This window comes from Cryptomeria japonica, chromosome 11 (genome assembly GCF_030272615.1).
Source record: "Cryptomeria japonica chromosome 11, Sugi_1.0, whole genome shotgun sequence".
Classification (NCBI taxonomy): Eukaryota; Viridiplantae; Streptophyta; class Pinopsida; order Cupressales; family Cupressaceae; genus Cryptomeria; species Cryptomeria japonica.
Window position 1 is genome coordinate 430,295,408 of NC_081415.1, and position 72,089 is coordinate 430,367,496.

Consider the following 72,089-nt stretch of genomic DNA (forward strand, 5'->3'; position numbering starts at 1 on the left):
TAAATTCAAATGGTATTTTGGAGACAATTTTGTGGAAACTCACACATGCCTTGCATATGTGTAAACCTACAAACTAAAATAAAACCTACAGCAAAGACAAAACTAGAAACCAAAAAGAACACACTGCCATTTGCAAAAAATGAAAAATGCCATCATTGGAACCTGCAATTTTGAATTTCTCCCTTGAAGAAAATCTCCAAAAAACTGGAACCCTTACAATTGAGAAGAAATGAGAATATGAAGGAGGGGGAAAAGACCAAATTGCATCACCAATTGCCAAGTGTCCTCTTTCCCCAATTGAAAAATATTTCCTTCATCCTTCCTGTGGAAACTTCTCTCAAAATATCTAATGTTTGTTGAAACAAACTGCATGATTGGATTCCTCGTCTTGATCATCCCGAGAGCTTTCTGACAGTATAAAATACTTCTATGTTTGGGCAAAAAATAACCCCTAGCTGAATTAATCTTTTATGCAGGCCATCATTTAATTTTTTTGGATTTTAACTATAGCTTGGACTATATATTTAACTTTGATTTTTTGCCTGACTCTTGACCCATGCCCTGCCACATGGCATTGTGTGATTTGCTCGTGCTCCACTAGGATAACACCTCATCTCCACCTCAGCAGGACCCGCAGCTAGACCGCCACCTGTACATGCCAGCTCACTTGTCGCTGGTTCACGAAGGGTACTTTCATGCTATTTCCCTTTGCGACATAGTGACAACCGCCGATCACCATCGAACTTGCTTGATCTTTAATCTACCCTTTTCTGCACGTGCTTTGTTGCTGATCCATGATGGGTAACTGTTGAACACCTTCACTTTGCGGATCAGCGACAACCGTTGATCGTCCTCAAAACCTGCAAGCTCGTTAACTCATCCTCTTACTACAAAAGTTGCTTATCTCAGGAATTGTGCACGCACGTGGGGGCAACTGTGTCACTGAGCTAGCACTTTTGTCAGAAGCCTTTAGGCTTTGACATTATAGATACATTTGTTTTTGTATTTAAATACCTAATTTCCCAACGCACAACCAATGTGGGATAACACTCTATGCCTGGCAGTTGACTTTGCATGAAAATTTCTAATGTCTCTCCTTAGCCACGCACAAAGGATCTGATAAAGTTCATGGGTTTAAACTTTACACCTAGTAACTGCATTCTGTTTGAAAGTTTTTAAGCATTTTAACTACCAATGGCATTTGCTGGAGGTTTCTAAATGCCTTTTCAATGCCACACTCCAGCTCATGACAGAGAGGACTGGCAAAGGTCATGGAGTTTAGTTTTACGCCTACCAGCATTTACTTTAAGTTTCAAACGCCCTTCACCCATACCACATAGTTTGGAGATTTGACATTAAACATTCCAAATGCATTTTGATTAGAAGTTTCTAATACCTCCTTTGTCTGCAGCCACGCCTTCCTGGAGAGGGTTATGGAATTTGGTTTACACCTGACAATGGACTTTTGTTGAAATTTCATGTCTGCTCCAATATCATTTGTGACTTTTATTTCATCCTCCAACCCCATTACCTCTTTCACCTATTGCAAATTAGCTTCTGTGCTCTGATAAGTGTATAGGAGAAGTGGTAAATCTTTGTTCCTCCCAAGTAGCCCATGTCTACTTTCATGCTCAAATTGGCCTTCATCATCATCACTCTTATAACATGTCTCATGATCACAATCCAAATTTAAATATTCTGAAATTCTCTCAGTGAACCAAGTAGGCAATAAAATTAATACTGCAAGGGCATGAGCCAGATCGGGCCCCAAAGTGGGCCCGACTAATATTTTTTTTGTTTTGATTCAACTGACCCTTGAAATGCCTCAGGTACTTTGAGCATGCCTCAGGAATTGATCGACACCATTTTCTGATCACTGAACTAAGTCTTGCAACTCACTGGCAACTGTGCCACATTTTCGCATTTAAACCCAAAGATGCAATTTTCAAACTGGTCAAAACACCTTTCTGGACTTCATAAACTGATAGGCGTGTACTCTAATATGTTAAATTTCATCCTACAAAACCATTCCTAACGACGAATCCTGGGTGAAGAAATATTAATGGTCAAAGATGACCAAATGGCCTTGTCAGCACTATGAACCTGATAAAATCAATGCGTAGGGACCTCAAAATGCCTTTACTAAAAATATCAAATGATCTCTGTAGACCCCCAAATTTGGGGCATAGATACCTTGAAGTACAAAAAAGACCGTGAAATGTTTAATTCAACCAAAAGGCTGACTGGGTGCAAATGGTGAGCTCATGAAAATAGCCACTTAAAAAGATGTAGCAATGAAAGTGCAGAAAACTCAATAAAGTGGCTCAAGAAATCATCTTGGAAAACTGATCAATCGGATTGACAGGGCTTGAAATTTGGCATGTTGAATCACCTATATGCATAGAATTCAATGCACTTTTAATTTCAACATGACAATCAACTGGTCAAAAGTTATAGGCACTCAAAGTAGGCTTCTTAATAAAATCTGAATTTGTGCCTAGAACAACTTTCAGTCCACCCCTTGAAATGGGTACTTGATAAACTAATCCAAACTGAAATCTGTAAATTGTAGAACACTTCATAGGCCAAATGAAAGGTGTACAATAATATTCCAAGGCTTTACCACTTAATAATCAACTGGCTCCATTTTACACTTCTTCAAAATAGGCTTATCAGGTTGACTCATTAGGTGGTCCTTTGAAAGTGCAGAGCAAAATTTTGAAATAGGCCTCTCAAAATACTCAAATTTTATGAGTCCCAACACCTTTGATGATATTTTTTCAAGGGAGAAGAAATTGGAATATTTTAATAAAATTAGAGGAAGAGAAAAGGAAAAAAGATATGAGTTTCCTAGGATTTTTCACAAAGGAAAATGACATCCTTAAAAGGATTGATTTTTATCTTAATAAACATTGATAGGTTATAAGGAAAATCAATGTTCAGTGACCCATCACCCAAATCAGCAAAGTTGGATATGAAGAATCCCAAAGAGGTTGTAATCCATGATGTTCCCAACATTGCATTTGTTCAAGAATCTTCACCTAGTCTACCACCATTTGAAAAAACAAAGGAGAAATAATCCTTTGCCCTTGGTGTCATATGATGACATCAAAGGGGTGGGTAATATAGATGATGTCATTAGTGCTTTGAAAGCTTTAAAAGGTGATGAGGGAGTCGATCAACCCCAAGGATCACCCCCAAGATGTGAGGAGGAAGAACATGGACATGGGGATTGGACTGAGAGAGAGACACAACTCAAATGTAATGAGGATGAAAGGATTGTCACATCTCTGAGATTTATGGAGGATGATGATTTTATTAAGACACCTAAATTTAAGGATTTTTGAATCAAAATAAAGATGAAGGATCTCAAAGAGATAAAGAAGATGAATATGATGGGTGTTGATGAGTCTTAACATGATAAAGTTTCCCTACAAATTTTTAGGTAATCAAGATTTGATAATGTAGATGTCACCCCCGATGAGACTAGATATATGGTGCTAAAAAGAAATATTTTGATTATTCTAGGGATTATAGTGAAATAGATGATCTTATTGGATCAGATCAAACACCAAGAAGACCCCATGTTGATTACACAATTTGATTTAGAACAAGGGGTGAGTGGAATAGGGTATAACCTCTAGACAAATAGTTTGGGTGCATTGGTGAAGTTTAAGAGAATAGATAGACCAAAGGTAGTTGGTATAGTTAAAGAAACTAGAGGGACTGCCATATTAAAGATACTCAAAGATAATTTTCCCTTGCAGGCTACCACAATGACAATGTATTCACCTATTTTTACTAGGAATGTTGTGAAGAACATGCAATAAAAATTACCTAAATATGAAAGAATTCATGTTGATATGAATGAGGAAATCGACAAATCATATGTTGAAATGTTAAATTGAAAGATCGGTTGAGAAGTGGTGGGGCTAGTCAAAGAAAAGCAATTGTTCATCACAAGTATGTAGTACCAGAGCCCACATATGATACTGTTGATAGCATGAGATGGATTGAAGAGAAACTAAATTATGAAAAGGAAATTGAAGAGTTGAGGAATATGATTGAAGGCACTAACAAAATGTCACAAAAAATTCTCTTTGCATTTGAAAATGTGTTGATACATAGGGTGAAGTCTGTCATCGAGAAGATAGAGGATGTGAATAGGAGTTATGGATCACTATTGAAGGCATTGTAAATGTTTAAGGAAAATAAGCTTGTGTTGGAATCATTGTTCAAAAGGTGGCAACCAATGCACCATACTTTGATCACTCCATGCAGAGTATTGCAAAGAGATCTAGACACCCCTCCTGCCATCAAAACAACCGAGGAAATGGTGAAAATTGTGATTGAATGGTCAATTAAATTTTTGTAGAGGAACCCAAGATAAAAGCTAAAATTTACTTATTCCATATATTTAAGCATTGGACCATCCCACCGATATTGATCAAGACAAACATGTCAAGGATTTCAATGACTGGAAGAGTGAATTGAATCAAATGGTTCCATGGATCCTTTCCCATATGCAAGAAGAAAAAGACATCAATGTTCAAAGCCTTAATCTCTGCCTAGATAGAATAATCACGTTGGACAATGGATAAAAATGATCCATCTCTGAGGTACATAGAATAATAGATAAGAGATGGAAGGATCACTTTCTCAATGTCCCAGTGACTAAGATGTGTATCAATGAGAGAGCCTGTACTTGAAGACTTCAAAGAATGATGCAGTGTAATGAAAATTGGTGAACATGGAACCCACTCCAAATTTTAATAGAACCTTGGCAGGCCCATAGGTCACAAGTTTCTATTCAAATTGTGAAGATAAGGAGTTGTATTCTTGGTCACCAACTTTTCTTTAGATTTTAGTTGTTTCGTGTTTTGTTTTGTTTTTTGATAGGTAATGGGTCGAATCCGATAAGGTGTACATACCCTACCCCCTTTGTGGGATTTGAACTTGTGACCTCTATTTCAAGAGTACAAGTTCTCCACCACTAGACCAACTCAGGTTGTACAGTTGTTTCCTATTATTATCACTTTGCTTTGATTATAATTATTTGAAACAATATAATTGTATTTTGTTAACTTTTAAAATGAAAAGGCATGTATTTTCATTTCGGGTAGGGTAATTGAATAGTTTCTTTGTAATAGTTTGAAGCTTTTCACTTCTCCCATTTTTTATATAAGGGATAAACAAAGATTGATTAAGGGGTTGGAAGAGGCTTAAGGAAAACATATGCATCAATCTATAATACCTTTTTTGCAGTGGCAATAATATAATTCAAGAATCTTGTGTTTGAATTTTGATTTCAACTGTTTGTGGCAGAATTTTGATAAATGTTGTTTGGTTGTCTACAAGATGATTTGTTTCTTGTTATTTAAATTAGTGTATCAAGAATATTTTTGATTTATCAAAGAAGCTATCTTGTTTTGTGTGATTTATTCAATTGGTTTCTACAAGGCAAAATTAAATTCATGTAATAAGTCACAGTAATTGAAAGTATTTCTTGGACTAAAAAGAAGAACCAGATAACATTACATTTAGGAAAGTTTATGCAAGGCATGCAAAAATAAAGTGTCAAATTGTTTAAGATATAATTAGAATGAAGATACTTTTTATTTAGACTCCATTGCCCTGTGGAGAAGGCACCTGTCTCAATTGTTCTCAAGGTTTCTTTCAACTAAATTGTGAATCATATTATTTTGTTTGAGTAATAGGAGTAGGCATTAGTTTTTGTATTTTAATAATCTATTTCAAATCCTCATGACAGAGTGAAATAGATTGAAGGAATGTTACCCAATTGAGGATACTATTCATACAAGCCTTATAAATTGTCTAAGGATAATAATGTGCTTTATTGTCATCAAAGATTTTATAAGAAGTAAATAATTGTTGATGATAGAGGTACACTTTCCTGGGCATAGAAGAATAAATCTACCCTTTTGTTGATTCTAGTTTGTTGGATAAATCACTTGTGAAGCCTAATAATAGAAATTGGCATACCCTTAGTGTTTTACAATGTGTTGATTTGGGAACCAACACCAAGCACAGTCATGTCTCAAGGCTTCTCCCTAGTTCTATGAGACACTTTTAGATATGCCAAAATCAGACCCAATCTAATTTTTTCCATCTATAATCTATAACCTAACCCTAGTTGGTTAGGGTTTCCATACCCAATGTTCTATCTAAGTTATGCCCAACCTATAAAGGCAATCTTGTGAGATATTTTCAAGGTTCTTGCCCCTTCATTTTGATATAGAACTTGTTTTTGGGTATTTGTAATGACACCTTGCCTTTGTATTAGAAAAGCTAGCTATTTTACCTCTTTATAACTTCATTTACCTTGTGCAAATTATCTCGCCTTTGTTATGAATGTCTTCTTAATTTTTTTTGTTTGATCTATATGTTGTATCAACTTTTCTTATAAGAATTGTCTATGGATATTTCAGTCCCACCGAGTACTCCATTAAATTCTGATGCCATATATGTCTTAGGGAATAATTAAAGATAGAAACCTATGCATGCTTAGGGTTGCTTCATTGATGCCTTGTGCAGTCATAGGTAGGGAAAAGAAACATATTTCAATCTTGGTAGATCACCTTTTCATTTCCCTTTCTATATCTCTTTCTCCTTTTTTCTCTGTAATTCAGTTGAATAGGTTTTACAACTGTTGGATTGGTCCAACATTGCATCCGAATTGAAAAGGAAGTTGGCCTTCTCTAGAGATTCAACCTCACATACACAAGGTCCTTACAATTGGAGGTCATTTCCATCTTTCACAAATTTGTTGAAAATTAGTGTTCAACAAGGGTAAAATTTTTTGTGACAATAGTTTTGGGCATGCCTAGTGGGACAATATTTTTAACTTACATGCTAAGGATTTAGTGTTGTTTTTCATTCAAGCACTTGAAAACTTGAATGGTAGATCTAGTCTGTTGTTCATGACCTATTGCTTATTTCATGCCAAGAATTCATAAAGGGCATTTTCTAGAGGTAATTTTTAATTCTTGGAGCTTTCAATTTCAAGTACTAGAAGATAGAGAGGTAGATCCTCATTTTCTCTTGTTAGTGGTGTTGATGTTGTAGGCACTCTATCACCTAGGTCTAATTCTACCCCTCCAACTATAAGATCATCATAGTCTAAGGCTCCACTCCCCATATCAATAGATTGTTATTCTATATGGTTGTCCCTAGAAATAAATTTTTTGTTACTTTCAATGGGGGAAGTCCTCTAATTTTAGCCCAAAGAATTGATATACTAGTGGCTGCATTAAAAATCATACCATATTTTACTGGTGAGACAACTACCACTCCAATAGAGCACACTCAAGACATTGCAAACAACTGCTCTATCTATAATGTCACAGAGGATTATATTGATGTTAGACTCTTGACCACTTCCTTGAAAGGAAATGCTTTATAGTGGTATAGGGGGTTGCCACCTAACTCCATTCATAATTGGGATGAATTGGGGAAAAATTTATGTGGCCATTTTGAAGATAAAGGTGATCATTTATCCCTAGTTGAACAAATTACTACAATCAAGAGGGCACCTCATGAATTCATGGGATACTTCAATTTCATATTCCAAAGGACATGGGATAGAATCCCTTCTCTAGTGAAACCATATCCCAATCATGCCTTCTTCTATTATCTAAGAGCTCTTAATAGTGATGTGGTTGTTATGATATCATCAATAGGTGACTACTCTCTACCAGATGCATATGATGTTGCCATAAAGGAAAAAAAAATGTTGGGAAGATAGCTCCAAGGTTACCATCTATAGGTCATCCATCTACATCCACTTCATCATTAAGTGAGATCTATGAGCTCAAGGCTCTATTGCAAAAATTAAGCAATGAATTAGTGACACTTAAGAGACAACAAGCTCAATAAAGCAGACCTTAGCAAGCACAAATTCAAAATTACTAACAAAATAGGCCACTTTTTCAAGGGCAAAACCAATGGAGTAATGTCAGGCCCCTGAATAGTTTAAACACTACACTTGTAAAGAAATCAAAGGAAATATTTCCAACATAGAACAATCTAGCCTAAGAGCAGGATTGGTATTAACCATACAACCGACTACCTCTGGCCAACAATATGATCCTAGTCATCTAACTGTTGGTAGTCAGGATCATACATAAGGAGATTCTAGTTTTGTCAACTAGTAGGAGGCATAATTTTGTGGTATAAATAAAACAAGTAGTGACTCAGAGGAAAATAATGCAAGTTCAAAGAGAAGGGCCATAGATAAGGATACACCTTCTACATCACCCTAGACCCCTCAAGATACAACATATACCATAGTCCCAAAAAATATAGACAAGGGAGCTCCTCCAATCATGGATCAAAATGAGGTTCAATAAAGCAAGAAGTAGGAGGAATTCCAAGTCCCTCCTGATAGTCCTGATACTTAATGTTAAGTACAGATGCCAAGCTAACAAGATGAGAGGGGGGGGTGAATCATATAAACTTAATCTTCCATAAAATCAACAAATTCAATCCTGGTAACATATATTTCAGCAATATAACCAAAACTGCTAAACATGCAAACTCATAAGCATATAAACATCATAACACTCATAACACCAGATTTAATGTGGAAACCCAAATAGGGAAAAACCACTGTGGGATTTTGGACCCACTAAGAAATATACTCTTCTAGAGTATGCTCAGTTAAAAGAAAATCCTGTTAAAGATTACAAACACATTGCTGGATGTGACCCGGTTAAGGGATTTCCCTCAGATCTATTAGGATCTTCACCTTGTTAGAAGTGACCTTGTTAAAGGATTTCAATCACTCAATCAGAATGTCACCTTGCTAGAGGGTTTTACAAATAAGACTGTTAAGTCCACTCGGTTAAGAGATTTTCTGTTACTTCACAAAATAACAGTAATAAAAATCTATCTGCAACTTCACATCTAAAATATTGAAGCATATTCTTATTTGCTCAAAACAATCTAGTCATAGGACTTATCTTGTCCCTCTGCTGGGCTCTATACTCTATTAATCAAACAAGTCTTCAAGCTTCTATGCTCAGTAATCACTATGTAGCATCCCTATGCATACACTTGCCCACATGCATTGTTTATCAATAGTTCCTTATTTATAAACAATTGCTAACCGCTTAATCTCCTTGATCATATTTCCCATGATCAATCTTAGCCATCAGATCTTCAAACTTGACCAGGTTCAATGTATCCTTTGATCTGAAAATGTTTTACCTCACCTTGGAACTTGCATACATTTCTTGGAACTTGTGCTAAGGTATTGCGGTTCAATCTGCGCTGTAGATCTTCTTGTCGATTTTCCATTGCCATAGATCCTTAACAAACTTCATGCACGACATACCAATCATTTAATTAATTCCAGCTCATCAGCTTCCTTCATTAAATAACACTTTTAATCATTTAATGCATTCTGTTACAACTCGGTAAATACTAAAATTCACTCGGTAACATTCCGCCTTCATTAACTGATAGCAATAACCTTAGGGTTTACCGACTAGGTTCCTTAGGGTTTATCGACTAGGTTCTTTGCTCAGTAACATAGTATAGTATTAACCTTACAATCAACAACATATGTAGGATATCAAAACAATCTAAACATCATGATCTCATCATTGTCTAACTCGGTAATAGTTGCCCATTGAATAACTTATTCCTCCCCTTATTCATCACATTCTTTCTGTGTCTTTTAGAGACATCTTTATACTCACCAAATCATACTTCTTAAGATATTGCAACATCATACTGAATTAGAAAATCATTTTCTTGACATCAATGACAAAATAATAATATTAAGACAGTAAACATCCTTAATTGGTTATATCCATAATCATCAACAACCTTCTCAATATCCTTATTGAAATACCAACAATCTCTTATTGTCTGTTATAATGCCAATAATATCCCCCTTTGGCATTGATGGAAAAACCAATTGATTTGACCTAATTGATTTAGATTGCTATGAGATTCTGAAATTCTCTCCCCTTGTCATTAGACTTCTCCCCCATACAATAGTCTTCTCCCCCTTTGACAACAATGCCAAAAAGTAAAGAACTAAAACATGATTTCTTCCGCTGAGAAGTGAATTCCATGCTGTTATGTGTCAACTCAATCTTGGTGAGAGCATTATTTCTTCAATTCTTGTTCCTTGTATTTGTTTCTTGCACACCTTTAGAAAACATCCTAAAGTGTGTAAATAAGCATCAATCCACACATAATATTCTGTAGATTCATTGAATTGATGCTTTCACCGAACTTGATTAGTGAGTAGAAGATAGGGGTAGGACCCCTAACTTGCTTCTGAGATACTCAAAAGTGTCCCTTGGCAGTGGCTTGGTGAAGATATCTGCTATTTGTTCCTTTGTGATAACATATTCCAACACCACTTTCTTCTCTAAGATAATGATATTTGATAGAGATGTGCTTTGTCTTAGAGTGCATAACAGGATTCTTTGAAATGTTAATGACACTAGTATTGTCACAGAATATAGTTACTAACTCGGTAACTTTCTCTTTATACCTTCCAATAGTTGTTTGATCCATGCTATATTGGTACAATTCAATGCTGCAGCAACATATTCAACTTCTGCTATTGACTGTGAAACACATCCTTGTTTCTTGCTAAGCCAACTCACTAGTCTTTCTCCTAAAAAGAAAGCTCCTCCACTTGTACTTTTTCTGTCATCAATGTTGCCTGCCCAGTCAGCATCAGTATAGACTTTTAAATCAAAACCATTTCCTTTCTAATATACTAAGCCATAATCCTCAGTACCTTTCAAGTATCTGAAAATTCTCTTGATTGCTGTCATGTGTGTTTCCTTGGGATCTGCAGAAAATCTTGCAACTATACCTACTGCATGTGCTATGTCTGGCCTACTGTGAACAACATATTGTAACTTTCCAATCATGGATCAGTAAAGTGTCTCATCAATAGATGCAGATTCATCATTCTTTGATAGTTTACAGTTGGTAGTCATAGGAGTACTTACTGGTTTTGAATCCTCCATTCCAAATTTCTTCAAGATTTCCTTTATGTACTTGCATTGAGTAATGAAAATCTCATCTTTCATTTGTAGTATTTGTAAACCTATAAAATACTTTATCTCACCGATTAATGACATCTCAAATTCTTTGCTCATTTCATTTCCAAAGTTCTTGCATAAAGAGTCATTTCCACAAAAGATAATATCATCAAAAAATATGGCTGAGATCAGTATTCCATTTTCATCATTCTTCATGTACATATTGCTGTTTTCACTTGTCCTTATAAAACCAATCTTGATCAAATAAGAGTTCAACCTCTCATACCATGCTCTAGGTGCTTGTTTCAGACCATATAAAGCTTTGTTTAATTTACATACCTGATCTTTATTCTTGTCTTCAACAAATCCTTTAGGCTGTTCAATATAAAGTTCTTCTTCTAATATACCATTCAAAAATGTAGATTTGACATCCATTTGATATACCTTGAAATTTTTGAAAGCAACATATGCCAACAATGTTCTTACTCCTTCAAGTCTTGCCACAGGTGCAAAAGTCTCACCATAATCTATTCCTTCTTCTTGAGCATATCCTTTGCAAACTAGTCTTGCTTTATTTCGAATGACCTCACCTTTTTCATTCAGCTTGTTTATGAAAATCCACTTTGTACCGATTACATTTTTGTCCTTTAGTCTTGGGACCAGTGTCCATGTGTCATTCTTCTTGATTTGATCAATCTCTTCTATCATAGCATTTCTGCAATCTTCACTGTTAAATGCCTCTTTCACTATTCTCAGTTCAAATTTAGATATCAGACATGTGTTCTATCTCAGTTTGTTCCTTGTCATCACTGGATCATCTTTATCTCCTATAATTTGACTTGATGCATGATTCCTTCTGACATACTTGGCTAATACAGGCTTGGTAGGCTCTGTATGATCTTCATCACTCGGTAATTGGACATTATCTTCATTTTCTTCAGTAACTCTCTCGGTAGGACTTGTCGGTTGAACATAGATAAATTCTTCATAGTCTTCTGGTTATTTAGAATTTCCTTCATCATTTCTTTCTGGAAATTCATCAATTTTCACATTTGCACTTTCTACTATTTTGTTAGATGATTTGATCAGACATTTAAATGCTTTACTTCTAGAAGAATAACCAAGAAATGTTCCTTCTTCACTTTTTTGATCAAACTTTCCATTTCTATCATCTTTGTGTACATGGCATCTACTTCCAAAGATTTTGGAGTAACTTACATTAGTTTTCTTGTCATACCAGATTTCATATGGTGTCTTCAAAGTTCCTTTCTTCAATTGTACTTAGTTCAGGGTGTAAACTGTTGTGCTTATTGCTTCTCTCCAAAGTGTTTGTGGCACTATCTTTTCAATCATCAGGGTTCTGGCACAATCCACAATAGATCTGTTTCTTCTCTCAGCTATCCCATTTTGCCATGGAGTTCTTGATGCAGAGACTTGTCTTTTTATACCATGATCATTGCATAATAAGTTGAACTCATCAGAGGTAAACTCTCCTCCTCTATCTAATCTAAGACATTTCAATTGTCTTCCTATTTCATTTTCAACTCTTGCCTTGTACCATTTAAACATTTGAAAAGCTTATGATTTTTCTTTTAAAAACATAACTGACATCATCCTTGAATAATCATCCACAAATAATATGAAATATTTATCACCAAAATAACTTTGAACTTTCATAGGACCACAAAGATCAGTGTGCACAAGATCTAAAATTCCCTTAATAAGTGTAGGACTTACTTGTAAAGCTTGATCTTGTCATCTTACCCATCTGGCATCCTCGACACATAGCATTCTCAGGTTTTTCCAAACTCAGTAGACCTCTTACTTGGTGCTTCTTACTTATTTTGATCAGATTATCAAAATTTACATGACAAAACCTTTTATACCATAACCAGGTATCATTTATCTTTGCATACAGACACTTGTTCCTAGTTGAGTCAAGATGAAATGTATTACCTTTTGTTTGTGTCTCAGTAGCAGCTAACTTTCCATGCTTGTCATGAACTTTGACAATTCCTTTCTGAAATTCTATTCGGTAACCTGTGTTGTTTAGCTGTGCTATACTCAACAAATTGTATTTCAAACCTTCAACCCAATAAACATCATTATATTTAGCATTGTCAAGAAGTTTTATGGATCCTTTACCTTTTACCGAACATGGTGCATCATTACCAAATCTTACATAACCTCCATCATAATCTTCTAACATAACAAACTTGTGTTTATCACCTGTCATGTGATGTGAGAATCCACTATCTATGATCCAAGAATCATTAGTATTTATGTGAGATATTAGGGCTTTTTCTTCATACCTTCCTTCATCTGATCCATCTTTGATAGCCACATAAACTACTTCCTCTATATCAGTGTCATCTAATTTATCATCATTTCATTCCTCATTGGCTATTAGGCATGACTTTCTATCTCTTCTTCTGAAGTCTCGGTATCCTCTGTAATGATTATTTTTTCGTCTATCATCTCGGTAATCTCTCTTTTCAGTAGAATCTTTGTCAGGATAGTTAGAAGCCATATGTCCTATCTTATCATAATTGAAACATTTCAAAGGTAGTTTTCCTTTATACTTACCTTTGCCTCTCGGTAACCTTCTGGCTAATAGTGCTTCAAACTCTTCTTGCTTTCTGATTTCCTCATACTGTCTGTGTACTTCTTCCATGTTCTTACAAAATCTTTCACTTGCTCCACTATGATCTCCTTCAGAATACTTACTCATTCTATCATTGTAATCATTAGATTCACCAAGATGAAAAGAACTGAATGCAAATTCAACTTTATTTACCGAAGACCCACTGTTATCAGAATTACTTAATTCAAATGCATGTAGCTTACCAATAGTAGCATCCAAAGAAACTCGCATATTGGGTACATACCTCTATTCATTGATTGTAGAGACTCGGATTGCATAAGCAAGTAGAAGGGTTCTCAATAACTTACTTGTGACATCCTTTTCTTCAATGGTTCCTCCTGCTCTTTTGATTTGATTGACAATCTCCTTTAGTCTTGTATTGTACTGGGTTATGTTCTCACCTTCATTCATCCTCATAGATTCAAGTTGTCCTCTTAGGCTATCCAATTTTTCTCTTTGAACATGTTCATCACCTCCATACATAGATATGAGTTTGTCCCACATTGCCTTGGCATCATTGCAGCCTTCTAGATCATTAAACTTTGAGTCGGTCAATGCAGATGTTATTTCAATCATTGCTTGAATATGTTCTTGTTTTACCTTTATCTCTTCCATTGTCAATGGATAGGTGCTAGGTGTAATGAAATCATTCTCCAGATAATATACAATATATTCTCCAACTCCTGATAGGTGCAGCTTCATCCTTTTCTGCCATGTAGAGAAACTTGACTTATTCAGCTTCGGTGCATCCCTCTTATACATCTTTGGATCTTTTCCTCAAGTACCTTTAAACTTTTTCTTCCGGAGTCCAAAGCTTTGATACCAATTGATAGTTCTAATACTTAATGTTAAGTATAGATGCCAAGCTAACAAGATGAGAGTGGGGGGGGGGGGGGGTGAATCACATAAACTTAATCTTCCATAAAATCAACAGATTCAATCCCAGTAACATATATTTCAGCAATATAACCAAAACTACTAAACATGAAAACTCATAAGCATATAAACATCATAACACTCATAACACCAGATTTAATGTGGAAACCCAAATAGGGAAAAACCACTGTGGGATTTCGGACCCACTAAGAAATATACTCTTCTAGAGTATGCTCGGTTAAAAGAAAATCCTGTTAAAGATTACAAACACATTGCTAGATGTGACCTGGTTAAGGGATTTCCCTCAGATCTATTAGGATCTTCACCTTGTTAGAAGTGACCTTGTTAAAGGATTTCAAACACTCAATTAGAATGTCACCTTGCTAGAGGGTTTTACAAATAAGACTGTTAAGTCCACTCGGTTAAGAGATTTTCTATTACTTCACAAAATAACAGTAATAAAAATCTATCTACAACTTCACATCTAAAATGCTGAAGCAGATTCTTATTTGCTCAAAACAATCTAGTCATAGGACTTATCTTGTCCCTCTGCTAAGCTCTATACTCTATTAATCAAATAGGTCTTCAAGCTTCTATGCTCGGTAATCACTATGTAGCATCCTTGTGCATACACTTGCCCATATGCATTGTTTATCAACAGTTCCTTATTTATAAACAATTGCTAACTGCTTAATTTCCTTGATCATATTTCCCATGATCAATCTTAGCCATTATATCTTCAAACTTGACCAGGTTCAATGTATCCTTTGATCTGAAAATGTTTTACCTTGCCTTGGAACTTGCATACATTTATTGGAACTTGTGCTAAGGTATTGCGGTTCAATCTATGCTGTAGATCTTCCTGCTGATTTTCCATTGCCATAGATCCTTAACAAACTTCATGCATGACATACCAATCATTTAATCAATTCCAGCTCATCAGCTTCCTTCATTAAATAATGCTTTTAATCATTTAATGCATTTTGTTACAACTCGGTTGCAACTCGGTAAATACTAAACTTCACTCGGTAACATTCCGCCTTCATTAACCGATAGTGATAACCTTAGGGTTTACCGACTAGGTTCTTTGCTCGGTAACATAGTATAGTATTAACCTTACAATCAACAACATATGTAGGATATCAAAACAATATAAACATCATGATCTCATCATTGTCTAACTCAGTAATAGATTCCCATTGAATAACTTATTCCTCCCCTTATTCATCACATTCTTTCTGTGTCTTTTACCGACATCTTTATACTCACCAAATCATACTTCTTAAGATATGACAACATCATACTGAATTAAAGGTACCTTTACTATATCTTTGATGTATTGTATCCTCTCCCCCTCCCCTCCTATGAATCCTTTTTGGTCTAAAGCTTGGTTAAAAGGGCTCACTCCTAAAATCAATATGTTCTTCTAGACTATTCTCCAGAATAAGATCCTTACTGTTGACAACCTTAAATGCAGAGGTTTTGCCCTTCCAAATAGGTGTGTGTTGTTCTTTCAAGAGGAAGAGGCAGTGGACCATCTTGCCCTCCACTGTTCTTTCTCAACCTTTGTTTGGGAAAGCTTCCTCAAAAGCTTTAGTCTTGCTTGGGTGTTTCCCAATAACATCAGAGATTTGTTCTCTTCCTGGCAAATTCATTGGACCAACTCTTTTCTGAGGTGTATGTGGCAGATCTCTCTGCCTCACATTTTGTGGGGTCTTTGGAGGGAAAGAAACAACTGAATTTTTAGGGATGTGTCCTTAAATCAAGACATTGTTTTTCAAAAAATTCAAAGGGCTATTCAGGAAAATATGGGAACTATGGAGGTCTCTTGTTACTCAAACAACTCTTTGGAGTTAAATATCTTAAGAGCCTGGAATATGAAGATCACTGATGGTCATAATATCAGCTACAATAAAAGGCTTGAAGTTAAATGGCAAACCCCTCCCCATGGTTGGCTTAAAATCAATTTTGATGGAGCAGCCAAAGGAAATCTAGGTCCTTTAGGCTGTGGAGCTATTCTCAGAGATGATAGAGGCATTCAAACCAATCATAAGGCGGAAGCTTTGGAAGCCCTTCAAGGTATTATTCTAGCCAAAAAATGGAACTGTACCCATCTCTGGATCGAAGGGGATTCCAACAATATTATTAAGTGTCTCAATGGGACCTCTAAGCCCTCTTGGTCGATTCACAATATAATTTTTTCTACCATTGACATCATCAGAACCTTCAAAAATTGCCACATATCCCATATATATAGGGAGGCCAACTGTTTTGCTAATTGGGCTGCAAACGTGGCAGTAAAGAATGAGATAATTACCATGTGGATAGGTGAGAGTGGTCTTCCCAGAGATGTAAGACAAATCATAATAAATGAAAGATATCAAAGTACCCCAAAGAATCTTGATTGACAGGGCAATTATGATATGTACTGAAGTAAGCACTTCGAGTAACTTCGATAATGAGGGAATTACTCATTATAACATCAAAGCTAGCAGAATGTGCATTATAACCTGTCGAATCACTAATGCTATGCATGCTTTTGGGTTTTTGTTTTAACTTCGAAAAGCTTTCTGTTTCACCAGCTCTGTAACCTAAACTTGACTGTGAGAAATGACACCATGGGCAGAAATAGGAGAAGATATGAGCCAGGAAGTTGCAAGGAGTGGAAATAGAAAGAAGAGGTGTGGGAAATTTTGTAGAAGGGTGGTCTTTCGAGCTTCATTGAGAGACTCCATGGCTGTGATGGAAAGATAACTAGCTTCTTCTGCAAAAATTGGAAGAAGGGCATGCTTAAAATGGGCGACCAACTAGTGGAAATTGACGAAGAGTTAATAGCTAAAGCTACGGGACTCAAAAGGGAGGGCTGCAACTTCTACAGAGATAGGAAGGTCAGCAGGGAAGCCATTGAAAGGTACCCGATCATAGAGAAAGAGAAGAAAAGACTGGTAAAGTTGAGTAAAACCTATTACCCACCTAGGGCTTTTGCAAAACCCTGGCGGGATATTCTCTTTGTTTTAATGAGGTTTATAACTCTAGATGACAGTTTTATGAAAGTATATGGATATCACTTTGTCCTCTTAAATCATTTTAGGCATAATGATAAGGCGAATTTCCCTTACTTCTTGCTCTGTTCTATGAATGCATCCTTAAAAGCATATAAAGAAAATCCTCGGGGTGACACTGCAATGCACCAGGGACTTATGGTCCTCATTTATGATCATTTAAAGGCCAGTAAAATCAACCGAATGCAACTCTCTGTGGATTTGGAAGAAGAAATATCTGATTCTGATTTCTTGGAGGAGGAGGATTCAGATAATGATTCCTCGACTGATAATGAGGAAAGCTCTGACGACTCAGAGTATGAGAGGAGCAAGAAGAGGAAATCAAGACCCTCTTCTTCTAAGAGAAAAAAACCCCAAAGCAAACCCTTGATTAGTATTTCTTCAGAAGAAGAGGACTCTAATTTCCCTAAGTAGAAGAAGAACCCTAAGGGAGTGTTGAAGGAAAAAGGTAAGAACCAAGCCCAACCCAGGAAGAAGCAAAAGAAAACAAAGGAGAGTAGCAAATATCCAAAGGAGACAGGCAAGGAATCGGAAGAGGAGAAGCAAACAAGAACCCTGGAAGCTGAAGAAAGCCTAGAGATGGAGACTATGGAGGAGACCCTCAGGGCCTTCGACACTATTTCTGCCCTCCATATCACTAAAGATGAACAGATAACCCCTGGTAAAGTTACTCCTTCTCCTGGTCCTCACCCCGAGGCCTTGAAGGGTTTTATGAAAACCATTGAATGGCGTATTGATGGGAATAAGAATACTGCGGATGAATACAAAAAACTCTGCAATAGAGTCATGATCCTGGAGATCATTAAAATTGGAGAGGGGAACACTATGGCTGATTATATCGAAGATCTGAAGAATACAATTGCCAAAGTGGAAGATTATAGTCTTAGGTTTGAGAAAATTGAAAAGGAGATACAGGATAGAAAAACCCTGGAGGAAACTAGCGAAAAAACACTCTCGGATACAGTTGCCAAAGTGGACAAGATAGAGGAGTGCCTCAAGTGGAGAATACTAATGTTGTAGGTATGTTGTATTATAGTCTTTAGACTATTGATGTTTTGTAGAATGTGTTTCCCAGTCTAAAGCGCCATGTTCTGATTGATTGAAAAATAGGTTTTAAGGACCCGAAACCATTACAACATAGTTAGAAAGAAAGCTGAGAAAATAGAGTCCACATACAGAGTGCCTAGTCAAAAGACCAGTGAACAGAAAAAATAGCAAAGAACCCAAGGAGACACTGCATAGTAATTTTCTTTAGCAGATCCTCTACCTTAGTCACCAGCTCATCATAGGTCACCCCAACTTCTTTTAGCTCCTCCAGGTCCTTATTCACTTTCTTTTCCTTCCTCTTTCCATGGGTGCGGGTTCTGGGACCTTGGGCTTCCCTTGTTCCTTAAAATTAGTTCACAACTGCATGATAGACTCAAGAGCTAGTAGCTCACTCATGCCTAAGAAGGTAGCCCTTCTTGTGTGCATAGAGTATGAACCTGTAACTAGGGGAGATGTCCAATTGAATGGTACTTCCATTAAGATAGTGGGGGTTATTAAAAAATTGAAGTTAACCTTGCATGCATGCACTGGTTGCATTGTCTTACAAGACATATTAGTTGTTGACCTCCCTACCTTCTTTGCCATTTGTCTATCTAGATACTTCACTACCAAGATAGGTGGATATTTATCTTTTGATTGGTCCCACATGCTATATCGAACAAGGTATGGTACCAAGGTTACTATAAGGGCTGAACCCATTGCACAAAGTCACATTGAGCCCTACACCCTCAACCCTATAAACATGAATTGCACTCTACATGAAGAGGGGGAGGAGTGTATTGTTTGTGACCCTACTACCCTTCTAGAATAAGCCCTTGATTTCTTGCCAGATGAATGGCCCAATGCTTTTTAGTTTGATCTATTAGCTGAGAGTGAAGAGATAGGGCCTGGGACCTATTGTATTCATGAGGAGGATGTTAGTCCCAACCGGTGCTGAGAGGGGAGGGGTGAATCAACACTTAATACAATTTTCTCAATTTAACTTTTAACTTAAATCTGCATTCATCTAAAATCCAAAAATATACTTAATCACTAAAGTAAAATTTGCAAGCATGAAAAGTTTACAGTGACACCAAGAAGTTATCTCGTGGAAAACCAAGTGGGAGAAAACCACGGTGTGAGTAGGAACTCACAAAATTTGTACTTTTTTGAAGTACATCTGGTTAAGAGCCATCTCTGTTAGGAGATTACAAAGACACTATTAGGTGCCATCCGGTTAAGCGATTTTGTTCAAGGCTAGTTAGTTCCTTTACCCTATTAAGAGTAGCTTGGTTAAAGGACTTAGAACATCAATTAAGATGTCACCCAAGTAAGGTATTTTACAATAGGGACCTATTAAAGTCCACCCGGTTAAAGGATTTATGTTGCAGTGGTTAGAAAGCAACAAATGGATGATTTGTTGAATTAGCTACTGATAGCTTGATCAGATCTCAATATGCATCACACTCAATATACATTGGTTGTGTCTTCTCTGCACAACATCATTTTTCTTTGTGCACCTTCGACTCTTCACTTAGCCGGTCACCTATCCCTCAACACTACACTTTGCCGGTCCTCTGACCTTTGGCTCTACACTCTGTTAGTCCTTTGTCCTTCATCTCTGCACTTAGTTGATCTACCTCAACCACACTCTACTATGCTAACACTTCTTATCACTTCCTCTCTCTCTACTCTTCACCTTGGATCGCCTTCAACAAGATTTCCTTGTTTCAAATTTCATGATCGAAAACTTCTGAATGAACTCAAGAATACTTTATACAATTTTTGTCAACACTTTCAAGCATTCCCTCAATCAAATAAATCATGGATTTCAGAAGATTCAAATTCAAAATCTCCCTCTCTTTCTCTATGCACCTTACAACAATTATGCCAAGTGTTCAACAACTTTTGCCACTACATCTCCCAAAGATAGCAACTTCTGAGTCATGTTTAGTCAAATAAGTGCAAACCAGAAAATTTGTATGTAATCATTCTTGACTACATGATAACTAAAAGTCTACCTTACCAACATGTGATTTGGTGTTGACACAAGCTCACCAGCTCATCCTTTACCACCGCAACTAAATAACCGATCACCACTCTGAGATTTATGGTGATTACCTATCTTTCATACTGGTGTACCAGTATGCCATTGTACTTCTATATTACCAGTTCATCCTTTAATTGCTAGTTTGTTGTGCTAGCATCAAGTCTCTTCTCCTGTTTGCCAATGAGTTACCGGTTTGCATAAAACTTCAAATTTTCTTTCCTGAGTCACCTTTTGTGACTTCATCATCAAAGTGACCGATCTTCCTGAATGATAGACTAGTTGGCTTAGTCTATCTTACCTTAAGCTGATTGATCCTTTGATCATTCAATACCAATGTTGTTTCCATGTATTGTAAGTCATCACTTTTCCTTACTAAAAAACAACACCACTCTACCTATACCACTTCACCAGTTAGTGTCATCACCGGTAAGTGTTGGACATCAATGAAAAATCTTAGCACATATATCGGTTCTTTGGATTGACCAATTTTGACAATGCCAACAATCTAACAATCTCCCCCTTTGGTATTGATGGCAAACACTTCAAAATCTGGCTAATTAGTTGCATGTTCCTTCATCTCTGTACCAGTCCAGCCATTACTTCTAATTTGAGTAATGAATATCTCCCCCTGTCACTGGTCATACTCTGATACAACAGCTTCAGCTCAATCACTACTTGTTGATGCTCAAGAACTCTAATCATATCTCTCCCTTTGACAACAATGCCAAAGAGTCCTTTTTGAACACTTACAAGGCTGCTCCCCCTAACCAGAGTAGTCCACACTCATCAATCTAGTTGTTTCTAAAAGAAAACTTGAAATCATACTAGATTGATGTAGAACCCAGTTTGCTTACTTTACTGAATGGAGGGGCATAACCCCCAACTTACCTCTGAGATAGTCAAAGGTGTCCTTCTGTAGTGGCTTGGTGAAGATATCAACCACCTGCTCTTTTGTTGGTATGTACTCCAACATCACTTCCTTTTCTTGAACGCGTTCCCTTAGATAGTGATATTTGATGGATATATGCTTTGTTTTGGAGTGCATCACTGGGTTTTTGGATATGTCAATGGCACAGGTGTTGTCACAATGAATCACTACTTGTCCAAGCACTTTTTCTTGTATTCCTTCCAGTACTTGCTTGATCCAAACTATCTATGTGCAGTTGATTGCATCAACTACATACTCAGCCTCAGCTATGGATTAAGATATGCAGTTTTGTTTCTTACTTGTCCAAGATACAATCCTATCTCTGAGAAAGAATGCATCTCCACTAGTGCTCTTCTTGGCATTGATGTTTCCAGACCAATCTAAATTAGTGAAGACACTTAAACTTAAGTCTCCCTTGCGTGGATACCAGAGACCATACTCATTAGTCCCCTTTAGGTATCTGGATATTCTTTTGACTGCCATCATGTGTGTCTCTTTCGGATTTGCAGAAAATCTGGCAACCAAGCCAACGACTTGTGCTATGTCTGGTCTGCTATGTACTGCATACTGTAACTTACCGATCATGGACCGGTAAAGTGTCTCATTCACTTCTTCAACCTCATTATATTTAGATAGCTAACGATTGGAGTTCCAATAGGTTTGCAATCTTCCATTCCAAAATTTTTCAGAATTTCCCTTATGTACTTAGTCTGACTGATGAAGATGCTATTCTTTAATTGAGAGACTTGTAGGCCAACAAAAAACTTTATCTCACCAATCATGGACATCTAAAATTCTTGCTGCATTTGTTCTACAAAGCTTCTGCTCATCTCATCATCTCCCCCAAAGATGATGTCATCTACAAAGATCTCAACAACTAGGTGTTTTCCTTCAACTCCACTCTTCGGATACAAATTACTATTATCACTGGTTGTTTTGAACCCTATGCTTAGCGAATATGAGTGTAACCTCTCATGCCAAGCTCTTAGTGCTTGTTTCAGCCTATACAGAGCATTCTACAGTCTGCATACCATATTCCTCCCATCTTCAGATGCAAACCCTTCCGGTTGCTCTATGCATACTTCTTCCTCTAACACCCCATTTAAGAATGTCGATTTGACATCCATTTGGTATACTTTAAACCTTTTATAAGCAACATAGGCCAGCAAAATTTTGACCCCTTCCAACCTGGCTACCGATGTAAAGGTTTTTCCATAGTCCAAACTTTCTTCTTGAGTATAGCCCTTATAGACCAATATTGCTTTGTTTCTTATCTCTTTACCGGTTTCATCCATTTTATTTTTGAACACCCACTTGGTGCCTATTACATTTTTGTTTTCCGATCTGGGCACTAGAGTCCATGTATCCTTTTTCTCAATTTGCTCCAATTCTTCTTCCATGGCTTTGACCCAATCATCATCTTTTAGAGCCTCCTTTGCTATTTTGGGCTCAAAAATGGAGAGCATACACCCATTCTCTCTTGCTCTTCTTCTAGTTAGAACTCCTGCATCCTTGTCACCGATGATATTTTTTGCAGAGTGATTACTTCTGACATATTTGGCCAATACCGGTTCACTCCTAGGAGTTTCTTCTACTGGTTATGCAGGTTCTACTTCACAGGCTTCTTCATTAGCCACTTCAACAGGATTTTCTTCAGTAGGTTCCACCGGTACATTGTACTCAAACCCTTTATAGTCCTCTGGTTCACTCTTACTACTCTATTCATTTTTCTCAAAGTACTCATCTACTCTGACATTTGCACTTTTCACAATATTACCGGCCCTTTTGTTTAAACACTGGTATGCCTTGCTCTTTGTTGAGTAACCTAAGAAGGTTCCTTCATCACTCTTGGGATCAAATTTTCCAGTGTACTCGTCCCTCTTGATATAGCACCTGCTTCCAAATGATTTGAAATAACAAACATTAGGTGAGTATCCACTCCATAATTCATAAGGAGTTTTATGTGTCCCTTTCTTTACCTATATCTAGTTCAAAGTATATACATCAGTACTTATTGCTTCTCTCTAGAAGATATATGGGATGTCCTTTTGTATCATCAAAATCCTTGCACAATCAATAAGAGTTATGTTTCTTCTTTCAACAACTCCATTCTGTTGAGGTGTTCTAGGTGCAGACATTTGTCTCATAATCTCCTATTCCTTGTAGTAATTCATGAACTCTTGAGAGGTGAACTCTCCCACTCTATCTGATCTTAGACATTTCAGATTATTACTGGTTCCTCTTTCTACTTAAGCCTTAAACACCTTAAACATATGTAAAGCTTCAAATTTTTCCTTCAAGAATACAACCCACATCATTCTTGAGAAGTCATCCACGAACAACATAAAATAGAGGTCTCCATAGAAGCTCTTGGTTCTCATGGGACTACATAGGTCTGTGTGAACTAAGTCCAACACATTTTCAGATGAGAAATTTTTACTACTGAAATTAGACCTGGTCAACTTTCCTAGTTGACACTCTTTGCACATAGCATTTTTCAGGTTTTACCATGTCAGGCATACCTCCGACAAATTTTTCCTTATTGAATTTTTCTATTCTATCAAAGTTAACATGACACAACATTTTGTGCCACAACCAGTTTCATTCAACCTTAGACACTAGACAATTACCTATGGTGGTGTCTAGATGAAATAAATTGCCTCTTGATTGTTTATCGGTGGCAATCAAACTTCCTGATTTGTCATTTATTTTACATATTCCTTCATTGAACTCTAACTGGTAACCCTTATTGTTAAGTTGTGCAACACTTAAAAAACTATATTTTAATCCTTCTACCCAATAGACAACATCACAATTTGTCTTATCATTCAGGGCTATAAACCCCTTACCTTTTACTGCACAAGGGGCATCATTCCCAAATCTCGCAATTCCTCCATGCTGAGGAATTTGTTCCTATCACTGGTCATGTGGTGAGTGCAACCACTGTCAATCACCCATTCTCCACACTGGTTTGTGCTAGAAATCAATGCCATATCCCCTTCCTCTGTGCTATCCTCCTCTGATTCTTCATCTGTGACTCCTTCTGCAAGATAACATTCCTTCTTTCTCTTGTCCCTCTAGCTGATGAAATTATCCTTCTCATCTCTATCATTGTCAGGACATCTTGAAGCAAAATGACCTATCTTATTATAGGAGAAGCACTTTAAGGGTAGTTTACCTTTGTAGTTTTCTTTACCTCTTGGCAATCTTCTTGCCAACAGAGCTTCAATTTCATCTTGCTCATGTTCCTCAAATAGAAGATTGTCATTTTCATGGGAATGACTAGTTCTGGTAGTATAATTACTACTGTTCCCAAGGATCTGAGTTCTTGGATAGCAGAGACCCTTATTGCATATTGTGGTAGCAAGGTTCTCAGATTTTTCTAACCACATCATCCTCCTCAAGCTTTCCTCCATCACTTTTAATGGAGTTTACTACATCCTTTATCCTCTTTCTATACTGCTCTATGTTTTCTCATTCTAGCATCCTCATCTCATCATATTTTCCTCTCAGGCTATCTACTTTGGCTTTTTGGACATGAGGATCTCCCCCATAGATTGTCTTTAGCTTATTCCATATTTGAAAATCTATTTTCAAATCTTGTACCTCGGCAAATTCATTATCTGAAAGTGTGCTAACAATACGATCCATTGCAGTAGTATTATCTTGCCTTTCATTGATCTGGTCCAGAGTAAGAGTCCTTGAGGGTTCATTGTACTCCATGATCACATGATTCTAGTAGTGTTCACCTAGGGATCTTAGATAGAGTTTCATTCTTCCACACCATAAGGTGTAATTCTCCTCAGAGAACTTAGGACCCTCCTTATGCATCATCTTGGATCTCTCCCTAAGATGATTAAGCTTCTCCTGATTCTAGGGACCTAAAGCTCTGATACCAATTGTTAGTCCCAACCACTACTGAGAGGGGAGGGGTGAATCAACACTTAATCAAATTTTCACAATTTAACTTTTAACTTAAATTTGCATTCATCTAAAATCCAACAATATACTTAATCACTGAAGTCAATATGCAAGAATGAAAAGTTGATAGTGACGACAAGAAGTTATCTCGTGGAAACCCAAGTGGGAGAAAACTACAATGTGAGTAGGAACTCACAAAATTTGTACTCTTCTAAAGTACATCCAGTTAAGAGCCATCCTTGTTAGGTGCCACCTGGTTAAGGGATTTTGTTCAAGACCAGTTAGTGCCTTTACCTTGTTAAGAGTAGCCTGGTTAAAGGACTTAAAACATCAATTAAGATGTCACTCGGTTAAGGGATTTTACAATAGGGACTTGTTAAAGTCCACTCGGCTAAGGGATTTATGTTGCAGTGGTTAGAAAGCAACAAATGGATGATCTAATAAATTAGCTACTGATAGCTTGATAAGATCTCAATATGCATCACACTCAATACACACCGGTTGTGTCTTCTCTACATAACACTATTTTTCTTCTTGTACCTTCATCTCTTCAAGTAGTCGGTCACCTATCCCTCGGCACTGCACTCTACCAGTCCTCTGACCTTTGGCTTTGCACTCTTCTGGTCCTCTATCCTTTGGATCTACACTCAGTTGATCTACCTCAACTAAACTCTACTGTGCTAACACTTCTTAGCACTTCCTCTCTTTGATCTTCACCTTAGATTGCCTTCAACAAGATTTGCTTGTTTCAAATTACACGATCAAAAACTTTTGAATGGACTCAAGAAAACTTTATACATTTGTGCCAACACTTTTAGGCATTTCCTCAATCAAAGCAATCATGGATTTTGGAAGATTCAATTAAAAAATCTCCCTCTCTTTTTGTGCGTACCTTACAACAAATATGCCAAGTGTTCAACAAATTCTGCCACCGCATCTCCCAAAGATAGAAACTTCTGAGTTGTGTTCAGTCAAATAAGTGCGAACCAGAAAATCCACATATAATCATGCTTGACTTCATGATAACTAAAATTAAACCTTACCAACATGTGATTTGGCGTAGACACAAGCTCACCAACTCATCCTTTGCCACCACAACTGAATAACCAATCACAGCTCTGAGATTTATGGTGATTACCTATCTTTCATACCAGTGTACCGGTATGCCACTGCACTTCTATATTACGGTTCATCCTTTAATTGTCAGTTTGTTGAGATAGCATGTAGTCTCTTCCCTTGTTTGCCAATGAGTTACCAATTTGCATACAAATTCAATTTTTCTTGCCTGAGTCACCTTTTGTGACTTCACCATCATCAAAGTGACCGATCTTCCTGAATGATAGACTGGTTGGCTTAGTCTATCTTACCTTGAGTTGATTCAACCTTTGATCATTCAATACCAATGTTGTTTCCATGTATTTTAATTCATCACTTTTTCTTACTAAAAAACAACACCACTCTACCTGTACCACTTCACTGGTAAGTATTGGACATCAATGACAAATCTTAGCACATATACCAGTTCTCTGGATTGACCGGTTTTGACAATGCCAACAATATAATAGAGGATATTTCTATTCCTAACATCATCAAGACACAAGAAGATTTGGAGGGGTTATGGAAGATGTTATTTGATGGTTCAAGGAGAAAAAATGGTGCTAGTGGAGGTTGCATGCTTATATCTGCTAAGGGTAACAATTATTACTCTTCATTCAAGTTCACTTTCAGTTGTACAAACAACACAACAAAGTATGAGGTCTTAATCCATGGCCTCAAATGGGAAAGAAAGAGGGAAATTAGTTGTTTACAAGTGTTTGGAGACAATGAAATCATTGTCAATCCAATAAGAGGCCTTCATACTATAAAGAATAATTTTTTGAGGTCCTACAAGTATAGGGTATGGGATCTTATTGAATATTTCCAAGCTTTCAATCTACTGTCCATTTAATAAACATACTGATAGATTAGCTATAATAGGATCTTAGTATGATATTCCCATTGATATCAGTAGCACTAGACAACAATTGTATGTGAAGGTAATTGTTAGATATTAAATTCCTAACAATAATGATCATTGGAAAGTCTTTGTTAATGATCAATAGATAGTAAAATTCTTAATGGAAGAGGGAAAATTTTCAACTAGTAATTAGGGAAAACTTAGACAATAGTATGAAAATCAAATTATATAGCTGAAGTCAAATAGATTATGTAAAGGTTTGGCTACATTGGAGTTAATCTTAAATACATATGATCAAAAGAAGAAAGAGAAAGCTAGTATGCAGATTAAACAAGAGCACTACAAGGTTGGTGAGATATTTAAGAACAAGCTATTAAAGCTTGACAAAGTACACATATTAGAAGAAAGACATGCATTTGTTTTGCTTCACCAAGATTTTAGTGATATATTTGCATAGGAATATTCACATTTGAAAGGATTTGATCCTAGAATTGACCAACATACCATTGAGCTTGAGCCTAATGCCAAGCCAGTAAGGCAAAAACAAAGGCCTCTAAATCCCAATCTTGAACCCCTCATGATCAAAGAATTGAATAAGCTCATTAAGAGAAAAATCATCTTTCCCATTAAGCATACTTCATGGATGTCAAACCTTGTCTATGTTAGAAAGAAAAATGGAGATAAGATTGTGTGTTGACATTAGGGATTTGAATAGAACCTCATGTTGGTATTATGGATGTGCTACATTAGTTTTGTCATTGATGTCAACACTTGTCCGTTTGGAGATCTATTGGATATGTTGAACCGACATCTATTATTGAAGCTTGTCAAGATGAACATTGGATTAAAGTAATGGAAGATTAATTAGAACAAATTGAAAAGAACAATACATGGACATTAGTTCCCTGACCTAAAGACAAAAATGTAATTGGAACTGAATGGGTATTCAGAAATAAACTTAATGAAGATGGTAAGGTAATCAAGAACAAAGAAATATTAGTGTGTAAAATATATTCACAGAAAGAGGGAATTGATTATAATGAAACCTTTGCACCGGTAGCTAGAATTGAGGTAGTTAGATTATTTCCTGCATTTGCAGCTCATAAGAACTATAAAGTATATCAAATGGATGTGAAATGTGCATTTCTGAATGGTGATCTTGAAGAGGAAGTTTACATTGAACAACCTGATGGATTTTCATTGACAAATGATAAGGATATGGTTTGTAGATTAAGGAAAGCTTTGTATAGATTGAAGCAAGCCCCTAGAGCTTGGTATGCTAGATTGGACAAACATCTTTTGAATCTTGGTTACACTAAAGGTAATGTTGACAAAAACTTATATTTTAAAGTGACTAATGACAACATCTTGGTTATTGAATTTTTTGTTGATGATATCATTTTTGGAGGAGAAGATGGATTGTGTAAGGACTTTGCTAACAAGATGCAGGAAGAATTTGAAATGTCTATGATTGGGGAGATAAAATTCTTTTTAGGATTGCAGATTTCACAAACTGATAAAGGTATCTTCATATGTCAAACAAAGTACCTGAAGGAATTATTGAAGAAATTTGGTATGGAAAACTCTAAACCAGTAAGTACTCCTATGACTACAACTGATAAATTGACATTGAAAGATGATTCGACTTCTTTTAATTTGACAAGATACAAATCTATGATTGGAGGTTTATTGTATTTAACACAAACAAGACCTGATATAATAAATGCAGTATGTATTGTATCAAGATTTCAGAGTAATCCTAAAGAAAATCATGACTCAGTAGTAAAAAGGATTTTCCGGTATCTACAAGGCACAACAAATCTTGGTTTATGGTATCCTAAAGATGAAAATTTTGATTTATGTGCATACACCGATGCAAATTGGGTAGGAGATGTAGATGACAGAAAGAGCACCACTGGTGGAGCATTCTTTCTTGGTAGCAGATTGATTTCATGGTTAAGCAAGAAGTAGAGTTGTACATCATTATCAACAACAAAATCAGAATATGTTGCAGTAGCAACTAATTGTACTCAGGTATTATGGATTAAGCAAATGTTGAAGGACATAAAGGTAAAATGTAAAGAACCTATAATCATTTATTGTGATAATTCAGTAGCAATTGATACATCAAAGAATCTGGTGTTTCACTCTAAGACTAAACATGTTTCTATCAAATATAACTTTCTAAAAGAGAATGTTGAAGCAAAAGAAGTAAGATTGGTTTATGTGAATACTAAAGAGCAAATTGAAGATATCTTTACTAAGCCTTTGCCTAAGGAAACTTTTGAATATTTTAGAGAGAATTTTGGGGTAATACCCTCACCAGTAGAGACTTGGATAGTTGAATATTGGCATCAAACCAACAAAAACTAACAAAGAAACCTTTTTCTGGCTTTGATGGAGGAGAGCTACTTCTCAGTGGGAGTAGTTGGTTATATTAGTTGGTTGTATTAGTTGGTTGTGTGCTTTGGTATTCTTATTGCTTTGGAATTTGATGTTAAAGGGGGAGAGATATCTATAGAAAAACTTTGTATTTAGGAAACATTATCCTAGGGGGAGAGATATATACTCTCTGCATTTTGATTTTGATTTCTGGTATTGATCTATTATGGAGATTGTTGGTTTTTGGTTTTTGACATTTTGTTTTGGCACTTAGATGTTTTTCCATCTAGTGTTGCCATCAATGCCAAAGGGGGAGATTGTTGGTATTATGGATGTGTTACATTACTTTTGTCATTTATGTCAACACTTATCCTTTTGGAGATCTATTGGTTTACTATTGAACCAACACATTGTGTTCACCAACAAGTTCAGTGACTTATGTACAATCATCAATATATTGTCCACTGATAGGTTATATTATTCACCAGCACTGATGATGACTTGTTATCATCTGGAAATCACTTGATTATGTCGAAGACATGGTTTGGATACTTGGTTTTGTTATTTTGGTTAATGGTCTAATCGGGTTGACATATTTGCTGTTATTGATAGATTGGTCAAGGTTATGGACCGGTATGCGATATCTATTCTAGATCAGCATGACACGTTATGGAGATGATTTATTGATTGGATATTGTTGTAAATGTATTTAGCCAACATGATGCATCACATCTATACTTGTTTGTAATTGATTTAATTGTAATATTCTTAGTGAGCCGACCTACACATTTGGTCTTAGGTTTTGTATATATGTAAGATCTTAATTGACAAGATGTAGGATATGGGATATGGTATGTAAGGTTATGGTATTGTAACATGGCATGTGTGAATATTGAAGACCATATGAGTAGACCATAGAAGGTTTAAGGAAGGTTTGAAGGTGATTGTCAGAGCTCAACCGGTATTGAATCCAGCATTGGAGATGCTATTTTGAGCAGTACATTATTCTAGGATTTAACCATCCTACTATAGTCATTGTGGCTCCCATTTGAGAAGTGTACTCTAGGCGATTGGCCTTTCTACATGTGCAGACCCCATTTGTATACACATACTATTTGCAGTAGTATCATCTGATTATGGGTAATGTTTCCCACCATTGTTTTTCCCCTTACAGGGTTTCCACATCAAAATCTCTGTGTTATGTGTTGTGGATGTTGTTTCTCTTTCTGTTTCATACATTAAGTTTCATCAGTATTGATATTAATTGTTAATCTGTTAACCGACATTAAGTTTGGTTTACCGGTATCAAGTATCAAGTTTGATTATTATAATTGGGTTAAAATTCATTGACAACTGATTCACCCCCCCTCTCAGTTGCCTTCTAGGTCCTAACACCTCACTCAAAGATCATTATTCCTTACCCTCATGGAGAGATAAGATTGTGTATTGACTTTAGGGATTTGAACAAATCCTCACTCAAAGATCATTATTCCTCACCCTCCATGGAATAAATCCTCCAAGTTGTCTTAGGGTCTGAAAAAGTTTTCTTTATCAGATGGCTTTTTAGGATATAATCAGATTTTAGTAAATGAGGAGGATCAATTCAAAATAGCATTCACGACCAAGTGGGGTACTATGGTTTACAAGAAAATTCCATTTGGTTTATCTAATGTTGGAGCAACCTTTAAGTGTGCTATGGACATGGAATTTCAAGGTCTAATGTATAAGATAGTCTTGGTCTATCTTTGATCATTGTTAGCATTAGATTTTCATTTTCAACAAGCTTTTTCTTCTCCTTTTACCAGTCAAGTTATTTTTCTAGGAGGTTTCATCAGAGTTCACTAGCTCACTTTGGAGGTTGATTTCCAATGTTTCACAAGATTGCTAAGATTTCAGCTTAAGCATCACAGGACAAGTGCAATCTTGGTGACAACAGTTTTTGGCATGCCTGATGGGACTATTGAACCATTTTAGTTCATAGAAGTTTCATTTTTACTGTTGTTTTGGTGCAAACAACAATGATTCCATCCTTTTGAGGCAACAAATTTCATACTTGGTGACTCATTTTTGTTGGTTTCAAGCAAATCCAACGATATATAGCTTATGAGAAAGATCCAAACTATGCAAAAAAAAAAGGATCTTGTTGAGCATTCTCATCTATCACCACCAAACAGGAAGAGTAAGGTAGTGAAGAATCCAAGAAATTCATCAAATCCATCAATTCAAGTTTTTCCTACTCCCATTTCTTAGCCTTCAGTTACAACTTACAACAACCCCTTATTTTCAAGCTCTTCAACTCAGGCACCTTTAAATCCACTAGTCAATTTGATGGTTCAACCAAGAGTTCAACTTTTTGTGCCTTTCAAGCAAGGCAGCCCCTTGAACCTTACACAACATGATGATATTCCTATAGTAGCATTGGAGAGTTTACCTTTCTTCACAGGAGAAGATCAAACCACACCCATTGAGTATATAAAGGAAAACTTCATTATCTGGAGTACACCGTATTACACAAGAGAATGTTGCAATCAAACTTTAGGTTGCATCATTCAAAGGAAAATCTCTTTAGTGGTTCAGATGGTTACCTATGAACTCAGATGCTACCTAGGATGATTTGGGTGATAAGTTGAAGTCACATTTTGAGGACAAATCCGATCACTTGTCATTTTTAGAACAACTGAGTACCATAAAGAGAGCTACTCAAGAGCAAATGACTTATTTCAACTTTCAATTCTAGAAGACTTGGCACAGAATCCCTATCATGGTAAGGCCTACTCTTGCACATGTTTTTCTATCTTATCTTAAGGCCCTAAATAGTGACACTTTTGTTGTGATTCAGTCAATGGGAGGAAATACTCTCCCTGATAATTTTGATATTGCTATTAGAGCAAAGGACTATCTATTTTAGGCTAGTAAAATAGCTCCTAGGCCTCCCATGCCTATTTTTATAGAAATATAGTCTATTGTACCTCTATTAGAGCCTCCTCTAGTTTTTGTCCCACCTTTTGATGAATACTAAGAGGGGGGGCGAATTAGTATGCCCAAAAACATAACCAAACTCTTAAGCAATTTTACTACAGACCGATATAGTAGTTTAAACAACAAACCAGTTAAAACACAAACAAGCGAAATAGAAAATAGAGCATTCACCCATAGAAGCACAATCACCATAACACCATATATTTTGACATGGAAACCCAAATGGGAAAAACCATGGTGAGTAAAACTCACAAGTCACCTATCTGTAGAATAGTAACCAGACCGGTTAAGGCCTTACAATGTTCTTTACTAGAACAGATCCTGTTAGGAATCTAGATCTCTATTAGGAGATAAGTCTTGTTTAAGACTACCTTGTTAAAGAATTTCAGATCCACAACTGTGAACCACCTTGTTAGAGGATTTACAATAGGCTTGATTGGGCCTACTCGGTTAAGGATTTCAGACTTGTCGAAGAGATTAGTAATCAACAAGTGAATGGTCTAGAAAGTAGCATAGAATGGTTAATTAGATCCTTGACTGCTCTATGTTAATGCATTGTGGCATTACTTCAGTCTTCTATCCTTTTCATGTTCAATCTCTATCACATGATGCCTTTTCTACTAAGACCTAATCTTCTGTTCAACATTTCTCATACACACATACACACACATAAAACCCTAGACATGATGTCCTCATATAGGAATCTGATTTCATGTTAGTCCAATAAGATTAGACTACAATTTCTTAGATTCAAATCATCTAGACACATTTGGTAACACGACATAGAATCACCACATCGGTGTCGGTGGATGATAACTCATCACACATTACAAGCTTGCTGGTTAATAAAATACAATATATTGATTACCTTTTTACTAACAAAGACTGGTAAACTAGAACATAGTGTTCTAATCTTCAAAAAAGATTGGCTACCGCTTGGGGTCCTTGGTCATGCTTTGACTGGTAAGATTCTTTTGCAAAACACCGATAGTCTTCTACAAACAAAGACTATACATATAAAGGCATATAATACTGGTGTGAACAATACACCACATATTACCGGTGGAGAATAACTCATACATAAAATAAGTGTGTGTCCATCAATGACAATCACAACTAAACAACATCAAAATACCAACAATCTCCCCCTTTGGCATTGATGGCAACACTTAAGAAAATTTGACATCTAAGTGCTTACAAAGCAAAAATGATGCCATAATCAAAATTACTCCCCCTAAGCATATACACTACTCCCTTTGCAAAAATTACAAGCATGTGCATCTTACATTTGCATGAATTTTTAATACCACTCCCCCTTTGCCAACAATGACAAAGTAATGCAAACACTCCCTCTTTCACGTAAATTTACCAAAGTTATATTACATAACATAGAAACAGAGTATATGTTCATGACAATAAAGAGTAAAAGTTCTCAAAAATAGATTTAAAGGTTTTCAGAAATTCCTTCATGTCTGTTGACCAGGTATCTAAGAGTCAGGCAACAATTTCACTCCGAGTCTTCATCTGGAAAGCTAACTCCTCCATGGCATCAATGGTGCTCAATTCCATTGTAACAATAATAGCTTTCATGTTCAGAAAACACTTCTAAAGAACCTGTAATTTTGGTAATAAAAGCAACTGGAGCTCCTGTAAATCTTGAGTCCGCTTGCAGATCTCTGATTCAATCTTTGCAATCTGATGTTGGTGAGTGTGAATAGTCTACCCATATACTGTGAAGGAATCATATGGCAATTTGAAGTTGCTAATATACTGCTTTAACTCTGATTGGATTTGACTCTTTTTCTTCAAAGCATCATCATAGAATAGATCGGGGTGGCAGATTTTGTTCAACAGTTTATGGCCTTTAGCTATTGCCAGACTGATATCATCCCTCTGATGGATCATCTTGTATTTGTCTTCATTAAATTGTTTCACCAGTGCAACTTTGAGTGTCTTTTCATAGTTTTTCTTTGTTGTGGCTTGGGAAACATCTTCCAAACATTGTACTTGATCATCCACTACTGTGCAAAGAAGTTTTAACTTGGCCAAGGAGGAATCCATACTGGGGAGGTTAGTACCAACGATTAGATTGGAAAAAGATTCAACAATAGATTGAATGACATCTTGTTCTTTCTTCCTCCTTAGTTCTTCCAATCTTTCTTGAGCTAGTTGAATGCTCCTTAGTAGCTCATTTTCATCAGCCGATTGAGTAAGATATGCAAGAGTCAAATCAGTGTGACTGGTGGGATCAACCTGGTTAGCTTGATCTCAAGTTGCCTTAGGAGTCTATCCTCCTTCCTTTTCCTTGATCTTCTCTTGTCTTTTCTTCTCCTATTCTTCTTTTTCTTGGGCATCCTTGGCGACCTTCTCTTTCTCCTCTTCTACTCTCTTGTTCTCTTGTTCTTTCTTCCTCTCTTCTTCCTTCTTCTTCTCTTCTTCCTGCTTCTTCTCTTCTTCATTCTTCCTCTCTCTTTCTCCACTTGCTCTTTCTCTTGTTTTTCTTTCTCCGCTTTCTCTTTCTCTTGTTACTCTTTCTCAGCTTTCTCTGTTTCTGACTTTTCCTTCTCCACTTTCTCTTTTACCTGTTTCTCTTTCTCTACTTTTTCTTTCTCTATTTTCTCCTTATCTGCTTCCTTCAGTTGAGTACCTTCAACATCTAGTGCATCCACATCAATAGGGTTAATTTGTTTAGTTACTCTCTCGCCTTGATTATCGAAGGTTTCATCTAGTTTGGTTGTAGATAGGTTAGGCTCTTGCTTAGCCTGTCGATTAGCTTCAGATACCTTCTGCATTTTGACAGTTGCTTTAACCTACAGATGGGTGTCTTTTTCTACTTCAGAGGTTTTGCCTCCGAGTAACTAAAGTCTTCTTCTTCACATGAAAAAGATGCCTTTGTATCGATTAAGAATCTCAATCGATTTTGAATTAGAAACATTAGGAAAATATTGGGCAAAAATTTCTTCCCTAATTTCTTGCTCCTTTTCAATGACAATGCACCATTTATTATCCAAAGAATTATACAAAGAATTAGGAACAACGGGTTTAATGTCAATCAGAGACTGATCATTATAACACAAATATTTAATGACCTCTACCTCTACCTCTTCCTTTTCACTATCGGTAAGATCATCAAAATAATCTTTTAAATCATCAAGAAATTTCCTTCTAACATTCTTCATAACCCTTTGAAAATGTGTCATAGGCTAGTAATAGGCGACATGTATATTTACTAGTGTAGAGTTTGCAGATACATTACTAGTTCTCTTCGTCTTCTTACTTGGTTGCCTTGTCTTCTTCATTTCTACCTTCGGTTCAGCGTCTTTTGAATCCAGTGTGTTATTCCTGGTTTTTCTATTCCTTTCAAATACCTTTGGCAGAATGGCCTTCAGTTTCTTTTTAGCTAGTGACCTCTTGGTCACTTTAGGACTAGCTGTAGTGCCCCTACCCTAGTCAGCTTTGCAAAACTGGCTTGACATTGGTTGATTTCCTATGTGGCCCTCTTGAATGGTTGAATTACCATGATGTAATGTTGTAGATTAGATAATACGAATATTGTGCATACCTGTTATTGTGCTTTCACATCGATTCTTGTGTAAGTTTAATTGTTTCCCTAATTCTTGTTATAAGTCTTGAGCTAACGCCTTCATTGAATATGTATATATATGTATGCTTGCATGAATCATGGTTGCAAGAGAGTGCAGGTACAATACCGCCTAGGTGCGAGGTTTGTCTCCATCAGGATTCGCAGGGTGGGGTATACCTCCTTTATCCTTAGAATTTGGATTAGGTGGTCGTAAAACCCTTGTCTCACCTTAGCAATGATCAGGTGAGTGTCGTGTGTGGTCCGTCGAGTTCCTTTTTCATTTGGGTTTGTGTGTCGTGTGATTGGTGGGCTTTCTTGGTTTGCGTGTGGTAAAATGGAGTGCTTTATCCTAAGTATTTAATTTGATTTAATGTGTTCATTTACGCATTAGTAATTGAGAAATCAAAATAAATAGGTTTCTTTTAGGTGATTAATCGTTAATTAAAAGGATCGCTATATTTATGTTTGTAACAAGTTTAAGTATTTAATTTGATTTAATGTGTTCATTTACGCATTAGTAATTGAGAAATTTAAAATAAATAGGTTTCTTTTATGTGATTAATAATTAATTTAAAAGATCGCCTTATTTATGTTTGTAGCGAGTTTATTTAATAGTTAATTTTAAATAACGAATTCAATTAGTTTATGCGTTTTACAAAGGAAAGATTTAAAGTTATTTGAAACAGAAATAATTCAATCTCTTTTGCATTTTGGAAAAGAAAGGTTAATTTTACTTATTTAAGAAAATCAATTTTTATTAGAAAAGCAAGTTTAATTTATATGTATATTTGATATAGTGTGAAAGATTGATTTTGGGAATTAATTTAATTAAAATATTTTGTCTTCGTCAATATTGTGAAATATAAATGTTAGCTTAGTTAATATTGAGAAAATTAAAATTAAATGAGAGAGAAGCATTTTAATTTTAATTAGAAAAGCAAGTTAGATTATTTGAATAGTTGAAAAGAATGATTATTTTCATTTTTTATTTAAAAAAAGTGCTTAAATTCAAAATTAGAAATTAGGTCAAAATTTGATTCTTTTAACCTAGGTTGGAAATTTTTTTTGGAGAAAAAAAAAAAGGGATTTTTTTTGGATGGAGAAAAATTGGGGATGTTGGGAAGGAAGGATTTCTATAGGTGCAGGTTGGGGCTCTTCTTCAAAATCTTGCCAAGAATGCTAAAGGAGATAGGATTCTTGTTTACTTGTTTTTTTATTTTCATTGTTAAATCAGAAAAATGATGTTTTGTTGTTCTTCATGAAATGCTGGTTTAAAAAAAACCATGAAAGTTCTCAGATTTGAGTTCCAACTTTGAAAAAAAAATGGGTTTGCATTGCTTTGTATTGGGGAAAGTTATTGGGTAATTGGAAAATCATGTTCTTGAATAAAATTTCCCATACTATTGTTTTAAACATTCTGGAAAAAAAAATATTTTAGTGATTGTGAATGAAAGAAAATTTGGGGGTTTTTAGTTTATTATTGTTTTACTTTTATGGGGTTTTGATTTGATATTAAATCTCGAGATAAACTGTAAATCGAAATTTATTCTCAAAGAATTCTGAGTTTGTGTTTGCAGAAGTGGGGTTTGTTTTATTTTATATTTTGAAAGCCATGAACATTCTGGAAAGTTTATTCAAATCTCTGTTTGAGACTGTGTAGAAATAAAAATAATAAATTATTCTTTTTGTCTCTGCTGCTGTGAGCTGTTTATTTTTAATAGTGAATGTTTTAAAAAAAAAAATTAAAAATTAAATTTTTAAAGTCTCTGGGAGACTGGTGTTTTTTTACTATGTTTTACACAGTAAATATTTAAAAAAAATAAAAATAAATAAATAAATAAAATAAATGAAAAACCCGTATGGCAGGGAATAAACCCCCACTACGAGGAGGTAGCGGCTGCTACCATGGTAGCGGACTGCTACCAAATGGTAGCAGCGCTGCCAATGGCAGCCGCTTGCTACCTTTTGGTAGCAGTGCTACCATGGGTAGCGTGAGCTCCCAGGGGGGGGGGCACGTGGAGGTCCACGTGGGTACCCTTCCCCCCTTTTCTTTATGTTATTTTTTAAAAATAAAAAAATATTTTTTTTTAATATTTTTTTTTAATTCAAAAAAAAAATATATAATAGTTTAATACAAATTAAATGTTAAATTTTTAATAAAGTTTTAATTATGATTAATTTGGCATTAATTACAATTTAAGATTAATTTGATATTAATTAATTGTATAATGGTATATATACGCTAATTAATATTTAGATTTCATTTTATGATTAATGCATGTTTTTTTAATTAAATACTCGAATTGCTAATTTCGCTATTAAATATTACTTTGTTATATTTTATTAATCTTGGATTAATAAATATATATATTAATCAATAGTTAAGTTGGGTATTTGTCTTATTGAGAAGTATCTTTTTGGAAAAAGATAGAGTATTACTTTAATTGGAAATTTTCGAGATAAAATGTATTTTTTTTGTTGGTAAACTTTAAATAATACAGTATTCAGGAATTATGTTATTTGAAGAATTGAATGATAATAGGTCATTAGCAAATGTTAGAAATGAAATATTTTATCATTGGACATTATGAATTTAAAACGATATGCCATTGGGATTATTGGAAATCTAATAAAGTATCATTTGGAAATATGGTTAAGTTACTAATATTTTCATTTAGTAAAATAAATGGGTTAATTATATTTTTTTCCTCTGTTTGAAAAATAGACAAATGGTACTATTGCAATTTGTGGTATTGTATTCACCTTGTAATGATGATTTTCTGTTAATGTATTTTTGATAAGCTTAGATCTTTTAGAAACCATGATCAACCTTTAAATGTTAAAATCAATACGGGAAAGGATTATTTTTCTTTTGGCTTTTGCTTTTGCAAGGTTTAATTTATTTGTATTCACTTTGTTTAAAGAGATGGCAAGACCCTGTTATGTTTGTTTAGACCTTGTCGTCTGTCTGAATTGTGGTTGGCCCTAGGTTGGTCAGGATCCTAGTTAGAGTACCACTAGGCAATGGACCTTTGTATCAACTTTTAATATGCTCAGTTGGATCCATTTCTATGTAGGGATCATTTAGGATTTATTGACCGAAGTGGTCGTTTGTATATTGTTGTGCTCCCCAAAAAAGGCAAGAATGTAAATGACGTGAACCCTATGTAACTATAACTTAATTAATTACCAGAGGGGTCTTGCAGTTGAGCAGACCCAGAGGTGTAGCCCTTTAGGGGTGAACTCCGAGATCATTCCTGTGTTATGTGATGTTTTTGTCTCTCATGTTTCATGGAAAGTGCTAGCAATGTATGGATGATAATTGGATATAATATATAAGAGGGTTAGATGAGAATTATCGTAATGCGTGTATGTAGTCATCTTTTAAATGCAATAAATGGACCATGAAGGAATGTAATCAATTTTAGTTAATGATGATACAATTAAGTATGCATGAAAGAACTCATTAGTTATGATGAAATTATAGTACATTTTGGAACAAGGTGCATGGCATGTGTTAATGTAAACTTGAATGCAACAAATGTTTTAAAAGTTATTAGATGAACTCGTCATATCACCTAAATTGTAATTCTAATGGATGAACTTCATGTTGTTATCTACATTCTAATCTTAATAAATGAACTTCATCATAATAGCTATAATTGAACTAAACTAGGTGAACTCATTTACTTATTTATATTTTAATCTTAATAAATAATCTTAATCATATTTAACTTATTTTAACTATAATGGGTGAACTCATTTAGCTATCCATATTTTAACCTTAATGGATGAACGTCATTTGGTTATTTACATTTTAACCTTAACAAATGAACTTCATCTTATTAACTATATTTTAACTATAATGGATGAATTCATATTTTATCTATGCTTTAACTTCAAAGGGGTAGATATCCTCATGTTAGCCTCATATTCAACCATAATAGATGAACGCTTCCTAATTTCTATAATGTTGATTCACTGAACAAATTATACCCATGTTTCAATTAATAACATGTAATTAAGATATCCTGCTTAATTGGATCAAATGTCGCAAGTTGAGTTAGGTGTTAAGTTACGTAATCACGTTGGGAAACTCCTTAGGTTCATTTAGTCTTCCGCTGTGTTATCTAAGTGTTAGATAACTCCAATGTATCTTAATGTTGTGTCTTATAAAAAAATAAAATATTTACACTCTGTTTGAGTGTTTTAGCTTTATCCCTTCAGGATTTCCTGGCGGGGCATTACACTTGGTATTAGAGCCCATGTTGCAACATTGGGATCTTTGGTTTCACTTGTGCCCTTAGTTGGTGGGAGGTGTTTCTACCCAATGTTGCATGCTCGTCCTCCTTGCTGTGTGAGTGTGATTGAACAGACCCTACTTGTGTGTAACATGTGTTTTCACACCGTGTTTTCACCTTCTTGATGTGGGTGCTTTGGAGTGATTGTATGTGCTTTGTTTACTTATTAATGTCTTGGTCTACGATTACTCATATTCATAAAGAGAGTCGTATGTACCTTCATTCTTGATTTGTTTTACTCTTTTGACTAGCCCCTCTGGGTTGGTTAGTGTTGTCTTGAATCTAAGAGTACGAAATGTGATGGTGAGAATCTATCTTAGTGTTGTCCACTTGAAGGACTAGTATGGAAAATATTAAATGCTTATTATGTAGTAAATTGAATGATTATGACCCTTACTCCTCTCTCTCTCTAAAGATTAGAATGTTTTGATATGGGTAATTATCTCTTATTTGAGTTCTCTTATTGCAAGAGAAAGGTTGCGATTTCTTGAGCCCTTGTGTGAGCCTTATAACGCTTACGTGTTTTTAGATTATAAAAGGGCTTTGGTTTGAAGGTTAATATTGGTTATTGAGAAAAAATTGTATTTTTACATTAAAGAATTCTCCATATGTATCGTAAGAGTAACATAATTAAATTCTATCTTAAGTAATGCACGTTAATATGTAAATTGTTGCTATGTGGAATTATCTTGTTTGTAAGAGGAGTATCAAAATGGAACATGTTACAGTACCTTCGAGAGTGTGTTAATGTGTTCCATGAAAGATTGTTTTATGTGCTTCTTCAAACCAATTTGATTTAGGACCTATTTTAGCAATGCTCCATTTAACTTGCCTTTGGATATAGATAATTGTCTTATTGTGCTTAGAAAGAGCGAATGAAAGACTTGTTGATGTGTATGCATTAATGTGTATTATTTAGTTGATAGCTCCTCATTTACCTTCTTGTCGTATTTCGATTTTCAATGTTAGGTTGCAGATTTTGATGTATTGTTGTATTGAATTAAGAATAGTGAGTGTTCTCAAGGTCTTGTATTACCAAAAGATTGTCTATCTTAATTTCTCATTCAGAAAACTAGAACATTCTATTGCAACCATAATAATTGGAAATGTCATGTTAGGTTGTTTTGGCATCCTCCTAAAAAGATAGCCAAATGAAAACCATGCAACTAAAATGATAGACTTATATCTGAGCATATAGTGTGATTTTGTTGATCTTGTGTATTCATAGGAAATAGTTGATTTTCCAACTCTCTCTTCCTCCTCTTGCCTAAATTATAAGGTTTTTTTTTTTTTTTTTTGAAATGCTATTAAGAATGCAGTGATTTAAGAGGAATTTTTATAACGCATATGAAATTGTATGTTTTCTTTTGGCTTCTAATTGAAAGAGGAAAGTTTTTCGCTTTGGAAAATAAAATTGCATAATTAGTAGTGTGAATACAAATTCTTAGTGGAATTTGAGAAAGATATCGAAATGATGTTATTTCCTTATGTAATGGTGAATTGTTAAGAATTTCAGTACTTGTATCTAGAATAAACTTGATTCTGTTATTCATGTGGAAAGCATAGTTAAAATCCTTCTTGAGTAGATGATAGCACAATGAAAAGTACCCCCCGTAAATGTGAGTTAACCAGTGTTGGTGCTATTCCTTGTGTATTGTAAGAAACCTGTGCTTGCTATGTGTGCCCATGGGATGGTGAAGTAATCAACCATGGAGGATATGTTTACTTATGAGTATGGGAAACCATATTGTTTATGTGGTGTTGCTTATTTGTTTCCTTACTGAGTGCCAACCCACGGGTTGTTGATAAGTCAGTATGTGAAGGGGTAGTATTAGAAGTCACCATTCCTTGAATAGTATGGAATGACGTACGAGTGATGTCGACGTGAAGCAACTTTAGCTTCCCTATTTCAAGGAAAAATATAGTTATATAATGAAACTGTATTATAGGTGTACTCAATACTTTCCCTTGTGATGAATCGATTTATGAGGTTCATGTGTGCCATCCTATTCCTATCCTTTATTTGAGCATAATTGATGATAGTTCTTGAGCATAATGATGGGTTTTATTGGAGCATCTTTTGCGTTGTCTTCATGAGAGGCATGTTATTTTCACATGAGCTGCCAATTGACTAGTGTTGGTAGACTTGTGGGTAGACCTTAGCCATGTATACCTCTAGCTTACGGTGGGTATCCCAAGAGGAACATTGCTATGCGAGGTGTGACCTATGTGTGCCCATTTTTTGTGAGGTACATTACCATGTGGGATACATCCATTGCATGCCTTTTCCGCTTGGAGTATTGCCATGCCATGTTGAGACACGATGCAAGATGTAGTAGACATTGCCATGCGGCCTACCGACAGGTTTAGGGTAGAGCCATGCCACATGACAACGTGATACGGGGTAATGTTGAGGTGCACACTGCCATGCCATGTGAATGTGTGACTAGGCCACACCACATGATGAGCTACTATGATAGCTAGACGATTGTTCCTTCCTTCCTCATTGGTGGCTAGCTGCTAGTCACATAGTGATGTAATGTGCACTTATGATTTTCTTTTATTATTTATTTATTTATTTATTTCCTTGTGGGCCAACAATTTATTTTATTTTGACCTTGAAGGTTTAGCCACAATCTTGTAATCTTGTTCTTACTTGATTTGATGTTGCAATTCTGAAATTATTTTCTTGCCTTAGTGTTGGAATTGATGATTATTATCTTTATTCTTCTGTACTTTGGTGGCTAAACTGGGTTATCCTTGTTGTTTTCGTATGCTAGTCTTGTGTTGAAATGTGAATTCCTCTCCAAGAACGTAGGAGGTGGTCTTGGTTGAGTGTATATGAGGAAGTAGACATAGGGAACCTTGAGGATGGTGGTATGTGAGGCTGTGAGACAGCTAGGATCCACTACCTACCTAGGAGTGGTGACTATCTCTTGGAGGCTAAACACCTTACACAACAAGGGATGTTCATGAGGGTCTTGTATGGAAGGTAGCACCACCATGGTGTGCCCTAGCACCATCAAGCCCTTGAGTGAGATGTTGGATATTTATGATCATGTTATTTGTTCTGAAATCAGGCATAGAGATGTTGATCATGCATGTTATCTTTGACCGAGCATTAGACATGCTCACATGTGGCCTTTTGTGTTGTGCATTCCAGTTATGTGGATGGTTATTATGTGAAATCATGGATTAAATGGTGTTAACTTGTCACTATGTTATGGGACATAGTCATTGGAAAAGTTTTTATATGCCTGGAAAGTGTAAACAATTGAGTTATTTACGTTGCTCTTATTTATTGAAATTCAACTTGGTTGTAGAAACTTATATTTGAAGCTAGTTTTATGCGATAAAGTTTTTGTAAAAAGATGTAATGGTAAAAGAAATTGTTCATGATGGCAAGTTTTCTTGTCCTGCTTGGTAGAATGAGTATGGTAATTGTTGTTTACCTCTTTTAATGCTTTGATGGGTGTAATGAAAGGAAGAAAATTCTTGTTTTACTGCTATGATTGTGGATAATTCCTATAATATTTTATAAGAAGTGTATGGCTTTAGATGTATCTTGCCTATGGATCATGACATTCATAGAGGTTTTAGCAATAATGTTTCATTTATTTATGGAAAGATTCATACATGCAAATTAATAATTGTTAAATGAGTTTTAGGGCTAATACATGTTACATGATGTTCCGCTTAGCCATACGACTTCTGGGAGTAAGTCAGAGCCTAGGGGGGAGAATGTAGTGCCCCTACCCTAGTTAGCTTTGCAAAACCGGTTTGACATTGGTTGATTTCCTATGTGGCCCTCTTGAATGGTTGAATTACCGTGATGTAATGTTGTAGATTAGATAATATGAATATTGTGCATACCTGTTATTGTGCTTTCGCATCGATTCTTGTGTAAGTTTAATTGTTTCCCTAATTCTTGTTATAAATCTTGAGCTAACGCCTTCATTGAATACGTATATATATGTATGCTTGCATGACTCATGGTTGCAGGAGAATGCAGGTACAGTACTGCCTAGGTGCGAGGTTCGTCTCCATCAGGATTCACAGGGTGGGGTATACCTCCTTTATCCTTAGAATTTGGATTAGATGGTCGTAGAACCCTCGTCTCACCTTAGCCATGATCGGGTGAGCATTATGTGTGGTCCGTCGAGTTCCTTTTTCATTTGGGTTTGCGTGTCATGTGATTGGTGGGCTTTCTTGGTTTGCATGCCTTGCGTGTGGTAAAATGGAGTGCTTTATCCTAAGTATTTAATTTGATTTAATGTGTTCATTTACGTATTAGTAATTGAGAAATCAAAATAAATAGGTTTCTTTTAGGTGATTAATTGTTAATTAAAAGGATCGCTATATTTATGTTTGTAGCAAGTTTAGGTATTTAATTTGATTTAATGTGTTCATTTACGCATTAGTAATTGAGAAATTTAAAATAAATAGGTTTCTTTTATGTGATTAATCATTAATTTAAAAGATCGCTTTATTTATGTTTGTAGCGAGTTTATTTAATGGTTAATTTTAAATAATGAATTCAATTAGTTTATGCATTTTACAAAGGAAAGATTTAAAGTTATTTGAAATAGAAATAATTCAATCTCTTTTGCATTTTGGAAAAGAAAGGTTAATTTTACTTATTTAAGAAAATCAATTTTTATTAGAAAAGCAAGTTTAATTTATATGTATATTTGATATAGTGTGAAAGATTGATTTTGGGAATTAATTTAATTAAAATATTTTATCTTCATCAATATTGTGAAATACAAATGTTAGCTTAGTTAATATTGAGAAAATTAAAATTAAATGAGAGAGAAGCATTTTAATTTTAATTAGAAAAGAAAGTTAGATTATTTGAATAGTTGAAAATAATGATTATTTTTATTTTTTATTTAAAAAAAAGTGCTTAAATTCAAAATTAGAAATTAGGTCAAAATTTGATTCTTTTAACCTAGGTTGGAAATTTTTTTTGGGGGTTGTTGATTTTTTCTGGAGAAAAAAAAAAAGGGATATTTTTTTGGATGGAGAAAAATTGGGGATTTTGGGAAGGAAGGATTTCTATAGCTGCAGGTTGGGGCTCTTCTTCAAAATCTTGCCAGGAATGCTAAAGGAGGTAGGATTCTTGTTTACTCTTTATTTTATTTTCGTTGTTAAATAAAAAAATGATGTTTTGTTGTTCTTCATGAAATGCTGGTTTTAAAAAAACCATGAATGTTCTCAGATTTGAGTTTCAGCTTTGAAAAAAAAATGGGTTTGCATTGCTTTGTATTGGGGAAAGTTATTGGGTAATTGGAAAATCATATTCTTGCAATAAAATTTCCCATACTATTGTTTTAAACATTCTGGAAAAAAAAATATTTCAGTGACTGTGAATAAAAGAAAATTTGGGGGTTTTTAGTTTATTATTGTTTTACTTTTATGGGGTTTTGATTTGATATTAAATCTCGAGATAAATTGTAAATTGAAATTTATTCTCAAAGAATTCTGAGTTTGTGTTTGCAGAAGTGGGGTTTGTTTTATTTTATATTTTGAAAGCCATGAACATTCTGGAAAGTTTATTCAAATCTCTATTTGAGACTGTGTAGAAATAAAAATAATAAATTATTCCTTTTGTCTTTGCTGCTGTGAGCTGTTTATTTTTAACAGTGAATGTTTTAAAAAAAATAAAATTAAAAATTAAAATTTTAAAGTCTTGGGAGACTGGCATTTTTTGACTGTGTTTTACATAGTAAATATTTTTAAAAAATAAAAATAAATAAATAAATAAATAACATAAATGAAAAACCTGTGTGGCGGGGAATAAACCCCCACCACGGGGAGGTAGCGGCTACTACCATGGTTACGGACTGCTACCAAATGGTAGCAGCACTGCCAATGGCAGCCGCTTGCTACCTTTTGGTAGCAGTGCTACCATGGGTAGCGTGAGCTCCCAAGGGGGGGCCCATGTGGGTACCCTTCCCCCCCTTTTTTTATGTTATTTTTTTTAAAAAGAAAAAAATGTTTTTTTTTAATTCAAAATATATATATATATAATAGTCTAATATAAATTAAATGTTAAATTTTTAATAAAGTTTTAATTATGATTAATTTGGCATTAATTATAATTTAAGATTAATTTGATATTAATTAATTATATAATGGTGTATATACGCTGATTAATATTCAGATTTCATTTTATGATTAATGCATATTTTTCTAATTAAATACTCGAATTGCTAATTTTGCTATTAAATATTACTTTGTTATATTTTATTAATCTTGGATTAATAAATATATACATTAATTAATAGTTAAGTTGGGTATTTGTCTTATTGAGGAAGTATCTTTTTGGAAAAAGATAGAATATTACTTTAATTGAAAATTTTCGAAATAAAATGTATTTTTTTGTTGTTGGTAAACTTTAAATAATACATTATTCAGGAATTATGTTATTTGAAGAATTGAATGATAATAGGTCATTAGCAAATGTTAGAAATGAAATATTTTATCATTGGACATTATGAATTTAAAACGATATGCCATTGGGATTATTGGAAATCTAATAAAGTATCATTTGGAAATATGGTTAAGTTACTGATATTTTCATTTAGTAAAATAAATGGGTTAATTATATTTTTTTCCTTTGTTTGAGAAATAGACAAATGGTACTATTGCAATTTGTGGTATTGTATTCACCTTGTAATGATGATTTTTTGTTAATGTATTTTTGATAAGCTTAGATCTTTTAGAAAACTTGATCAACCTTTAAATGTTAAAATCAATATGGGAAAGGATTGTTTTTTTTTGGCTTTTGCTTTTGCAAGGTTTAATTTATTTGTATTCACTTTGTTTAAAGAGATGGAAAGACCCTGTTATGTTTGTTTAGGCCTTGTCATCTGTTTGAATTGTGGTTGGCCCTAGGTTGGTCAGGATCCTAGTTAGAGTACCGTTAGGCAATGGACCTTTGTATCAACTTTTAATATGCTTAGTTGGATCCATTTCTATGTAGGGATCATTTAGGATTTATTGACCAAAGTGGTCATTTGTATATTGTTGTGCTCGCCAAAAAAGGCAAGAATGTAAATGATGTGAACCCTATGTAACTATAACTTAATTAATTACCAGAGGGGTCTTGCAGTTGAGCAGACCCAAAGATGTAGCACTCTAGGGGTGAACTCCGAGATCATTCCTATTGTATGTGATTTTTTTGTCTCTCATGTTTCATGGAAAGTGCTAGCAATGCATGGATGATAATTGGATAGAATATATAAGAGGGTTAGATGAGAATTATCATAATGCATGTATGGAGTCATCTTTTAAATGCAATAAATGGACCATGAAGGAATGTAATCAATTTCAGTTAATGATGATACAATTAAGTATGCATGAAAGAAATCATTAGTTATGATGAAATTATTGTACATTTTGGAACAAGATGCATGGCATGTGTTAATGTAAATTTGAATGCAACAAATATTTTAAAAGTTATTGGATGAACTTGTCATATCGCCTAAATTGTAATTCTAATGGATGAACTTCATGCTGTTATCTACATTCTAATCTTAATAAATGAACTTCATCATAATAGCTATAATTGAACTAAAATGGGTGAACTCATTTACTTATTTATATTGTAATCTTAATAAATAATCTTCATCATATTTAACTTATTTTAACTATAATGGGTGAACTCATTTAGCTATCTATATTTTAACCCTAATGGATGAACTTCATTTGGTTATTTACATTTTAACCTTAATAAATGAACTTCATCTTATTAACTATATTTTAACTATAATGGATGACTTCATATGTTATCTATGATTTAACTTCAAAGGGGTAGATATCCTCATGTTAGCCTCATCTTCAACCATAATAGATGAATGCTTCCTAATTTCTATAATGTTGATTCATTGATCAAATTATACCCATGTTTCAATTAATAACATGTAATTAAGATATCCTGCTTAATTGGATCAAATGTCACGAGTTGAGTTAGGTGTTAAGTTATGTAATCACGTTGGGAAACTCCTTAGGTTTGTTTAGTCTTCCACTATGTTATCTAAGCGTTAGATAACTCCAATGTATCTTAATGTTGTGTCTTATATATAAAAAAAATATTTACACTCCATTTGAGTGTTTTAGCTTTATCCCTTCGGGGTTTCCTGGTGGGGCATTACACTAGCAGCAGAGGTAACCTGTGCAGATGCCGATGGAACAACTTTCCTCTTCTTCTTCTTTGGTACTTCAATAGATTTTATCATCTCTAAGTAAGTACCGGTCCTCTTATTCTTTGGATCAAGTGGTGAAGGAAGTAGGGTAGAGGCATACCCTATGAGTATATCATTTATCACTTCATAGCCCATAGGCTCCACTTCCTCTTCTTTGGGATCGACCGCTTCCATTATCCAGTGATCCACTTTGATTGTGAAATAGATATCATCTTCATACTTTTTAACCAGATCACCTGATATTCTCATTCTCTAGTTCATCTTCAGTCTGAACTCATCAAAATACCTGTTCAGAGTCTCCAGATAAGAATATCCCACTGCTTGCAGACTTTCCTTTATTTGTCTTGAAACCGGTAGTTCACTCGACCATTGAACATCACCAACTCTTGGAAAATACCCTTGAAAATAAAAAAACAAACTGACAAGCATTTGAACGAACTTAACCCTCAATGTCTTTTCCTCTTTGATGGCTTCGGATTCTATGAGTTGTTTTTTTATGCAGGTACATAAGTCATATTATGCATCTTCCTTGATCATACTATAAGCGGCATGCTTCGCAGCCATAGGAACATAATTCATTCTACTAGCATAGAAACTCTATACCTGATCACCATGCACGCACACTTTAGCAAGTCATCTCTTATAGTGTTTGCAGTCATCGCCCGCTGGTCGCTCACAGAACTGGTGAGCTCTGTCACTTTGGTTTTGGTGATCTTGCGAAGACCAGGGACTTCTCCAACATTGCAGAAACCAGTGAAACCAGTCATGACATGGATTTCCTCTGGTGTAATATCATGGGTTCGTTCAAGATACATCTTGTCACCATGAACCCTACTTAGAATGATCCTTATGTGATCTTTTGTGAATTCCTCAAGAAAATATACTACATTGTGGAATTTCTTCTTCTCGATCACGTTGTACTCTGGTTTAATCTTCTTATCATGTCCAGAGAACAAAATCAAGTAGGAGTGAATCACTAGAGACCCCAGGTCTTCTAGTTTTCAATCAATGTATCTTGAAACATCCCCTGTGACAATTACTCCTCAGGTTCGGTAGAACTAGAAGGGATTTTGGATGTAGAGGCCATGATTAAATAATTTTGAATGATGAGAGTGTTTCAATGAAGAATACCTTTTCACTCTAAACTAGGGTTCACCAATGTCGAACACAACACACTTCTCCAAAAGCTTTCTTTACCACTCTTACCTCCACTCTGGATAGCTTGAAATCTCTATTGGATCTTGCACAAGATTTCTTCCTTGATTCTTTTGAATGCAAGATGATTCGCTCTTGTTGAGCTTCTTAGACTAGAAAAATTCTCCTTTGAAATAGGTAAGTAAAAATGATGACAAAAGTCACTTTTAAGCATGCTCCTACCTAACATAATAAATGGTTCACTGATAGGGTACAAACCCTAACTTTACCACTTCATTTCTTCTGTCGATTCATAGGTAACCGATATCGATAAAAACACTTTACCAATACACACCGGGGGTCCAAAACATTGTTACCGATATGTTCCCCCTTAAGCTTTTCAAAGCTCATTTTTCCTATTCAGGGGTCTCTACACTGGGTGCAGAAACTGGTACATCTTGTGGCTCCTCTTCAGATTTCTTTTTCTAGGTTTTATTCATATCTGCCTGAATGACTTCAACATCGACCTTTCCTTTTCCTTTTGGGTTGACCGACCTTTCTTTCGATGGATTCTTTCTCAGTCTGCATGCTCTAGCAAGATGTCCCAGTTTATGACAACGATAACATATCATACTAGGTCCTCTCCATGGTTTGGTGTTCATTTTTCTATTCTTCCTCTTGCATGTTACAACAATGTGACCACTACCATGGTAGATCAAACAAATTTCTCTCCAACCGGTTGACGCTTTATAACCATTTGATTGGGGGTCATAGGTTCTATATAGGTTTGCATTTCAGTTCATAGGAGGTTCTTGGACAATTCCTCTTGGTCTCGGTGCATAGACTCTAGGGTTATTCATAACCGACTTGCACTCAAAAGATCTATGCCCAAACTTGTTGCATGCATAAAAATGACCATTAAATGTACAAGTTCTAGCCTTGTGGTTATTCACATTGATTTGCATGAAAGGGAAATTGTTATAGGCCTTGCTCCTACATACATTGGCAGTATGTCCTTCCTTAAGATAGTTAAAGCATTCAGGTTTGAACTTTTGCTTACCTTTTCTTTGGTTGATCTTAGGTGTCGATTGCTCCTTTGGTGCACCACTCTTGGTTCTAGAGGTTTCACCTTCCTCATATGTAGAGTAACCAATTCCAGAGGTATCTTTTGATGGCTTCATTGTTTCCAACTTTTGGTCCAACTTCGCAGCACTCCAGTTGAAATTTGCAAGTATCTCCTTTGTCTCAGCAAGTTCCTTGGAAAGAGTACCATTAGTTTTCATCAATGTTTCATTATGAGAAATGGCTGCATTGAGGTCTTCTTGCATTTATTCTTTCTCTTCCTTACCCTCTTGTAGATAAGCGGTAATGGTAGAAATTTCCTGGTTTACCTTAAAGATCTCACTCTCCTTGTCCTTCACTAGATCTTGAGATTTTATTATGTTTTCTAGCTCCTGACTCATTCTGATAGTCAGCCCTTCCAGCTCCCTCCTTAGGTTAGTTTTGGACTCATTTAGTTTCTCCACTTCTTGGACTAGGGAATCCATGCCTGCTTCATCAGAAGAGCTATTTTCAGTGATTTCCATCATTTTCTCAGTATGATCTCTTCTTTTGGCTAAAGAGGCTTTATACTTGACCTTAAGTTTATTGTAGGCTCTCTTAGATTTAGCCAAACGGTGAGTGAGTTCCCTTAAGCTGTATTCCCCCATATCTCCTTCCAAGTTGTTAGACTTATAGAAAGGTTGGCTTTGATACCAATTGATGAATACTAAGAGGGGGGGTGAATTAGTATGCCCCAAAACTTAACCAAACTCTTAAGCAATTTTACTGCAGATCGGTATAGTAGTTTAAACAACAAACCGGTTAAAACACAAACAAGCCAAATAGAAAATAAAGCATTCATCCACATAAGCACAATCACCATAACACATGATATTTTAACATGGATACCCAAATAAGAAAAACCACGGTGAGTAAAACTCACAAGTCAACTATCTATAGAATTGTAACCAGACCAGTTAAGGCCTTACAATGATCTTTACCAAAATAGATCCTGTTAGGAATCCAGATCTTTGTAAGGAGATAAGTCCTATTAAAGACTACCTTGTTAAAGGATTTTAGATCCACAACTGTGAACCACCTTGTTATAGGATTTACAATAGGCTTGATTGGGCCTACCCAGTTAAGGGTTTCAGACTTGTCAAAGAGATTAGTAATCAACAAGTGAATGATCTAGAAATTAGCACAAAATGCTTGATTAGATCCTTGACTGCTCTATGTTAATGCATTGTAGCATTACTTTGGTCTTCTATCCTTTTCATGTTCAATCTCTATTGCACAATGCCTTTTCTGCAAAGACCTAAGCTTTTCTTCAACACTTCGCATACACACATACACACACATAAAACCCTAGACATGATGTCCTCATCTAGGAATATGATTTAATATCATTTCAATAAGATTAGACTACAATTTCCTAGGTTCAAAGCATCTAGACACATTTGGTAACACGACACATAATCATTGCATCGGTGTCGGTGGATGATAACTCATCACACATTACAAGTTTGCTGGTTAACAAAATACAATATATCGATTACCAGTTTACTAACAAAGACTGGTGAACTGCAACATAGTGTTTCGATCTTCAAAAAATATTGGCTGCCACTTGGGGTCCTTAGTCATGCATGGACCAGTAAGCTTCTTCTGCAAAACACCGATAGTCTTCTACTAACAAAGACTATATATATAAAGGCATATAATACTGGTGTGAAAAATAGAACTCATATTACCGGTGGAGAATAGCTCATACATAAAATAAGTGTGTGTACATCAATAACAATCACAACTAAACAACATCAGAATACCAACAATTTCCCCTTTGGCATTGATGGCAACACTTAGGAAAATTTGACATCTAAGTGTTTACAAAGCAAAAGTGATGCCATAATCAAAATTAGCCCCCCTAAGCATATACACTACTCCGTTTGCCAAAATTACAAGCATGTACATCTTCCATTTACATGAAATTTTCAATACCACTCCCCCTTTGCCAACAATGAAAAAGTAATGCAAACACTCCCTCTTTCACGGAAATTTACAAAAGTTATATTGCATAATATAGAAATAGAGTATATGTTCATGACAATAAAGAGTAAAACTTCTCAAAAATAGATTAAAGGTTTTCAGAAAATCATTCATGTCTGTTGACTAGGTATCTAAGAGTGAGGCATCAATTTCACTCCGAGTCTTCATCTGGAAAGCTAACTCCTCCATGGAATCAATGGTGATCAATTCCTATGTAACAATAATAGCTTCTATGTTCAAAAACCACTTCTGAACAACTTGCAATTTTGGTAATAAAAGCAACTTGAGCTCGCAAATATTGAGTCCGCTTGCAGATCTCTGATCCAATCTTTGCAATTTGATGCTGGTGAGTGTGAATAGTCTTCCCATACACTATGAAGGAATCATATGGCAATTTGAAGTTGCTTATATACTGCTTTAACTCTGATTGGAGTTGACTCTTTTTCTTCAAAGCATCATCACATAATAGATCAGGCTGGAAAATTTTGTTCAACAGTTTATGGCCTTCATCTATTGTCGGACTGATATCATCCCTCTGATGGATCATCTTGTCTTTGTCTTCATTAAATTGTTTCACCAGTGCAACTTTGAGTGCCTTTTCATGGTTTTTCTTTGCAGTGGCCTGGGCAACATCTTCCAAACATTGTACTTGATCATCCAGTACTATGCAAAGAAGTTTTAACTTGGCCAACAAGGAATCAGTATTGGGGAGGTTAGTACCGAGGATTAGATTGGAAAGAGTTTCAACAATAGATTGAATGACATATTTTTCTTTCTTCCTCCTCAGTTCTTCCAATCTTTCTTGAGCTAGTTGAATGCTCCTTAGTAGCTCATTTTCATCAACCGATTGAGTAAGACGGGCAAGAGTCAAATCGGTGTGACCGGTGGGATCAACCTGCTTAGCTTGATCTCTGGTTGCCTTAGGATTCTATCCCTCATCCTTTTCCTTGATCTCCTCTTTTCTTTTCTTCTCCTGTTCTTCTTTTTCTAGGGCATCCTTGGCGGCCTTCTCTTTCTCCTCTTCCACTCTCTCCTTCTCTTCTTCTTTCTTCCTCTCTTCTTCCTTCTTCTTCTCTTCTTCCTGCTTCTTCTCTTCTTCCGTCTTCCTCTTTCTTTCTCTTGTGTTGCTTTCTCCACTTTCTCTCTCTTGTTTTTCTTTCTCCGCTTGCTCTTTCGCTTATTTCTCTTTCTCAGCTTTCTCTTTTTCTGACTTTTCCTTCTCCGCTTTCTCTTTTTTTTTTTTCAATAAAAGTGGATTATTCCACTAAACTTTTTTATTAATATTTTTTTATTTTTACATAGGATTCAAAGAGCATACTAGAGGAAAGAACCCTGGGAAGAAAACCTCCAGTCACAGCTCATAAAATAAACCTATAGTATCTAACGGATCAGTTTATACACCCCACCCAAAACCACATACAAAATGCGGTCACAACACATATAATATTAGTTTTGCATTGCATAGAGCCCATATGACAATTTGTCAAAAAAGCCCATCGGATAATTTTCAAATGTAGACTCCACATCTGCTATCAATGGAAGAAGACAAAATTTTCCAAAGCCCTGTGCCAAATCCCATGAGCCAAAAACCTTCCTGGCAAAAAAGAAAGTATCAAAAAAACTTTGGAAAAAAACTATTGTATCAAATACCATGAGCTCGAACTCTCCTCCAGACAAGGAACATGAATACTTGAAATGAAAGGGGAAGTGGGAATAATTATCATCATAAAATTTTACATCAACATTACTCAAGAAAATCACATAACTATTGCTGCAAACCTTCCCATACCCTAGAAGGAATTTCCTCAAAACCCACCTCTCACTGATTGGCATTGCTATCAATAGCTAAATTTGCCAAATAATCTGCAATCTTATTGACTTCTCTATAACAATGGGATACCAAGAAAGATTCAAACAATTCTAATTTTTGTAAAATGGGATCAAGTATATACTGCAAATTCCAACAATTCAATTTCTTTTTCATAACACATTGAATAATCACCATAGAATCACCTTCAATTATTAAGTCCTTAATTCCCAAAGAGATTGCCATATCCAAACCAAAAGACAAAGCATGAAACTCCACATAATTGTTAGTTTTAAAACCAATAGCATGACACTTAGATCGAATAAAATTTGCATTGTGATCATAAATTACCATGCCTATTCCATCCAGCCTAGGGTTACCACGAGAGGCCCCATCAAAATTCAGTTTAAAGTGCCCCTGCGGAGGAGGTTTCCATCTAGCAGAGCATCTCTTACCTATTGCATCATTCTTTTTTAAAATTGAACCATGAGAGGGTAAAACTGGCAACATCTTCCAAACTCTAGTAACTCTACTATCCTAGTGCGAAAAAGAAGTAAGATTTTCCAAATTCTTATAAATAAATGACAAAGCAACCTCAGAGATTGAAGACTCAATTTTTAATAGAACCTCAGACACAGGAGACCTTGTTTTTTTAAATATCTTGTTGTTTCTCTCTAGCCAGACATTCCAAATCACAATAGATGGAGATATGATCCAAAGGCATGCATAAAAAGATGAGGCAAACATAAAGGGATAAGATCTAAAATGGGAAATGAGATCCTTACCAATAACAAAGGATATATTTAACTTCTCAAACAACCACTGCCAACATTCATAAGCATAATCACAATGTAGGAATAGGTGTGAAGAAGATTCCAATTTTTTGTTACAAAGGACATAAGGGAAAACAACAGTAATACCAAGCCTGTCTAGTCTCATACCTGTAAGGACTCTATCCTAAAATGCCAACCAAGCAAAGGCTCCAGCTTTAGGAAGACAAGCCGAATGCCAAAACAACTTATAAGGCCAAGATGATAAATCTTTAGCAACCAGAAGAGAGTTGTAAACATCTTTAATAGTGTACTTACCAGAAATATTCTTTGTCCAAATAAGTTCATCCTCAGAATCAGAAAGAAATACAATTCTATCCCCCAAAATCTTCTCAAAATCTAATTTCATGCTTTGATCAACATCTAGGAAATCAATCGACTTCCATCTAGCTAGCTTAAGGGGACCACTAGTCACAATTTCAAAATAATCTGCTACAAAAACATCCCAAAGGGAGGAAAGAACAGTGATTAGAGTAGACCAATCCCTAATATTCACCAAAGGTGTGTGTCCATTCCATACTTCATCCCAGAATCTGACCTTTCAACCATTATGAACAATCCATGAGAGATGAGGCAAAATAATTGATCTACATTTACAAAGAAAATTCCAAATAGCAGAACCCAAAGGCAAATTTGAGACTTTAAAAATGTGCTCTCTTGGTCCATTATTTAAATATTTGGCAAATATAATTTGTGCCCATAAGGAGCTAGGCTTGTCATATAATTTCCAAACCAACTTAGCACCTAAGGCTAAATTCTGATTCTCGAGACTCTGAATTCCTGTTCCCCCAAGTTCCTTAGGCAAACATACCTTATCCCATGCAACTAAAGGGAGTTTCTTCTTGCCATCTTTATTATTGTTCCAAAGAAAATCTCTAAGAGTATCCTGTAAACTAACAATAGCTACTTTTGTAGACTTCAAAACAGACATGAGATATATGGGAACACCATTCAAAATAGACTTGATGAGAACAATTTTACCTACCAAAGTTAACCATCTATGATTCCATGAGAGAATTCTTTTAGAAATGACCAAAATAATCTTATCCCAAAAACCAATCTTATCCTGTTTAACAAAGAAAGGAATCCCAAGGTAAGTACATGGAAGATTTCCAGTCTCAAATCCCCAAAAGGATTGCAACCTATGCTAAACTAGTTGTGATGTATTAAGGAAAAAACTCTTTGATTTATCACCATTCACTTTCTGACCAAAAAATGATGCATAATTTGGTATTATTCCTTTAATCACTTTTGCCTCACCTAACGAAGCATGTCCAAATAACAGAGTATCATCTGCAAAGAGACAATGAGAAATACTATGGGGAATATTCTAAATCATTATACCTTTCCAAAGCCCCCCCACTTTAGTAGCCCTAATAGCCCAACTAAAGGTTTTAGGTAGGAGAATAAACAAAAAGGGAGAAAGGGGATCTCCCTGTCTCAAACCCCTAGAGGAAGTGAAAAAACCACAAGGAGAACCATTAATTAAAACCGAGAATCTTGCAGAAGAAATACATGCACGAATCCATTTGACCCAAGCCTTGGAAAAACGTAACTTCTCAAGAACATAAAGCCCCCCACTCTACTCTATCATAAGCCTTCATCATGTCTAGTTTAAGTATCATGGCTGAGGTTCTTTGGGTGGAAATAGAATGTAGCACCTCATGTGCTACAATTGCACCCTCTGTCGTCTCCCTTCCGAGAACAAAACCAGCTTGCTCCAATGAAATGATCCTAGGTAGAATTTTTGTGAACCTAAGGGAAATTGCCTTCGTAAATATCTTATACAAAGTGTTACATAAAGAAATGGGGCAGAAGTCAACAAAAGTCTTAGTATCCTCTTTTTAAGGAATAATTGCAATCATTGTAGTATTAAGTTCTTTTAAAATAGACCTATTTCTCCTAGCTTCCTCGAGAGCCAATAAAACATCATTTCCCACAAAATCCCAACATTTCTAAAAAAATAAAGGAGTAACACCATCTGGTCCCGGATCTTTATCCAGATTCATGGCAAATACAACACTCTTAACTTCTTCTAAGGAAAAGGGAGACATCAACATCTTATTGTCTTCCAAAGATACCAAAGGAGGAATATTAGATATAATATCATTGCTGAGATTTCCATTTTCTGAAGATAATAATGACTTAAAAAACCTAAGTGCCTTTGAAGCAATGTCCTCTGGCTCTGTCAATAAACTCCCATTCTGACACTAAATACAAGATATCCTATTCTTACATCTTTTAATCTTAGTTGAAGAATGAAAGAATTTAGTGTTCTTGTCACCATCTGAAAGATCATCAAAATAATCTTTTAGATCATCAAGAACTTTCCTTCTAACATTCTTCATAATCCTTTGAAAATTTGTCATAGGCTGGTAAGAGGCAAATATGTATATTTATCGGTGCAGAGGTTGCAGGTACATTACCGGTTGTCTTCATCTTCTTACTTGGTTGCCTTGTCTTCTTTATTTCTACCTCTGGTTCAGTGTCTTCTGAATCTAGTGTGTTATTCCTAGTTTTTCTCTTCCTTTCAAATACCTTTGGTGGAATGGACTCTAGTTTCTTTTTGTCTTGTGACCTCTTGGTCACATTAGGACTAGCAACAAATGTAATCAGTGCCGATGCTGATGGCACAACTTTCCTCTTCTTCTACTTCGATACTTCTAATAGATTTGATCCTCTTTGAGTAAGTACCGGTCCTCTTCTTCTTTGGATCTAGTGGTGAAGCAAGTAGGGTAGAGAAATACCCTGTGAGTATATCATTTACCACTTCATAGCCCATAGGCTCAACTTCCTCTTCTCTGGGCTCAACCGCTTCCATTATGCAGTGATCCACTTTGATTGTGAAACATATATCATCTTCATACTTTTTAACCATATCACCTGATATTCTCATTCTCTGGTTCATCTTCTATCTAAACTCATCAAAATACCTATTCAGAGTCTCCAAATAAGCAGATCCCACTGCTTGCAGACTCTCCTTTATTTCTCTTGAAACAGGTAGGTCACTCGACCATTGAACATCACCAACTTCTAGAAAATACCCTTGAAAATAGAAAAACAAATCGACAAGCAGTTGACTGAACTTAACCCTCAATGTCTTGTCCTCTTTGATAGACTTCAGATTTTCCATGATTTGTTTTTGTATGTAGGTACATAAGTTATATTCTTCATCTTCCTTGATCATCCTATAAACAACATGCACCATAGACGTATGAACAAAATTCATTCTACTAACATATAATACTCTATACCCAATCACCATGTACATATACTTCACCAAGTCATCTCTTATGGTGTTTACAGTCATTGCCCGCTGGTCTTTCACAGAACTGGTGAGCTCTGTCACTTTGGTTTTGTTGATCTTGCAAAGAACAGGGACTTCTCCAACATTGCAGAAACTCGTCACGATGTTGATTGCCTCCGATGTAATATCATGGGTTCGCTCAAGATATATATCATCACCATGAACCCTACTTAGAATGATCCTTATGTGATCTTCTATGAATTGCTCAAGAAAATATACTGCATTGTGGAATTTCTTCTTCTCGATAACGTTGTACTCTGGTTTAATCTTCTTATCATGTCCAGAGAAAAAACTCAACTAGGAGTGAATCACTAGAGATCCTAGGTCTTCTAGTTTGCAATCAATGTATTTTGAAACATCCTCTGTGACAATGACTCTGACAGGAATTTGAGATAGGGCATTATATTTCACCTTCTTCCTAAGAAACTTGGATGACTCCTCAAGTTTGGAAGAACTAGAAGGGATTTTGGATGTAGAGGCCATGATTAAGGAATTTTGAATGATGAGAGTCTTTTGATGAAGAATACCTTTTCACTCTGAACTAGGGTTCACCAATGTTGAATTCAAACTAGGGTTCACTGATGTTGAACACAAAACACTTCTCCAAAAGCTTTCTTTACCACTCTAACCTCCACCCTGGATAGCTTGAAATGTCTGTTGGATCTTGTGCAAGATTTCTTCCTTGATTCTTTCGAATGCAAGATGAATTGCTCTTGTTGTGCTCCTCAAACTATAAAATTATCCTTTGAAAATATGTAAGTAAAAATGATGACAAAAGTCACTTTTAAGCATGCTCCTACCTACCATAATAAATGCATCATTGATAGGGTACAAACCCTAACTTTACCACTTCATTTCTTCTGTCGTTTGATAGGTAATCGATACCGATAAAAACACTTTATCGATATACACTGGGGGTCCAAAACATTGTTACCGATATGTTCCCCTTAAGCTTTTCAAAGCTCAGTTTGCTAATTCAGGGGTCTCCACACTGGGTGCAGAAAGTGGTACATATTGTGGCTCCTCTTCATATTTATTTTTTTAGGTTTTATTCATATCTACCTGAACGACTTCAACATCGAACTTTCATTTTCCTTTTGGGTCAACCGGTCTTTCTTCCGATGGATTCTTTCTTAGTCTACATGCTTTGGCAAGATGTCCTAGTTTATGACAATGATAGCATACCATACCAGGTGCTCTCCATGGTCTGGTGTTCACTTTTCCATTCTTCCTCCTGCATGTTGTAGCAGTCTGACCACTACCACGATAGATCAAACATATTTCTCTCCAACCAGTTGATGCTTCATAACCATTTGATCGGTGGTTATAGGTTCTATACCAGTTTGGGTTTCGATTCATAGGAGGTTCTTGGTCAATTCCTCTCGGTCTTGGTGCATAGACTCTAGGGTTATTCATAACTGACCTACACTCAAAAGATCTATGCCCAAACTTGTTGCATACATAACAATGTCCATTAAATCTACCAGTTTTATCCTTGTGGTTATGCACATTGTTATTCATGTAAGGGAAATTGTTATAGGCCTTGCTCCTACATACATTGGCAGTATGTCCTTCCTTAAGACAATTAAAGCATACAAGTTTGAACTTTTGCTTACCTTTGCTTCGATTGCTCCTTTGGTGCACTAGTCTTGGTTCCTGAGGTTTCACCTTCCTCATATGCAGAGAAACCAAGCCTAGAGGTATCCTTTGATGGCTTCATTATTTCTAGCTTTTGGTCCAACTTCGTAGCACTCTGGTTGAACTTTGCAAGTATCTCCTTTGTCTCAACAAGTTCCTTGGAAAGAGTATCATTGGTCTTCATCAAGGCTTCATTCTGAGAAATGGCTACATTGAGGTCTGCTCGCATTTCTTCTTTCTCTTCCTTACCCTCTTGCAGATAAGCGGTAATGGTACCAATTTCTTGGTTTAACTTAAAGATCTCATGCTCCTTGTTCTTCACTAGATCTTTAGCTTTTCTTATGTTTTCTAGCTCCTCACTCATTCTGATAGTTAGTCCTTCCAGATCCCTCCTTAGGTTAGTTTTGGACTCATTTAGTTTCTCCACTTCTTGGTCTAGGGCATCCATGTTTGCTTCATCAGAAGAGTTTTTTTCAATGATTTCCATCATTTTCTCAGCAAGCTCTCTTCTTTTGGCTAAAGAGGCTTTATACTTGACCCTAAGTTTATCGTAGGCTCTCTCAGATTCAACCAAATAGTGAGTGAGTTCCCTTAAGCTGTATTCCCCCATATCTCCTTTCAAGTGGTTAGACTTAGAGAGAGGCTGGCTCTAATACCAATTGATGAATACTAAGAGGGGGAGGTGAATTATTATGCCAAAAAACTTAACCAAACTCTTAAGTAATTTTACTGCAGACTGGTATAGTAGTTTAAACAACAAACCGGTTAAAACACAAACAAGCCAAATAGTAAATAGAGAATTCACCCATAGAAGCACAATCACCATAACACAAGATATTTTGACATGGAAACCAAAATGGGAAAAACCATGATGAGTAAAACTCACAAGTCAACTATCTGCAGAATAGTAACCAGACCAGTTAAGGTCAGACTAGTTAAGGCCTTAGAATGTTCTTTACTAGAACAAATCCTTTTAGGAATCCAGATCTTTGTTAGGAGATAAGTCCTATTAAAGACTACCATGTTAAAGGATTTCAGATCCATAATTGTGAACCTCCTTGTTAGAGGATTTACAATAGGTTTGATTGTGCCTACCTGGTTAGGGTTTCAAACCTGTCGAAGAAATTAGTAATCAACAAGTGAATGATCTAGAAAGTAGCACATAATGCTTGATTAGATCCTTGACTGCTCTATGTTAATTCATTGCAACATTACTTCAATCTTCTATCCTTTTGATGTTCAATCTTCAACATGATGCTTTTTCTATGAAGACCTAATCTTCTCTTCAACACTTCACATACACACATACACACACATAAAACCCTAGACATGATGTCCTCATATAGGAATATGATTTAATATCATTCCAATAAGATTAGACTATAATTTTCTAGGTTCAAAGCATCTAGACACATTTGGTAACATGACACAGAATCACCACATCGGTGTCGGTGGATGATAACTCATCACACATTACAAGTTTGCCAGTTAACAAAATACAATATATCGAGTAGCTGTTTACTAAGAAAGACTGGTAAACTAGAACATAGTGTTTCGATCTTCAAAAAGATTGGCTATCTCTTGGGGTCCTCGGTCATGCTTTGATCGATAAGCTTCTTCTGCAAAACACCGATAGTCTTCTACAAACAAAAAATATACATATAAAGGCATATAATACCGGTGTGAACAATACAACACATATTACCGGTGGAGAATAACCCATACATAAAATAAGTGTGTGTCCATCAATGAGAATCACAACTAAACAACATCAAAACACCAACACCTTTACTAGCATTGAATAATCAAGCTGCATCCCAAGAGAAGGTTGTCCTAGACGCTTCAAAAAAATTTCAAGACATAAAGGAATGTTAAAAAATTATGATAATAATCAAAAGATGCAAAAAACCTTACAAACCTTGGGAAATGATGTAGTGAATATCAAAAAGACAATAGCCCCAAATCCTAATAGAATACCATACCAAGCCCCTTGCCAAGATCCTTATCAGCCTAATAGGCCTAATTATCAATTTGATTCTCAAAACCAAAGGATAAATTATAATGGAAGAGAATCTTAGCCTTACAATCCTAATGTTCCTAGTTCTTCAAAAGAGATTGTATTTGTACAAAATAATATGGCAGAAGATTGGTGTTTTCCATGCAACCAAGCTCACAAATCAGATCACTTGTGCTAATGCAATGCAAGCTCGTGCCCACGCTCTTATGGTTCAAAATAATACCATGTCTTTTCAATATCCAGGGCAAGAGAATAAAGAGGAACAAGATACTCCTGATATGGCTTTAATGAATTGGCAAGGTGAGGAATTTTGTGGTGTTAATCACCCACAAACACAAAATCAGTCCAATACTCCTATAGCAGCCAACACAAGGCAAAATGAGGTGGAAGATCTATGATGTATACATCTTGTGGAATTGAGAAATTTGGACATGCACGTAATGTGAGACCCAAATTATTAATGACACCTATTGTACTTATTATTGTACCATCTAATTGGACTATCCCTTCTGAAAGAGGCTCATATGTCAAACCCAATCTATCAACTATCGGCTTTGGCATGGCAGAACTAGTTGCACCTGAATCAATCATATAGTTATGCACTGGGTGCTGGCCTATAATAAAATTTAGTTAGAAAGGAGGGGTTTTAACCTTTTTATTATGATGTTCATTCTTGTTTGCTTGAGGGGTATTGGATAAGACAACTTTGGGCTGCTCCTTATGAGGCTCTTGTGATAAAAAAAGGTTAGATAAGGCACTTTGTAACAAATCCTTTTACTTTGGAAGAGCTAAGGAATCCACATTGAGACACTGACATGTGTCTTCTTGAATCGATCTAAAATATTGAATGAACTTGTACTAACCTTTCGCTGTCCTTTTTTAGCAGTAACATCATCTTGCACTTGTGTTGATTGTAGTTGGTTTCTAGGTTGATCTTTGTTGACTATTGGTTGTCCTCTTGGTAGGATTTACATATTCTGAGTATTTAGAGGAACTTTGTTGGCTTGTTAGCTTGTAGAAGCCTTATTTTTACCTTTATCAACCTGTTGTTGACCATTACTAACTTGTTGTCCCACATCTATATGTGTGTGTGAAAAAGTGGAATAAGAATTTGTAAGCTGTAAGACACAACACTTCAATTAAGTCATTACATGTATGGCTAGACAAATATAAGCATGAGTAATCAAACCACAACAAATTAACTAATTTCCTTCTAAAATATGCGAGTATAAGATTTCTCTCAGATTTGTATAAGCAATACCAGTGACTAGACTACACCAAGATGAAGGATTTAATCTAGATGAGCATGATATTAAGCTAAATGGATGCAAGATGGATGAAAGATTCAAGCAATATGAAATATGCAAAAAGTTAAACTAAGATGCAATAATCTCAAAAAGAAAGCATAATATATTCAATGACTCCAGAGAAAAAAGTGTATAATAATAAATCTCCAGGGTGTTTTGAATGCGAGATGAAGGCTGAATTTATAGAGAATCACAAGAGAGATCAAGAAAAAGCACAACTTAGGATTAATTGAAATAATTGAGAAATCAGATTCAGTTAACCTTGAGATAGATTCCAATTATAGTTTAATTGAAATGCATTCAGATTATAAGTTTGAGTTTGCATTAGAGATATAATTCAATTAATTCCATGCACTTGAGATGAAAATAGGTAATTCTTTGATTTATTCAAGAAAAGAGTCTTTTCAATGCAATTGAACTTGTTTTCTCAAAAGCTTTAACTTCCAATTTTAGAGAATGATTAATAATTCAATTTAATTGCTTTTTTGATTAAAAGTTCTCAATTTAGAAGAAATAAATAATATCTCAAGTTTGATTTATCTCTCAATTCATTTCTTTTATTTTATTTTCAATTTAACTCTTGCTTTATGATTAATTCCTCTTTTGTAATAAATTAATTCTCTTTTTACGATTAAATGGCAAATTTATTGATTAATTAAATATGCTAGGATATTTAATAAATTAAACAGGATAATTGATCAAAATGATATTCTTGGAATGAATGAATTAAATAAATATTTAATTAAAACAGAGTTATTGATTTGCCATGTAATATTTGATGACTGAAGAATTAATTAATGTGCTCAAGATTGATTTAATTGCCTTTAGTTAGGACCTTGGTGATGTTGTCGAGATTAGGGGCCCATGGTTTAGATGACCAGTTTTAGGGTATTACATTTTGGCCTCTTTGAATTAATGTGCGAGCAGTGCGTTGGCTCAAAGAATAGTTGATGTCTAAGAGATACCACTTCTGAACTTGATTGATCATGAACCAGATAAAGAGCAAGGTGTTTAGTTTGATTTGAAGCAATGAAGTTGGACATAGTTGATTAAAGCGAAACCGATCATGAACTTGATTGAAATTGGAATGATGAAGAGCAAAGTTACTGAATTTGAACTTGATTGATCAAGAAGCGGATCTTACCAATCTAGAACTTGATTGAACTAGACATAGTGAGCAAAGATAAAATGAATCTTGAAATTGATGGATCAAGACACGATGAACGAAGATAAATTGTCCAGCTTGATTTGATGCGATGAAACTGAACACCTGCTTAGATTGAGCATGTGATCAAAGATACTCTTTAAACTTTTGATTGAGTTTAAACGAATAATCAGCTTGATGAAAAGAAATGAAATTGATTAACGTTAAGAGACTGATTTAGATGTAGACAAATATTAGCTTGATTTAAAGCGATGAAACTGATATGCCCCTAGCGATTGATTTGATTCAGAGATCTCAACTTGATATGAAGCGATGAAGCTGAGATGCCCCTTAGCAATAAGAATTTTTTTTATTTAGTTGAAAAAGATTTTTGCTCGACTTTTGATGAAGATTTGAAAATTTTCTCGACTCTGAAGATGTGAGGTCATAAGGTCATGAGTATGCCCCCTCGGGAGCGAAATCGAAAGATAGTGAGGGTACACGATTTTAGGCAATTTTTGGCGATGATAATGATTTCAGCACAAATGATTGAGAGGAATTTTTGAAAATTTGGTGTTGATTGATGAGAAATTGAGCGCAAAGTTGATTTGTAGAATAAATTGAGATTCAACGTTGATTCATTACAAAATGAGCTCAATTTGAAGAAAGATTGAGCTTTTGATGAAAGCGCTAAGTGGTCCAAATTGTATTGAAATTTTCTAGGAGAATGATCTCGAATTTTGATTTCGATCTCAAAAATGGAATCAAAACAGGCAAATTAGCTAAGGGTAAAATTTTCATGTCCATCGAAGCAAGTTGAAAAATTAGGGTTTTGGCTAGATAAGGGGTGGAAGTGTCATTTGCAATTCATTTTAACCCTCCAAGTTTGAAATTTCAAAAAGCCTTGTGTGAAGAAAAATGGTGGTTCCCACACAAGAGCATCGATTTGAGTGCCAGAGATGACATAATCAACCTCAGAACTATGAGACAACGGTAAGTGATCAATCTTAAGCCTCTTAATCATTTCATTTTTGAATTTTTAGGCATGTAAAAGTTGGGTGTTGTCATTTTGTCATGCGAGATGACATCCTGTGTCATACGACAAACTACTTAAAATTGTTTTGTCATTTCAATCCATTAGTTTTGTCATTTCATACCTACACTTGTATTGTACGAGCTTGTGTAAAAGAGACCATTTTGTTGTTCGAGGGATTGTTTTGTGTCGTATCAGTCTTTTGTCATCCTATACACAATCCTGACTTATACGAGTTTCTGCCTCTACTGTGTTATGTTGTTTGAAAAATAGTGAGCATATTTAAGGGTGCAAACTCAGAAATTTGATTTTGCAATTAATTGTTTTGAATTTGTGTGATGTTTTACTTGTTGTATATCATAATTTGAAATGTTTTTTGATGATCTTTTGTTTGATCCTTGCAGGTTTGACTACCTCACATTCTTTTCATATGTGTCTATCCACCAACTATGACATTAGTTCGTGAGTTATCTAATATTGATAGAGCACATATTGATTTGTACGAATTGACTCACCTTTTATAGATGTCAGATATCAATGTGAATCATGGGATTCTCACTGCGCTTGTAGAGAGATTCCATTATGAGCATAACACATTTCATTTACCAGTTGGGGAGATGACTATCACTTCCGAGGATGTATATAGGATTTTCTGGATTCCATTCATTAGGGATAAGGTAGATTATGATTCAGCACAATGTCCTAGCCTAATAGCTCTGAGGTAGGTATTTCATGATGCAGACATTCTGACATGTGATGAATACTAAGAGGGGGGGTGAATCAGTATGCAAAAAATCTTCGCACTAAAACACTTAACAAGACTAGTAGTAAACTAGTAAAATAGTTTAACAGACAAACTAGGTAACAAACATACAAACCAAATAGCTAATAATGCATTTACCCACAGAAGCACAAACACCATAACACAAGATATTTGATGTAAAAACCCAAATGGGAAAAACCATGGTGAGATGGATCTCACAAGTCACTATCTGCAGAATAGGAACCAGACCGGTTAAGGTCTTACAATGTTCTTTACTAGAATAGATCCTGTTAGGAATCTCAATCTTTGTTAGGAGATAAGTCCAATTAAAGACTACCTTGCTAGAGGATTTTAGATCCACAAATGTGAACCACCTTGTTAGAAGATTTACAAAAAGGCTTTTGGGCCTACCCAGTTAAGGGCTATAGACTTGTCAAAGATGTGAGTAATCAACAAGTGTTTGATCTATCTAATAGCACAGACTACTCGGTTAGATCCTTGATAGCTAGTTCTTAATGCACTCCTACATTACTTCAGTCTTCTACACATTCATATTCTTTCCAACTCCTCAACCACCTTAAACCCTAGCAACAACATAAACTCTTTTCTGCGACCTCATCAACAACCTAAAACCCTAGACATGATGTCCTTATAAAGGAATCTGATTTCATTTCGGTCCAATAGGAATACATTACAATTTCCTAGGTTCAATGAACTTGGACATATTAGGTAGTACGTCACAAAAAGAATCGCTACAGTGTCAGCACCATCAAACAATTAGTGGGTGGTAACTCATCACAAGTATTACCGATTCATACAAAATGCCGGTTGCTGGTTTGACAAAAATGAAGATTGGTAGAAATGTGTTATGCCACTTTAAACCCTCGTACCACTTGAGCACCAACCTTGGTAGGGAAATTTATGGGTCCGCACCCAAACATTGAAGTTGTTAGGGCCTTTGTTAATAAAAAATGAGCCCTTAAAGGAAACGTTGAGGTCTCGGCACTACCCAAAGGTCTTCTATCTTTCTCTTTTTCATGCGAAGAAGATAAGGTTAAGATCTTGTGCGAGAGTCCCTAGATGGTGGGAAAGATAGCCCTGGTTCTAAGAAAATGGCATCCGAAATTAAACATGAATGATTCTCTTCTAGTGTAGGTTCTAGTTTGGATAAAACTCCTAGGATTGCCTCTTGAGTATTGGGCAGAAAGCATCTTCTCTGGAATAGCAAGTTATTTTGGTGAGCTGGTCTCTATAGACCTAGTCACTACTTCAAAAAGAAGATTAACCCATGCAAGGTTTTGTGTTGGAGTAGCCCTTGAGGCAGATATGCCAGAACAGATTGATCTAGTTTCAAAACTGGGAACCTAGAAGCAACATATAGAATATGAAACTATTCCTTTTGCATGTTTCCACTATAAAAAGGTAGGTCATTGGGCAAAATCTTGCCCCCAAAAGCAAAAGGCGGAGCCTAATCAGTTAAAACCTTAGATTGAAAGCCAGAATGTGCTAGAGAAATGGGTGTGGCAAGTTAAAAACACAGAAAATAAGGAAGAAAATTCCAATCGCTTTTCTCCTTTGGGGGAATAAAAGGAAGCCTCAAACTCTATCTTCAGTCCCATGGTATAGGAAGCAGATAGAAATGAAACAACCAAAGCTAGTCCCATAAAAACAACTCAGAAAAAGGATTTGAATGATCAGAATGATCCTCCAAATGCGAAAGATGAAGTGGTTGATGACACATATGAAAATAAGGCAGTGGAAGCGAGAGACTATCAAATTGAGGAAGGTGAGATCCCAGATCCACAAGTTGAAAGGACAGACTCTTCCATAGCAATACCTAGTTTTGAAATTCAAGAAGCCCAAAAGTGTGCAATTTTGGGATTGAGTCTTTCGGATTCAGATCAGAACTCAAGAATAGCAAACATTATTTCAACTGAGTCCAGAACTCCTAAATGGGGTAATGAAGATGAAATTTCCAAAATCCTCATCAATCCGGAAGTGGCTCCTGTGTCAGAAATGAAATGGAAGCAGCCTAAACACAGGAGTAAGAAAGCAACAACACCCTCAACACCCCTGATTAGGAAATCCAATAGAATAGCTCAAGTTGATGTGGGATACGTCTCCTCTTCCCCAGGGCAACCCTCTAACCACAAAGTTAGAGATATGGAGGCCAGCAAGAACATAGCAGATGGAACTCAAAAGACTCTCAAGGAGCTGGGAATTGGTAAGTAGCTATGAAGATAATTTCTTGGAACATAAGGGGTCTAAACAATCCCCATAAACATGATATTATTAGGAATATTATAAGAGATAGCAATCCTGACATTTTTCTTATTCAAGAAACCAAAATGAGTAGAGAAAAAGTTGAATCTTTGAAGTTCTTCAAAAATGGTAATATTAGTGGGGGAAGTTTTGAGGGTGCTTCTAGAGGCATTGCAACTATCTGGAATCTTAACACTGTTAAAGGCCAGGTCATTATTTAGGAAAGTAATTTTTCTTGTATTAAATTTGAGCATCTTAAAGATGGCTTTTCATGGGTTCTCACAAACATTTATGCTCCTAATACCTTAAAGGCTAGAAACTCTTTTTGGAAAAGGATTAGACAGGCTAGGGAAAGTTTCAAAAATCTAAGTTGGATGGTTATGGGGGATTTCAATACGCCTTTGAAAGAGGAGGAAAAATTTGGAGGCAATCCTCCTTAGCTGGAAACTAGGATGGCCCTTATGGATTTTATTTACTCTCTAGCTCTTAATGATTTGCAGATACAGGGTTGTAATTTCACTTGGACAAATAGAAGAAATGGTAATGACCTTATTCAAGTGCACCTTGACTGAACTCTAATTTCTGATGATTGGTACAGTCAGTATTTCTGTTCTTTGTCTGCACATATTCGGGTTGGTTCTGATCACTTTCCAATCACTTTCAATGCTGATCTGATCAATAGAAGAAAAAACTATCCCTTTAGATTTGAAAAAATGTGGACTCTTCACCCCGACATTAAAAAATATATTCAAAAATGGTGGAGTATCCAAGTTGAGGGAACAACAATGTTCAAAGTTGTTAAGAAGCTCAAAAGTGTGAAGGACAACATTCAAATCTGGAATAAGAACAATTTTGGGAATATATTTGAGGCTAAGAGTAAAATTTAGGAAAACCTTAAAGAAATACAAGACCAGATCTTGAAGGATGGTTTCAGTACTGTTTCTATTGCTAAGGAGAATGAGATTCTTAAGAAATACCATGACATTATTGCTAAAGAGGAAATGTTCTGGAAGTAGAGATTGAGATGCATGTGGCTCAACGAAGGAGATAGGAATACAAGATTCTTCCATATGTCAACCATCAAACATAAAGCAGCCAACAGGATGAACAAGTTAGTTGTGGACAGTGGGGAGTTGGTCAAGGAAGATGAAATAAGGAATGAAGCTAAGAGGTATTTCTCGGACCTCCTAACGAGGGATCAAAGTCTAGATGCTGAAGCTTAGTCCTCTTTTCTTCAGAACATTCCTCATCTCATTGATGCCCAAAATAATGTATTTCTCTCTTCCATTCCTTCCACCTTAGAAATTAAAAATGTTGTTTTCTCCTTTGATGGAAACAAAGCTCCTGGTCCTGATGGTTTCCCAATGCTCTTTTTTCAAGAGTTTTGGGACATTATCGGGACTGATGTTGCTAATGAGGTTAAGGAATTCTTTGGGGCTAGAAAACTCTTGAAGGAAATCAATGGTACTTTTATTGTTCTCATCCCCAAGACTCAAGGTGCTGACTCTTTGGATAAGTTCAGACCTATTAGCCTCTGCAATTCCTTTTACAAGATCATATCTAAGGTCTTGACTTCTAGACTCTTGTCTATTCTCCCGGCTTTAATTAAACACCAGCAGAATGGGTTTGTTCCTGGAAGACAAATTCTTGATTCCATTATTACTGTTCATGAGAATATTCACTCTCTTGTTAAAGGGAAGAAGCAGGGTCTCATCCTTAAGCTCAACCTCTCCAAAGCCTATGATAGGGTTGACTGGTCTCTTCTTCAGAAAGTTCTCACTTCCTTTGCGTTTGCCCCAAGAGTTGTGGATCTTTTCTCCCAACTTACTACTTCTGCATCCTTTGCTATTCTTGTCAATGGTTCTCCTTCAACCTTTTTCCAATCTTCGAGAGGTCTTAGGCAAGGAGATCCTATCTCTCCCATCCTTTTCATTATTATGGTAGAATGCTTTGGTCAGACCATGGAAAACTTGGTGCAGATAGGATCCTTTAAGGGCCTCCAACCTTCTTCTGCTGACCTTATTTGTTCACACCAGCAGTTTGTTGATGATACAATAATTATGGGGGAATCAAGCATCTCAGAAGCTAAAGTTATGAAGAGTACTTTGTGTAAATATGCTTCTACTATGGGGTAGCTTATTAACTAGGCCAAAAGTGATGTCTTTTTCATTAATACCTCGGAGAGAAGACAACAAAGGATCAACAGAATTCTGGAGTGTAAGATTGCTGACCTTCTTGCTACCTGCCTTGGTCTCCCCATGGGGATTGCCCCTCCTGACTCCTATTGGAGTTCGTTGGTTGATAAATTTCACAAAAAACTTGTAGGTTGGAAAGGAGCTCTCTTAAGTCAAGCTGGTAAGCTCCTTCTCCTTAAGGCTACTCTTCAAAGTATCCCCATTTATGCTCTTAGCTTATTCAAAATTCTAGTCAAGTATGCTGAAGCTATTGAGAAAATTCAAAGAAGATTCCTATGGTCTGGGGTTAAGGAAAAGCAAAGAATGTCCTTGGTGGCATGGGATCATGTCTACAAGCCAAAAAGAAAAGGTGGTCTGGGGCTTAGGAGGATTCGCACTTTAAATGAAGCTCTCTTGTCTAAACAAGCTTGGAGATGGTTTCACTTTGATTCTGAATGGTGCAAAATTTGGAGAAGTAAGTATTCTCTTCTTTCATCTTCTCTTTCTTCTTTTCTTAATTTGGATCTCAGCATAAATGGATCACATATCTGGAACCATGTTTCTAAATGTAAAGATGTGATTGCTAAAGGTGTGACATTGAAACTTGGAAATGGCAGAAAAGTTAGATTTTGGG